This window comes from Chanodichthys erythropterus, chromosome 10 (assembly GCF_024489055.1).
Source record: "Chanodichthys erythropterus isolate Z2021 chromosome 10, ASM2448905v1, whole genome shotgun sequence".
Lineage (NCBI taxonomy): Eukaryota > Metazoa > Chordata > Actinopteri > Cypriniformes > Xenocyprididae > Chanodichthys > Chanodichthys erythropterus.
Window position 1 is genome coordinate 1,457,601 of NC_090230.1, and position 69,900 is coordinate 1,527,500.

The 69,900-nt window shown below is 35.4% G+C and overlaps 3 protein-coding genes across 8 annotated transcripts in view; all 3 read left to right on the forward strand.

The window, feature by feature from the left end:
• Window positions 1-3,345: 3,345 nt before the first annotated feature.
• Window positions 3,346-4,771, forward strand: atpv0e2 (ATPase H+ transporting V0 subunit e2). Its single transcript, XM_067398485.1, has 4 exons — window positions 3,346-3,537; window positions 3,695-3,742; window positions 4,051-4,150; window positions 4,250-4,771. The coding sequence occupies exons 1-3, from the start codon at window positions 3,434-3,436 to the stop codon at window positions 4,142-4,144; spliced, it is 246 nt and encodes an 81-aa protein (XP_067254586.1). The 5' UTR covers window positions 3,346-3,433; the 3' UTR covers window positions 4,145-4,150; window positions 4,250-4,771.
• Window positions 4,772-6,227: 1,456 nt separating this feature from the next.
• On the forward strand, window positions 6,228-14,688 carry hoga1 (4-hydroxy-2-oxoglutarate aldolase 1). Of its 6 annotated transcripts, none has more exons than XM_067398489.1 (10): window positions 6,228-6,729; window positions 7,005-7,225; window positions 7,570-7,698; window positions 8,524-8,651; window positions 8,901-9,035; window positions 10,732-10,828; window positions 11,804-11,965; window positions 12,263-12,326; window positions 14,152-14,212; window positions 14,553-14,688. In XM_067398489.1, exons 2-9 carry the CDS (start codon window positions 7,024-7,026, stop codon window positions 14,210-14,212), a joined length of 978 nt encoding a protein of 325 aa, XP_067254590.1. In that variant the 5' UTR covers window positions 6,228-6,729; window positions 7,005-7,023; the 3' UTR covers window positions 14,553-14,688. The 6 variants fall into 6 exon arrangements, with proteins under 6 accessions (XP_067254590.1, XP_067254588.1, XP_067254589.1 ...); XM_067398491.1 differs by having other exon boundaries at window positions 6,230-6,729; window positions 11,804-11,937; window positions 14,553-14,607; XM_067398487.1 differs by lacking the exons at window positions 14,152-14,212; window positions 14,553-14,688 and having other exon boundaries at window positions 6,229-6,510; window positions 12,263-12,943.
• A 26,777-nt stretch (window positions 14,689-41,465) lies between these two features.
• The window catches only part of lcor (ligand dependent nuclear receptor corepressor), a 59,871-nt gene continuing 31,436 nt past the window's right edge, over window positions 41,466-69,900 (forward strand). Inside the window, exons 1-4 of the mRNA XM_067395791.1 lie at window positions 41,466-41,562; window positions 59,148-59,213; window positions 67,294-67,373; window positions 67,955-68,081. Coding sequence (XP_067251892.1) covers window positions 41,466-41,562; window positions 59,148-59,213; window positions 67,294-67,373; window positions 67,955-68,081 — 370 coding nt within the window. The remainder of the gene's footprint in view (window positions 41,563-59,147; window positions 59,214-67,293; window positions 67,374-67,954; window positions 68,082-69,900) is intronic.

Consider the following 69,900-nt stretch of genomic DNA (forward strand, 5'->3'; position numbering starts at 1 on the left):
AATGAGCTGCATTACACACGGGACTGAAACAGTGGCTAACAAAGAAATCTCTAGCGTTAATTTTGATCATGGCTTATCTTGAAAAACGAAAACAATTTGACGTTTGTCGTAGGTGAAGTGACACTGCAGGACTCTGCGCCAAACCTTCTGACATTGCCAGAATTTCATCGGAGGTAAAATTTGATCGCAACGGTCATTAATCGGCTGTCAGTGAACATGTCAAACTAGCAATCAAAGACTACAGATTTTTGCCTACGATTATAGGAATCTTTTAGGATTCTCAAAATTTGTCTCAGACAACCAAATCGTGGCCAAAATTGCATAGCACCCACCTTAAAGGATTAATACACTTTTAAATAAACTTTTCCTGATAATTTACTCACCCCCATGTCATCCAAGATGTTCATGTCTTTCTTTCATCAGTCAAAAAGAAATTAAGGTTTTTGAGGAAAACATTCCAGGATTTTTCTCCATATAGTGGATTTCAATGGCTACGTTGAAGGTCCAAATTGCAGTTTCAGTGCAGCTTCAAAGGGCTGTAAACGATACCATATGAGGAAAAAGGGTTTTATCTAGCGAAACGATCGGTCATTTCCGAAAAAAATACAACCGTTTATGCTTTATAAACACAAAATATCGCCTTGAACGTACTTCCCGTTCCCACATTCTTCAAAACGCTTACACTGAATGTTTTACGCCTTCCCTATTCTACTTACGGAACTAACGCGCCACAGTTTTGAAGAATGTGGAACAAAACCTTTTCCTCAAAAACCTTAATTTCTTTTTGACTGACGAAAGAAAGACATGAACATCGTGGATGACATGGGGGTGAGTAAATTATCAGGAAAAGTTTATTTAAAAGTGGACTAATCCTTTAAGCCGACGCCCATAGGCCTACCATTCAAAAGTGACCTATGTAGTTTGTGCTGCACTAATGCCACCTAGAGGAATCACAAAAATACATCATATTTTGCAAACGACCCTTTGTGTGTCGCTTCTGACCCAAACAACACAATCACAGCCTATACAGGTGCTTGTGAAGGCATGTCTCAACAGATAAATAGAGGCTACTTTCAATAAAAGGTCCAATAGCCTAACGTTACTTCTTACTGTGTTGCTAAGTGTCAAGAGAGTAAGCAACTGAGCAACATGAGCGTTTAGCTTATATAAACAAATACAATGTACATCGGCACCGGGCAGTTATAACAAACAAACAAAAAAAAGGTTGCTGACTCGCCGTTCGCCTATTAATTAATACTAATACTAATAACCCTTAATAGATTATCAAACCCAAGTGGATCTACTAGAATACACTATACCAACTTATTTCGTACCTAATTTCTAATTATTTAAATAAATAAATAAATAAATAAAAGGGGGGGGGGGGGGCCCTTTTATTACTTAGCTACCTTTTGTCACCTGCAGGATTTTTCAGCTGAATGACTGTTTGTGTATTGTTTATCTATCAATAGTAAAGTGCCAGCTTTAAGCATCTAAAATGGTCTCCAGTCTAATTAAGTTAGCTTATATTTCTTCTCCCACTCCAATAGAACCTAGGGCTGGTCCAGTATAAGTGTTGTGTTAGAGAATACTCACACATATTAGGAGCAGTGAGTAGTGTAAACGTAACAGTGAGCAGCCATTTGCTGCAGCGCCCGGGGGCAATTGGGGATTAAGTGCCTTTCACCTCAGTCATGGGTATCGAGGGTGGAAGAGAGTTCTCTTATTCACTCCTATCTACATTTTCCTGCTGGGACTGAGAATCGAACCCAGAAACTTTGGGTTTAAGTCATGTTAACAAAATAATAGCACTGTATTCTGAGAAAACAACCTATGATTTTTGCTTGCCATTAGTGAAGATTTAATATAAAAAATATCTATTAAGCCTTTAAAATATGAACATTGAGAAAAAGATATATACCAAAACTATCTGCTACATGTTGTCAGCAAAGATTGGATATATACTTGATACATCATTAAAAGGGACTTTGTTGTCAGCTGAATTCTTGTGTGTGTGTGTTATTATTGTGGGGGCATTATTATTGTGCTTTCTGTGAATGCAGAATATTATTGTGGAAAATCATTAACTAATAATTTTAAAACTTGTGCCCAATATTACAATATTTCTTCTGTGTACACTACTGAATACATTTTGTATATAGTCAGTGTAACTCACAGTGCACATAAGGAATTAACTGTAACATTTGTTATTAACATCTAACAGTTATTAACAGCTACAGCTTCTTTCTTCAGCCTTCCTTGATGGCATACAGTCTTAACTGTATATTGTTTAATTTTTGTAGTTTTGCATAATAATAAAAATGCTTGTGTTAATTTATGTATATATGTTATTTTTGCCGGTGATTTTTTTTCTTTGGTTATTTTGGCTCCCCCAGGAGCACATATTAAATGAGGAACAGGAAACTAGGTGGAGGGAGCCATTATTCAGATACATAATAATGTATTTTAAATCAACACATTTTAGCTAGGCCTGTTATTTTGTTCTGTGGGTTGGGGTGGCATTTCAATGAATTGACCAGTAGATGGCTGCAGTGATTCACACATTAAACAGAATAAAACTTAAAAGCTAAAAGATTAAGATATTATAATAATCCTCCTAATAAAAGTTTTTATTGGTTTTATTGAAGAGGTTGAGGTTTTACTGAAAAGGTTTTATTGAAGAACATGAATCACAAAATTGATCACAGTAAATTGGTTTTATATGTTAACACTCTTAGTTTATGTAAAAGCTTGAAAAATATTTAACTATAGCAGAATTACCAGAGGAAATACAGTTGGCTAGTCAACATTTGAAGTGGATCAAAAAAAAAAACAAAAAAAAAAGTTAATCAAAGTTGTCTTAAGAGAACTAAGTTGTCCGAAGAAGGATTTAGCACAACTTTGATGAAAGGTTTTGTTCCACTTCAAATGTTGACTACTGTATATTAACAATAATTAAGGTTTTTACTTTAAAATAATTGCATTGCTTAAATCGTAACGGCTGATATTTACAATTCATTAGAACTGACTGAAATGTTTTTGTAATTTGCAAAATTATATAGGCCTAAGGGGTGCAATATAAGATATTATAATAATAACGATTCAAAAACTATTTAAAAATGAAGATATAGATTATATAGGAGATTTCATTGTAAGTGCAGAAACACTATTATTTACAGTTTTTGGAATGGGTGGTGGTTTTGGTTTAGCGTTTTGAGTGACATATGGGGTCTATTACGTCAATGTAGTGAGCAAGGATTCAGTCTGAGTGACAACTTCTTTCTACCAATCGCGTACAGACGCAGAATAACATCGGCCCATTCAGGAAGAGGTGGGCGTGAGCAAAGGATTAGTGAATGTGAGAATCGTACTGTATTGAACTGTTCACTGCTGTATCTTAATTATATTTCCAGTATAACGCACTAGTGTCGCAATGGTTTCGCATTCGCTGGCTTTACCGATGATCTGTTTCACCACGTTGTGGGGTCTGGTCGGGATTGTCGCCCCGTTTTTTGTACCGAAAGGACCAAACAGAGGGTGAGGAATGATGCTGGAACAGGCCGAGCGATTCATCCATCCATCCATCCATCTTTAAACGCCTCCATTCTCTTACAGTAGTCATTTAAATGTCATTGCAGTGTTATTCCATATTGTATCTGCGTTGATTTTTGATTTAAGTGTTTCATAATTACAGCGTCATCATTACCAGTTTGGTGCTGACCGCCGTTTGCTGCTATTTATTGTGAGTATAAAGAAACATTTTTGAAAGATACTGTCAAATAGCCTATATATCCATACATTTTCAAACAGACGAATATTCATATCTTGTTTATTTGGGTTAAATATGAAACTTCCCCTCACGTTTGGTAATATAGGATATCAGCTTTAGGCCTACATATTCACTGTTTACAATGTTTGCAGTGCTTTTTCTTTTCCTTTTCTTGCTGTGATTTGTTTAGTGATGATATTGAAATGTAAATTTATGAAATAGTATATTTTTTGAATTTAGTTTATTTTGAATGTTTAATTCTGTATTCATGCCTGTTGCAGCTGGTTAGTGGCAATACTGGCCCAAGCAAATCCTCTGTTCGGACCTCAGCTTAAAAATGAGACCATATGGTATCTGCGATACTTCTGGGAGTAGATGGAGGTAAACTTACTCCATATCAGATTATTTGTTGAAAACTGGATTTTATGTGGATAGAATAATGATCGAGATTCGATTCATTCTTATTCTCATGTCTTGCAGGTGTCATTTGGAAGAATCAGAATATTTATCACATCAAGCTTAAAACCCAATCTTTGTGTTATGAAACCAGTTTTTAACATTAAACAACATTTACAATGTGTTACTTAACATAATAAATAGAAAATTTGGAAAATACTACTTAATCACATTCTAATTATGTACAAATAGGGATATTCTTGTGATGTGTGAAGAATTATGAAGAAATCTATTTGTCTGAGAGTTGTGTAATATGACTACTGTATGAGCAAATGTTTTTGTTTTTGTTTTGCAGTAAGGAGCGTGTTAAAGAATTTTTGTTGTCCTCACTTGCATGTGACACTGTATCCATGTTTACTTCATCTGTAAAATTATTTTTGTATTACTGTATTTTATTTGTAAATGTGAATGACATTCTATTTATGTTTTATTTCATCATTTATGTACCGTGTCATACATGTTATTGAAAAACATGTAAATAAAGTGAAATAGGGCTGGGCGATATATCGAATGCTTTTGTCACGCGCATTTCTTCAGTAAAGCCGGTTCCCTGATTGCCGCTAAATCGCCATCACCTGCTTTCAAATGAAGCGGCATTTAATAGACAGAGCCGTAGTTCACTGATAAGACACGCAATATCGCGTTCAATATCGACGGCGATACATATCGATATTGAACGCGATATTGCGTGTCTTATCAGTGAACTACGGCTCTGTCTATTAAATGCCGCTTCATTTGAAAGCAGGTGATGGCGATTTAGCGGTAATCAGGGAACCGGCTTTACTGAAGAAATGCGCGTGACAAAAGCATTCGATACATCGCCCAGCCCTAAAGTGAAATGTGGTTGAAGTGTGGTGTTGTGTGGCCTGCTGTATACAAAGCACTCTCATACAACATAGGAGTTACCTTGCAAAATTGGTGAATGTTTGATTTAAGAATAATACGTGTCAGGCCGCAGGTTTATATCAGTGCTGAGGAATCATAGAGCATAGAAGCACATGGCTAATGATAGAAAGGTGAAGAGGTTTGCATATGGCAGAATAAGTGTACAGTTTTTTTTTTACAATTCAAGGACAGTGTGTACAACAATAAAAATTGAATAAAAACTATTATCATGACTCGTATTGAAAGGATCTGCTGTTAATACTTAGACAGAAAATACAGATGAATCAACATATTGTACAGATAAGGTCTTTTTGGTTGTTTTCCTTCTAAGGTTGATAAATTGTGACTTGTTTGGATAATCTGAAAAATATGCAGCTGAAAAATATGTTATATATGATAACTACAATCTTTGACTGTAAATGAATCTTTATATATGTTAACATTGATAATGAAATGAATCAAAAGGTTCATAGTGATCTCCCATTTTCTTCATTTTCACCTTTTCAGTTTCTTTTTTAACTTTACAAATATACATTAGGCTGCAATCATTATCATGACTTGTGGCTTTCATAAAGGAAAAATTAAATAAAAAAACGTTATGATATGCATTATGGCAAAATCCTGATTCATGATTATTAATGCTCAAGAATTTATGAAACATTTGGCCAATTAAGTGCAATGTTTTCAGCCTATTTTTGCCATTTATTTAGGGAGTTTTTTAAAGTGTTGATAAAAGAGTTATAAACCGTGAACCAAACTATCCTCTGGTGTGAGTCAGATTATCACAAACTTTCATATGATGCAAAAAAAAAGTATTTGAAAATCAGACAAAAAGACTATGTACTTAACATCTTATATAAAGAAATGAACAATCCCATTAAGCATAGTGAACAACTTATTACAATTTTTTAAAAACAAAACTATTAAAGTGGTTTATTATAGGTTTTTGTAAAATAACCAGATTCATAAAAATATGTTAGCGAGACATTCATTAAGGGAGTGGGCGGTTACCGCAGAGCTCCGATTCTATGATTGGTCGATATTTTTCTACAGGATCATGGTTAGTGTAGTTTTTTTCACCAGGAATTGCGCTGTTAAACGTGGTTTAAAAATGAAATAACGTGATCTGACTGCTTAAACTAAAGTGAATACCATTAGCTCGTAGTACATCTGTCTTTACAGGTTTAGAAGTTGTCAAAGTCAGTTCCACTATGGAAAAAATGAAAGGGATTTTTTTTCTTCCGGGATGTGTCTGTTTATAGTTTACGCGTGCCTGGTGCGCTGAAAGGCAAACGCTGTTAAATTGTGAAACTACCAAATGAATATCATTTACAATAAGCGAGATAACTTTTAAAAAGGTTTCCAGGTGACGTCAGGACAACCTCATTTACATTCAAAAGGTAAACTCAAGCTACTGGGATTCGTGCAATCGGACTTTATTCAATGACACCAAGACACCTTCTGCGTATGCACGAGAAAGTGAACACGCTGATCATAACACAAGCATGACTGTTTCTCTTTTTTCAAATACAATAATAAACATTAATAATAACGACATACGTTAAGTTGTGACACTGTTTGGCGAATGCGAGACTGTCTGGACGTTCTGCAGCAACCAGGTATGCAAAACGCAGCTGCATTTTAAATGCGTTATAGCATGAAAAAAGCATTTATTGATTTATTATATTTTGAAATTGTCTATGCTTCGCGAATACATATACTTACGAGGTTTAAACATAACAAATGCCTCTGTTTATCAAGTCTAGTTTTCCTAAATATATTTTTCTACATTGTCAGCATTTTGGGTTGATAAGTGTGTTGATTATTAACTGAATGGTGTGCAGCATATACCAGAGTTCACATTTTCCTTTAACCATCTTTTTTTTTTCTACAGACGGATTCCAACCAGTGGCATGTTTGCAATTCGCAGTTTCAATCTTCTGTGCAGAAGATCAGCTGTTTCAACATGGAGAAATAAAAGTCAGAGTGCTGGGAAGAGGCTGGATATAAGTGGAATTTATCCACCCATTGCAACTCCATTTACTCAGAGTGAAGATGTGGACTATCAAAGACTTGATGACAATCTTAAGAAGTATGGCAGCTTACCTTTCAGGGGTGAGTTAACGATGTTTGCACTTTGCAGTCATTGTTTGACACATTTAAATCAAACATAAGCCTGCAATACAGCATGCAGCAGCAATTGTAATGAATGTTATGTGAATATAAAGCCTACTACACCATAGAATATATGACATATATACTGTATGTAGATTTTGTGTGACTCATTTTTATGCAGACAATAGTTAACAGATGTTAAGTGAACCAGTGCAGGTTAAAGTCCACTTTTAAACTTTTCAAAGTGCTCTACCTAGTGGACTTTTAAAAAACTACATCTCAATGTTTTTCCTCACCTTGAAATCTTGATTTATTTTAGAACTCACTGTTTATTTCACTGGCAGGTCTTGTAGTGCAGGGCTCCAATGGGGAATATCCGTACCTGACACTGGAGGAGAGGGTAGAGGTTGTGAAGAGAGTCAAACAGGCCCTGCCAAAAGACAAGTTAGTCATGGCTGGATCTGGCTGTGAATGTAAGTCTCTATTTCGTGCCTGTATTCAATATAGGGCTGCACGATTGATCAAAATTAACCTGAAATCGTGCTTAAACTGATTTGGCTTAGTGAGATTATGATTATTATATTTTATGCGCAGCTTGTCAGTGAAGCATGGCTCTGTGATCAGTAGTAAATGCTGCTCCAACTGAAAGCACTGCGAGTTGCTTATAACATGCACTTGAAAAAGCACCGCGCGTCAAACATCTTTCCAAACAGGAGACGCATTTATGAACCCTTTTGTCTAACAAAAGACAACATTTAATAACATGTTTTACACCAAACTCGCATCCTAATGTCAGTTGATTCTTTGAAATAACATCTTTCTTTAAAGGGATAGTTCACCCAAAAATGAAATTTTTTAGTTTATCTGCTTACCCCCAGGGCATCCAAGATGTAGGTGACTTTGTTTCTTCAGTAGAACACAAATGATGATTTTTAACTCCAACCGTCGCTGTCTGTCAGTCAATTAATTCATTGAAACGGTAACACCATCTATAAGAGGCAAAAAAACACGACAGACAAATCCAAATTAAACCCTGCGGCTCGTGACGACACATTGATGTCCTAAGACACAAAATGATTTGTTTGTGCGAGAAACCGAACAGTATTTATATAATTTTTTACCTCTAAAACACCACTATGTCCAACTCCATTCAGTATCCGGTTTTATATATATATATATATATATATATATATATATATATATATATATATATACACACACTCATACACACACACACACCAGATAACATTTACACACCAGATGACAGTTCTTTAATTTTTATTTGTTTGTTCTTGTAGCCACCAGAGCCACGATCCTCATGAGCCAGAGAATGGCAGAAGCAGGTGCTGATTGTTTGTTAGTGGTAACACCTTGTTTTTACCGAGGTCGAATGGACAGCCAAGCTCTTATAAACCACTACATAAAGGTAGTCTTGAGTAATTGTTTTTCATTCTAATTTCAATCAGTTAATAATATGGTCTTTATTAAAGTGGAGAGAATATTTTCATGAATAATGATACATTCAATCAAATACTCTTCTCTCCATCGTGATCAAATGGAACTGTGGAATTTATGCATATCTTTTTGTGCTCATTTGCATTTTACTTGGTTCAATTGTGGTTGAGCTTCACACTCTGTCTTATTAAAATGCATTGTTTCTCTTTTCTTTTCCAAGGTGGCAGATTCCAGTTCAGTGCCAGTTGTGTTGTACAGTGTTCCAGCAAACACTGGTCTGGACCTGCCTGTGGACGCAATAATTCAACTCTCCCAGCATCCAAATATTGTCGGCCTCAAAGATAGTGGTGGAGATGTAAGAGCTACCATAAATCATATTTAATATAGTTATATTTTATTAATTAATAATTTATAATTAACATTTCAGTTGAGAGCTGTAATAGATAGATAGAAGAAATAGCTTTATATAAGATTACAATTGAAAATGTATGTTTCATGAATGCATTAAGTCTATCTGTCATTTATTTTTCTTTTATTCAGCTGTTGACATTTATTAATGCAGTTTGAAATTCTGTTGATCTCCTTTGAAAGTAATTAATTCCTTTTAAAAGTAATTTGGTTCTTCCCCACGTGGTGCTTGCCATTTGTAATACTCTCAGACCAGTGCTGTGTAGTAACTGATTAATCTGGATTACATAATCAGAATCCAAAAATTAAGTACTTGTAATTAGATTATATTACATTTTAAAATACTCGCAATCAGACTACAGTTACTTTTTTATTGATTACATGTTATTCTCACAGTTATTCTCACCTTACTGCTACTTTTCAATCTTTAAATTTTCCTTTCTAAAAAAAGTCTACTACTTGTATACGTTCAGAAGCTCTTCCAGTTTTGTGGAAATTCACACGCAGACAGTCATGTGACTATATATATATATATATATATATATATCTTCATTTATATACCGCTTTTCGCAATATTGTTTCAAAGCAGCTTCACAGTGACAATAGGAAAATTATTATCGAGCTAAAGTTGGTTTTTGATTGAATCACATCCATTGTAAAAATTGTTAATTATTACTTTTAGGGGACTTTTAAATGACACCTTTCCTACTGAAACAAACAAATACCTTTAATGCATTCTTGCCATTCATTTACGTGTTTATTCTATAGGTTTTCGTATTTGAGTTTGTATGTGCACAGAAGCTTGGTCTTTTTATATATATATATATTTTGGTGTTTTTTATATATATATATATATATATATATTTTGTTTGTTTTGTTTATCTGCATGTCATGTGACCATTAACTGTGAACTTAATTTGATTTATATATATATATATATATATATAAGTAAATGTTTCATTTTGATTGTTTTTATTTTTTAATTATTTTATTTTATTTTAAAATTATTATGATTTCATTACTTACGAACCCCAGTCTGGGAAACCCTGGTGTAATGTTATATTTAATACACTTCATACTGTTGAATGGAAGAATGGAATATATTTTCTTTCTCTTTGTATTTTTATATCAATATGGTACAAGATTATCCTAATTCAAAATAACGTGATAAACAAATTAGTTCAAAGGTAATCTAAAAGTAATCAAAAAGTAGTCAGATTACATTACCTTAATATTGGAATACCTAATTTGGAATCAGTAAACGACTACAATTTGCAAGTAATCTACCCAGCTCTGTCTCAGTCAGAGTAAACAAAATTGCAAGGAAAAAAGTTCCTCTCTCTCTCTCTCTCTCTCTCTCTCTCTCTCTCTCTCTCTCTCTCTCTCTCTCTCTCTCTCACTCTCTGTCACTTTTAATTTCTCATGGATGCTCCAGTGTTAGGCTATTTTTTGAGTTTAAAAAGTAATCACTGTATTCAAAGTTAAAGGTTTTGTGCCATTCTTTATTGCCTTCTCCTCTAACCACTACATTTAGATGTAAAAATACTGCATAACAGTTCTGTTCACAATCTCCCTTATGTTTATCTCCCTGATTTTACAGTCTTCTATCACCTTAAAACACTTTAATCTCTGATAATTGATAGATCACCAGAATAGCTCTGATCGTGCAGAAAACCAGATTGCAGGATTTCCAGGTGCTTGCAGGATCAGCTGGTTTCCTCATGGCTGCATACGCCGTAGGTGAGAATGAGAATCTTTATGCTGTTAAGTAATACTCTTATAAACAATATAATAGGATGCACCCTATGTCATACAATATGTATTATTTTTAATTAATAAAAAGAAATTCAGAATAAATTAAATTAATTGCAAAACATACTACCGCAATATATACTTACAGTTGTACTTTAAAACATACTTCACAAATGAATGCATTTTTTCACTTTACAATAGGAATCTAAGAAAGGTGGGAAATTTTGTCTAGATCTGTTTAATCTCACAACAAAAAAAAAAAAATAATAAATAATGGACATGAAAACATTTTATTATTATTATTATTATTATTTTAGGTTGATTATGACCTATTTTTGAGATTGCAACTGATTAATTTGTACTCTTTGTCTGTACAAACTGGTGCAAATTCATCATAATGTACAGGAAGTAACTTAAGAGTAATCATTTAAATATGATATGTTGAACATGTACAGTTTGCAACCATAATAAAAAAAAAAATCATGCAAATTCTGTCACCGTCCACCTTGAAGGGCATTTGATTCATGTACATTCACAGAACATGAAAATGGAGTAACCATAGAGATAGGGTCCTTAATAGAAACCTGTCAGTCCTAATACAATATCCACTGCATTTTTGTCATAATGGCAAGGTTTGATAACTTACATGGAGATGAAACTTCGGTTAATCAAATGCCAGTTTATGGGAGAGCATCTAGGAAGTCTGTCAATTAATCAACACTATCAAAGTTGCATGATATCTGTCAGAAAGACTTGGCGGGGGGTGGCAAGCTCTGGGCCATTTTCATGTGCATGGGTGGTGTTGACCTGTCAATCAAGCTGTTGTTTATGTTGAACTGGTCTATACTGTGTCAATCACATTGTAGAGGAAAAGTAGGGGTATTGAATTTCACTTTTTGCATTTATGTTGCATGCATGTTACCAATGTGATGTTAAGGGCCGATTTCGCTCTTTTTGTTGTAGGGGCCGTGGGAGGCGTGTGCGCCCTCGCAAATGTCCTGGGTCAGCAGGTGTGTGATCTAGCACAGCTGTGTGTTTCAGGACGCTGGAACGAGGCCAGAGAGCTCCAATATCGCCTCATCGAACCCAACACAGCAGTGAGCATCACATCACCATGGCAACACCGTACATTTATATCACTGATGCATTTACTGCTATATAGGCATGATAAACATTGGAAGCAACCCTTCCCCCAAGAGCTGTTGAGCTTTGCTTCAAAGGGCATGAGAAATATTTGCACTATGGTGCAAATGTGCTTTTGAAAAAAGGAAAAGAAAAAAAAAAACGAATTGGCTGATCTTAAAGGGTTTGATCAGAATGAACAGACTCTGAATGATGCCTTTGACCTTGTTTAAAAGAGAACCTATGATTGATTTTGTCTGTATTCATTAAAATTCAATGTCTCTCCCCTCCTTTTTATAGGTAACTCGGCAGTATGGTGTTCCAGCTTTGAAACAAGCAATGGAGTGGTTTGGATATCATGGTGGTGTGAGCCGCTCCCCTTTACAGCCTTTATCAAAGGCAGATTTAGCTCAGCTTCAAGTAAAATTCTCCTCCAATGGGTGGCTGTAGAAGTAGGAAGGGCAACAGAATTAGTGTTACAGTACTAAGTGTTTCTAAACAGAGAATGTTTAACTATTGTTGTTGTTACATCATTAATTTAAACTAATTTTCTCATGAGATTTTTCAAGAAACATTGAAAAATATTCCATTGATTTTTTTTTTTTCTCCCCCATACTAGATGTTTTATGTTGCTTGTTGAGAAATTACAAAGAAAAATGTTCATTACATTTTTGTGTAGTTTTAGTGTTTTTCTTTCTCTGCATCACAGTTTTGTTTCTCTTTATCCATGATGCATTACATCTTTAAAAGCCATTCTGGATGTGGTATTACATCTTATTCAGTTGTTTTGAAGTAAAGCAAAGCAATACTTTGCATATTTTGAATGTACAGTATATCGTATATTAGAGTAAAAGGAAACAATACTTTCAATATTTGTTACATTGTTTTGGAAACGGAACAAAATGTAAGATTTTGACAGGACAATATTATGCCGTTTTGAAGTAAAACAAAATGCTTTGCATATTTTGAGAATACAATATTTTTACCCATCCATTATCTAAACTACTTGTGTGTTTGTTTGGTGTATAATTATTATGTATATATAAATACACACACACACATACATGTATATATTTAAGAAATATAGGCATGTATGTATAAATCCATATATATATATTTATATTTTATATTTTATATATATATATATATATATATATATATATATATATATATATATAAATATTTTTATATAAATATGAGATATTTTTCTTAAATATATACATGAATGTGTGTTAATATATATATATATATATATATATATATATATATATATATATATAAATTACAATAATTATACACAAAAAAAACACATATTACTTAAAAACACAGACTCTTATTTTAGACACAGTAATCACGATTATCATTGAACAACCCTAATATATACATATATAATTTTTAAACAACTGAACAGTAAATTATGCATATTTACAAGTAACTAACCCACCCCTAACTCTATAGTAAGTACATGTAGTTAATTAGTATTACTCAGTACTTATTATGAGTTAGTACAATGTTACTACGTCATTTTAAAATAAAGTGTAACCCAATGTTTATTAAAGAGTAAAGTGAAACAACATTTTTTTTTTATTTTTATGAAAGGACTTGTAATTTAATAATGCATCAGAGGGTTCAATTTCATTCGTGACCACAAGTGGGCGCTCTACACCAACAAGCAGCGTTAGAATTGTCTGATGAGGTGCAGACCTGTGATCTCTTTTAAAAAGGATAAAAAGCACCGGTATACGAGTCATGCATCTCCAAAGGGTAGATTGCAGGCTGAGAAAATGAGAGAGAAAAAATATTGCTGCATCTTCTGACTCTTGCTGTAAGCAAAATGACAAGAAACCTCTAGACAGAGAGCAGTCATTATCTTCTCTCTTTACCTCATTCTCAGTCTATTTAGAGAGCTGTCGCTCTGACATTTCAGCTTTTTTCTCTGTAAATTTCTCGTCTGACTGTCCTTGTTGCCAAACCTTGGATGAACTGTTTTTTCTTCTCACATCTCCACAGCCATTTCTACAGTACGGGTCCTCACCCAAGGCAATGCATTGACCTTGGCTTGTAGTTACTGTGTGAGACAACACGTTACCCTCTCTGTCATTAATGCAGTGGTTATGAAGAAAGATGTTTTAAAGGTATTCATATCATTCTTCATCCTCTTGACCCTTATTTGTCTCCTGTGCTTTCAGCCCCAACCTTTTGCGCTCCTCTTCTGTGCGGAGATGCCAACATGATGAACTAGTGCTTTAGGTAAAGCCTCATTTCTTCTGACAATCTCTAACATTTAGAAAGTCAAACTTCACCACAAGCACACATGTTGTGTTCATTCTCTGCTGCAACCTCTTGATGCCATGTACACACTGCAAAATTAAACAAAAATGATTTAAACAGTGCCTTCGGGCACATGACCAAAATTGTGTGCTCACATTAAATGTTGCTCATCGAATTTCAAACCAAGCAGCTTTCTGTTAAGCCAAGTTCGCACAATTTTGGCCACGATTTAGCCAATTTTGAGAATCCTAAAAGATTTTTAGGATCTTAGGTCAAAATCTGAATTTTTTGATTGTTAGTTTGACATGTTCACCGACAGCTGATTAATGAAAATTGTGATCTGGCAAAATTCTGGAAGTGTTAGAAGATTTGAAGCACAGTCCTGTAGTGCGGCTTCTCCTACGACAACCATCAAATCAAAAACCAACTGGAATGCAGAACCTGATGACAACAACAACACCACTTGCTCCGCACACATCGTCTTTGTTTTTTTCCAGTTGTCTTTTCAAGAGAAGCCATGATCAAAATGAATGCTTGAGATTGTTTTTGTTTGCTAGCCACTGTTTCTATCCTGCATGTAAATGCAGCTCACATCACTGAATGTGTCACGGATTGATAATGTAAAAATCTAGACGAGTCTTCTTGCGTGCATCCTTTTTTAACGAGTCTTGACTGCTGTACAGTCTTACATTAATGACAATGAGACAATGAGACAATGCTCACAGTGTGGCATGGTTTTCAGAGAAGATCATATTTGTACAGTCTGCAAGAAACAGTCGTAAAGGACTATTATAAATTGTAATTAAAGTGTGCACCCGGCTTAAGTCAATTTAGAAAATCCAAATTCTGCATGGTGAAATATCTTGCCCTCAAGCGGCATTCCCAGTCATGTGGATCCCTTTTGAAATGTCTGGATTTTGCCTGTGAAAAATTTGCTAAACAATGGTAATATGTGACTGCACCTTAATTGGTTGGCCAGTTTTATTTGCAGTGCGACAGGAAAAGAGAATAGAATACTTCTGAATAAAACAATTTTGTCATACTCATATGGACTAAATAGAATGCATTACCTGCCGTTCATTCAAATTAAAATGTTTATTGCACTGAATAATCATATTGGTAGGCCTCAACAATCAGACTCGAAACCTGGTCTTATGTGGAAGTTTGGTCACCCTGCGTTTCTCCTTAGGTTACTGGTAGGGTTAGACAATCCATTGACAGAACATAGGAAGAAGAGCCTTTGAGACAACATCGGCTCCCGACGAGCACACCAGCCATATGCAGATAATATAAAATTATGATAATATAATGTTGATGAAAATATATGATGATGAAATGTTGAATAGACTACACATTTGAAAAGATGAAATTGGAGAAATTTCTAAATGTGAAAGAACTTTTTCTTAGCAATTCTGCAGCAAATCCTTGACCATTCCTACACTTACATTCACCTGTCATTCATTTCAGTACACATTTTCCTGCAACTCCAGTTTCATACTTATATACTTTGGTAAGAAATGTTAAGCTGCCAAAGATTTAATTGAAAACAAATGGGAAATATAATGTGCAAAATGTATTAAACAAAACACACATTGGTTTCGATCAATCAAAATTACCAAAAAAATAACTCTAAAGACCCTAGTAAAAAAATACCAAAATGTATTTAAATACATTTATTTCATACTAAGTACAAACCATTGACATAATTACTGACATATTGCTTGAGACTTACTGATATAAATAATATAATTAAACTTTATTTGGAGTAGCCTACTTTTTTTGCACAAAACAAATTTTAGTTCACCCAAAAATGAAAATAATGTCATTAATTACTCACCCTCATGCCGTTCCACACCCATAAGACCTTCGTTAATCTTCGGAAAGCAATTTAAGATATTTTTGTTAAAATCTGAAGGCTCAGCGAGGCCTGCACAGCCAGCAATGACACTTCCTCTCTCAAGATCCATTAATGATTAATAAGAAAGATTAATAATGCTTGGAAGCTTCATGAAGCAGTGTTTTGAAATCGGCCATCACTAAATAAGTCGTTATTTTGATTTTTTGGCGCACCAAAAATATTCTCGTCGCTTTATAATATTAATATTGAACCACTGTACTCACATTAACTGATTTAAATATGTTTTACTACATTAATGGATCTTGAGAGAGGAAGTGTTAATGCTGGCTATGCAGGCCTCACTGAGCCATTGGATTTCAACAAAAATGTCTTAATTTGTGTTCCAAAGATTAACGAAGGTCTTACGGGTGTGGAAAGGCGTGAGGGTGAGTAATAAATGACATTATTTTCATTTTTGGGTGAACTAACCTTTTAATATTAAGCCTAAAATGTGTTTTAATATCACTAATAGTAAGGATAATGTGATCTCTGTATAATATTAGTCTTTAAATGCAAGCTATTTAAAGTGTACCTAAAGTATTCTTGCAATTGTTCCATTTTAGCACAATATACTTATGAAAATTTTTAGTTGGACCTCAGCACTATTTCCGGAAATCTGGTGCATTAAGTACAAAATTAATTGTCCCAATTTAGCAGACTTTACATAAATATGTAAATTTATTTCTAGTATATTTGTAGTATACTTAGCAAATACATTTTGACTTTGATATATTTATTTTTCCCAACTGGCAATATATATTTTCAGTCCCTGAACAAAGAATATATTTTAGAACACATTTTGAATGTAAGGTAAAGGCTGAACAGTTCTGAATATTACAATGTTTTGCCATGGCAACAGACCTACACTTGGAACAGACTAAATTGTTGCAGCACTTCACATACTGCAGCATCGTAAGATGATGCAAATTAAGGTAACTACAATGTCAACAGAGCAGGTGCTGAGGTTAAAGTCCATATTATACACAACCTGAAACAAGTTTTGTTATGATAGGAAGATGTAAAGGGGCACTGGCCTTAGAAAGGCATATGAACATCAAATGAATTTTTAAATAAACTACTTTAAGTGATTTACTCCAATGATGTGCTCACTTGCAGAAGTATAATTATCCATACAATTAAGAAACAAAACAAACTTTCACATTTACTTTACATATGTCTTAAAGAGTTAGGCTTAAAATCAGTCATTCTTCATATTCAAAATAAAAGAGTCATTTCATTAAAGATTTCCACATTACAACAACACAGCCCCTTTGGGAAATAAAAATAACATCTTTAAGTTGTCTAATTAAAAGGTTGGTGTAAGTATTTTGAAGTTCCAGATAAAAATAGCCCTTCTGGCACTATAAAGTGGTTTATTTTCTGTCTTTTTTATTATTATTATTATTATTATTAAAAATGTTAGCCTGTAGTTCTCTTAAGGACTGTTAAACAGTAGCCTAAAATATCTGTTTATATATTAGGACACAATTTCATATAATACTGTCTGATATATAAAGCTGGTCACTATCAGCTTTACTTGACTGTGTACTTTACTGTGACTGAAGTACTTCTGTCAGCCAAAGCGTTTTGCACTGGACACTAATTAATTAACAAATGATTTACCTAATTAGTCATTTAGTGGATGCTTTTATCCATAGTGACACTGAATAAAACAGTTAATACAGGAAGAGTCCCCCTGGAGCAACCTGGGATTAAGTGCCTTGCTCAATGGTGCAATGCTTACAGGATCATCCTTGAGGAGTTTGAACCTACAAACCTTTCAGACACCAGCCCAGAGATTCAACTACTACTAGGCCACACCACGCACATTGATCAAGCACAATAGTCTGTGACACACTGGATCTTTCTGCTGCAGTAAACATTATTAACCACTTTTTTCTGTCATAACCAGCATAACTGGATAAAACGTATCATATCTCTAAAGGCTAACCCACACTTTCACCACTGGAATCCCACAGGGTTCAGTGTTTGGTCCACTTCTATTATCCAGTTCTGTTCACTGTATTTCTTAGTAATTTCACCCAAATGTCTCTGCTTTTGCAATCTCAGAAAAGATCTCAGCTTGCTGGTCTGACATATCAACGTGGTTGACTACTATCACCAGGCTGACATGATATTTACACCCACAGATTCTTCAAAATTTGAACACCATTCACAGAGTTCTACACATACACATCCTTGCTTGTGCTTTTGTTAATAATAAAAACAATTGCGAGTGTCACTGAGGAAGAGACAGGAGTCAGAGGTGGAGGTAGAGCTAAAGATATTGAGGTTCTCTTTGGGAGTGACAAAGTTGGACAGAATTAGGAACGAGTACATCAGCAGGACAGCTCATGTTGGACGTTTGGGAGACAAAGTTAGAGAGGCCAGATTAAGATGGTTTGGATATGTTCAGAGGAGGGAGAGTGAGTACATTGGTAGGAGAATGTTGGACATGGAGCTGCCAGGCAGGAGGCAAAGAGGAATGCCAAAGAGGAGGTATATGGATGTAATAAATGAGGATGTGAAGCTAGTGTTGAGGATGCAGAAAGATAGGGATAGGTGGAGAGAGATGATGACGACCACTGAAGGGAGAAGCCGAAAGAAGAAGAAGAAAAAAAATTGTGAGTTACAAATGTAAAATTAGATGTCCAATGGCCTTCGATTAAAAAAATATCTGTAAAAGTCTCTAAATGTCTCAGGTAGTCCATAAGCAGATCACGAAATCTGAAACAAAAATGCTTAGCATTCAATCTATGTGACAATGAGGAATGGAACCAAACTAGATCAGTCCTGTAATATTCAACAAGTCAACCCAAAATTTGAACTTTTCGCATTTCACAACACTATGCACCGCTCACTTTCAAGAAAAGTGAACTTATCTTTCATTGCTAGATGGGGATGGACTTCAAAATTTAACACACAATTTATAACAGTGTCACAGACAATAAAAGAAAACATTAAGTAAAAGATCTAAATAATCAATAAATAACTGAAAGTGACAAGGAAAGCAGCAGTATTAGTAAAAGCAGTAAACATTGAAACAAATAGTAATTTGCATATTATATTCATGCCATTGTGCATAACTCAAGTATCGCATCTATCACAGTATTTTTGTCCACAGACACCACACCTCACTCAAAATGCCCACCTTCAATGGACAGGAAATAAGGTTGACTTTGAATGTGACTAGTGCTTAAATGATCAAAGCATGACAGAAACACAGCCTATCAAAAGAACATAAAACCTTACTTTTAAGAATAACACAAAGAATCAACTCCTACGACACAAAGAAACAATAGAATCATGCAGAGTAAAAATAAATGCAATTAATCTGCAATCTAACTAAACTAACCTTTCTGCAAAGGTCTGCTCCTTAAGTGGTCTTTGTATATTTTATACTTCTATAATATATTTTTGAAGTCTTGGGCTTCTATGCTTCCCTTCCTTTGAAATTTATGTTGAAAATGCTCTTCTACCCATTTGCAATATTTATGTCAGATCAAAACCATTTTGTCTTTCTGCATTTGTAATGTGTAGCAAAAATACACTGCAGCCAAAAAGCCTAAAGAAAAAAAACAAGGAATGTTATTTTCAGGGGTTGCTTTCCAAAATAAAACTCAAATGTGTAAAGGTTCAAATGTAACATCCTCCTCAGACCCAGGGGGAAAGTTTAGTTAATTTAGTTTTTTTATTGTTATTAAATTGTTTGGAGCATAAGAAACAAACGGGAAAAAAACATTTCTGAAAAATCTATTTTATTCATGCGTTCTGCAATGTCCACTGTAGTGGACATCAGGACTAAGGTATGAATAAACATGTATAGGCAAAAACAATGGATTTTTTTTTATTCACCAATCAATTTTTAGGTTTCAGGATTTTCTTTAACCAAACATTGTATACGATGATTCTCAACTATGTTATGAAAGATATAACCGAATGATTTGATATACTATTTTACTTTAAGTGATGTGTAAAATGGCCTTAAGCAGCTTTTCCCATTCTATACAATGAATTGATACATTGTATCTAATTTGCATATTAATGTGTTCTTGGAGCAACATGTAATGAAAAAAGAAGTGTAATAATGGGAGTAATAATTGCCAACATTTTCATAAGAATATCTAACATTTCACAAAAATATTGATTTATAATTTCTTTCCCTATTCACTTGTGTCTTCCAAAATGCCTGATTTACATGCTTAAAGTTCTGATGTCCATTACAGTTGACGTATCAAATCGATGGCTTGTTTCAAGTCATATTCTGATTTGAAATCATAACAATTTCCTGAGATGTTGATTTATGACAAACAATTTGAAAATTAGTCAGATTTAAATTATAGTTACAAAATATTATCATATTTCCATAAGAGTGCTGAATTTGATCATTCAATCAATGTCAGTCATATTTAAAGACCAAAGAGAGGAAGTTGTTATGGTGAAACTTCTAAACATTTGGTATCTCTGAAAAGCTCTGAATCTGCTCTTTACTGGACATCCAGACTACTGTGGTATGTACGGTGTCAGAGAAATTTGCTAATATATAACATCCACTACAGTGGACAAAAGTCTATGCTTGGGTCTCAGGAGGACATTAAGATTATGACAGTACACTTAAAGATGCATTTATTTGTGATCATGCTTCAGAGTGAGATGATGGGTCATAATTATGTTGAAGAATTTTCCCAGATATGTGGTACAAAAAAAAAAAAAAAAAAGGGGGACAAAAGATACAGTTTAGATTAAATATACTTCCTGGATTGAATACCGGTAGTAGTGTACATATTATGAAATGAAGTGTTTAATAAAAATTTAAGTTTAAAAGTTTATTCTTATTATTCATTAGAACAAGAGAGAGGGGAAGCAGTGGAAGCATCTGCTTATAAAGCAAGATCCGCTGGTAAAAATGATATCAATAAGTCATAACATGTTGTCACAGTGGGACAGGCAAAAACAGGAAGGAAAGATGTGAATGCAACAACAAAGATAATCCAAACATATATCAGACACAGGGCAGTGCAAACTACACAAGACAATTAACTGAACAAACTGAGAGCTGTAGGGTGAACTAATTGACATACACTGCACTGGAACATGAAGATTAAGGATCCCAATGCAGTGTTTTATTAAGGGGTAATTCACAAACAAAGTCAAAAAAAGACAAATGGTCAAACACAGAGTGGGCAGTCCAAAAAATGATATTCAGAGCAGGCAAATTGAATAAACAAGGGAAAACACAACAAAACTAGAGAACATGAAAACAAACACTTACAGACGCAGTCTTAACATAAGCATGAATGAGATAGAAACTAGGCGTTAAATAGGGTGAGACTGATGAGGTAACGGGACACAGCTGTAGACAATCATGGCTGATTAGTCCGGGCAGTGGGTTATGGGTAATGAAGTCCGAGATGGTGTGGAAGCACCATCACCGCCATGTCTTTGCAGTTCATGCAGCACGCGCTATTGTGTTTTCACATATGCCGCATTACAGTGCGCAACTGGGGCCTGTACCATGATGGTAGATGAAAAAAAACTCAGGGTTATATGATTAGTTTCAAGTTGACAAAACCAAACCACTCCAATCTGGCTTTGTTGGTACCATGAGGCTGATCATCAACTTTTTCTGTCAACTCAGGCTTTGATCCTGAGTTTGTGGAGCGTGTGCACATGAATCTGTGACATCAGTAGCAAACAGCCAATCACATACCTTGCAACAGAAATAAACTGTGATTCACGTCTCGCAAGCACAAATAGTGCCCTCTAATTTGGAGGAAGAGAAACTGGGGGAGTGACTTCATTGTGTTGAGCATGTCAGTGTCACTTAGCTTACATCTGATTGGTCCAATTTCAGTTTGAAATCTATAACCCAGAACATAACCTGCCCCGGAGCAGGTTAGCCGTGGAGTGTAAGTTACTATGGCGATGAACACCGCTAAAAGTCAAGTTACTTTAATGGTACCTAAAACCCAGAATTGGCGCAAACTAATCTGAAATTTACCTGGCTAGCCAGCTAATCCGGCTTCATGGTACAGGCCCCTGATCCATGGCTGTATATCACAAACACAACATTTACTTATTTTTATTTCAAATCCAAAAGTTGTTACTGAATATGACTTGTCAGCATTGCGATTCTCTTTGTATATACACTATATTTCATAGATGTCACTACATTTAAACGTTTTATTCATTTCATTACTTTATATTTTATATGAAGTAATACTTTAGATTTATTTATTATGTTGCTTACGCACGTGGCAAAACATTTAAAAATAAGCTTTATGTTAAAATCAAAAACATTTTAAATTAAAACTTAAAATAGACAAAAACAGGAGACTCTCGTCTTTTCTTTCCTTTTAAATCTTTTTACAAGAAATCCCTCAGTTCATAAAGAAATTTGTTTTTCCACCTTCACGAAAAGATGAGTGCTATCTTTTATGTCTCCTTGTTCACCTAAATGCCTAGGTGTCATTTAAATTATATGCATCAATGGTGAAATTACAATTTTTTCATGACAATACGTGTTTATTTTAATGCGAACAGTGCGCTGTCGTTTTAATTCAGTAGTAAAACATTCTAAGACTGTGCTCAACACACAACGATTGATTCCTGCGACTGAAGCAGATTTATATACTTACACATTGAATTTGAACACCGACTGTAATCGCAGACTGAACGCAACTGGCTCTGACTGGACGCATTTGAGCGCGATCAGTCATAAGTATCAATTTACATTCATAATCTGCCTTACAATCGTTAAGTGTGTGCGCAGCTTTATCCGTTAATATGGGCACAGAAAAAAACTCACTGCAAACAGAGTATGTGTGAAACAGGCGTTAGTACGTGTGCACCATTGCGCACAACGTTTGTATACTTTAACCACCTCCGAGGATAGTGGGAGGACTTTGAGTCACTGGCATTGTTATTTTGGGGGTCGTGGGCTGAAAAGTTTGGGAACCCCTGCGTTACAGAATACTCAGCCACACCAAGGATCCAGCAGCTTTTCTAAAGGGACACTGGCCAGGTATGGACACAGCAAGAATTCTGTTAGCCCTTAGACAAGGCCCACGATCACTGGAGAACTATGTTCGTGAATTTTTAGCCATTGCAAACTTTTCTGATCTACCGGACTGTGTCTTGATAGACTTTTTTTGTGATGGCATTAATCAACCTCTACAGTCCAAGCTTAGACGAGAGCGTCAGCGTTCATCACTGAGTTGTTTTTTGGATTTTGCTTTGTTGACTGTTGGCTCTCTGACAACCAATCAAGTCTCAGCTGATCGTCATGAGCCAAGTTAAATCAATGCTGATCTTCGTGAATCCAGTCAAGTCTCAGCTAATCTTTGTGAGTCCAGTCACGTCTCCGCTGATCTTCCAGAGTCACGTCACGTCTCTGCTGATCTTCCACAGTCACGTCATGTCTCCGCTGATCTTCCAGAGTCACGACACGTCTCTGCTGATCCTCCAGAGCCCTGTCATGTCTCAGCTGATCCTCCAGAGCCCTCAGCCAAGATGGCTGCCATGCCTGAGCCCTCAGAGATTGCAGCGCTGGCCATTATGGCCATAGCCATTTGGTGTGTGTGGGCTGCACACACTTTGAATCCAGCCTGATCCAGCCCATGGGTTCACTCCTGAGCCTGCTTCAACCTATGAGTCCAGTCCAGAGTCCGCCTCAGTCCATGAGTCCACTCCAGAGTTGTTGGGGTGGCTGAACCACGCCCCCCTCGCCACACACCATTAAGACTTTTTTATTGCACACACGCAGTCACTTCTTCACTCTGGACTACATTTCCTACAATCCCTCAGCTAGGCACTGATCACACTCACACCTGTTTCCCATCAGGTTCCCTTTATAAGCTGCACTCCTTCACACACACTTTGCTGAGTATTGTTTAGCCTTTGTTCAACCTTGTCTCCGTGTTCCTTGTTCCTTGCCTTGCCTAACCTGTGTTTTTGACCCTGGACTGTTTCCTTGATTATGACCATGGACTGTTCCTTGCTGCCTGCCTAGACCTTTGCCTGTGTTTGGATTACTCTTTTGCCTTTCCTTCCTATATCTGTTTGCTGGTGTTTGACCCTCTGCCTGTACGACCACACTCATCCGATTAATAAAGCCTGCACGTGGATCTCCAACTCCGTTGTCCTGTCCCATACGTTACAGGAGTTTTCTGAAAGCTCCCACATGGACGCTGTACCACCTGACTGCTGTAGATTAATTTAGGTGTTGATAGTGTTGCCATAGAAATGCATAATTCCCATTCCAAGGGCGTGAACAGCTCCGAATACAACATCACGTGTTGTCATCTCAAGATTACGGTAAATATGAGGTGGCTTGAATGCAGCAGATTTCTTATTATTATCAATTAGGGGTGTCACAAAATATCAGTATTGACGATAATTGTGATATTTAAAAAATGAAAGGTCATTATCGTGTTAAATAGGGGTGTCGCAATATACCAGTACTGGCGATAACCATATTATTTCAAATGAATAGTACATGTATGTGTCATATTTTGAGTTTTTTTGTTCATGTTTAGAATTTAGAATTTTTCATATTTTTCAATGCTGTCGTGTCACATCATCCCCAGCCCATTACAGTCCTCCTGGTACCAACCATCTCCACAATATATGAGTCCACTACAGAATCCACACCAGCACATGAGTCCACTCCATTGACGGCTCCAGCCCCTGAGCTCGCTCCGGTGTTGCTCCAGCCCCTGAGGCCAATCTGGTGTCGGCTCCAGCCCCTGAGCCTGCCCTAGTGTCAGCTTCAGCCCAGGAGTCTGCCCCAGAATCTGCTCCAGTTCATGAGTCCACCCCTGAGACCACCCTAGAATTTTCTCCAGCCCCTGAGTCCACCCCCGAATTCGCTCCAGCGAATCTGCTCCAGCCCCTGAGTCCACCCCAGAATCTGCTCCAGTCCCTGAGTCCACCCCAGAATCCGCTCCAGTCTATGAGTCCTCTCCAGCCCGAGTCCACCCCAGAATCCGCTACAGCCCCTGAGTCCACCCCAGAATCCGCTCCAGTCTATGAGTCCGCTCCAGGCCCTGAGTCTGCCCCAAAATCCACTCCAGCCCCTGAGCCTACCTCGATATCAGCTCCAGCCCCTGACTCCAACCCAGAATCCTCTCCAGTCCATGAGTCCACCCCAGAGTCCGCTCCAGTGCATGTGCTCACTCCAGAGTCCGCTTCAGTCCATGAGCCCACCCCAGAGGCTGCTCCAGCCCTTGACTCCAACCCAGAATCTGCTCCAGTCCATGAGCCCACCCCAGAGCCTGCACCAGCCCCTGACTCCAACCAGAATCCATTCCAGTCTATGAGCCTGCTCCAGTACATGAGCCCACTCCAGAGTCCACTACAGCCCCAGAGTCTGCCCCAGAATCCACTCCAGCCCCAGAGTCTGCTCCAGAGTCCGCACCAGCCCCAGAGCTCAGCCCAAAGTCCGCTCCAGCCCAAGAGCACAGCCCAAAGTCCGCTCCATACCCAGAGCTCAGCCCAGAGTTCACTCACGCCCCAGAGCTAAGCCCAGAAAGTGCAGTACAGACCATCATAGCTACGGTTATTTTGTGTGTGTGGGATGCACACACAGCTATAGAAGGGGGGTAGGGGGCGTCCCAGAACAACCCACTCTCCCAGACATGGCCACAGAGGCCGTCCCAGAGTTGCCTGTTCTCCCTGACATGACACATCCCTGGATCCCTGTTACACTGGCCACTTCAGGGTCTAGTCTTAGATAAATGTGTGCTATCAGCATATCCATGCTTGTGTGGAGAGCATGCTTACTGCATGACATACTGGTGCCAGTGCTACCACTTGCATTTAACTGTAAATTCTGTCATTTTGGTCATACAGAAGAGTAATGCAAACTGTAAAGGATCCATTTTTATTTCTGTAAACTCATTGTGCTTTTATAAAATAATGAAACAATCAAGATGTGTGTTCTGCCGTCTCTGTCTCTGAAATTGAGGATGTAACAAACATGAACCGAAACTAAGTGTATACTTGTCTCACAGACATGAGAAATATATAGAAAGCTTGAAATGTTTACATTTAAATTAATACTTTTACTTCAGTGATGACGAGCCAGCATCGTTGACTTAATCTCTGCATCCAAAAAACATTATCAATAAATGATTAAAATGTTTAGACAGTCTCTTTGCTGTTTTTTCATGACACGCTTATAATCATTACATTTGCAGGTTGTTACGGATGCTGTACACACGAAGAAGATGAGTATTCTAGTAAGTCTTTAATAAAGCAAAGGAGATTCCAACAGGGTAGCAAAAGCATAACATAAACGAGACCAGACAACATGCACTGAAAACACAGAGACTTAAATACACTGGTAAATAAGGAGATTAAATGGAAACAGCTGAGAGTGATTGCAAATCATATTAGTAACCATGCCAAAGGAGAAGCAGGAAAACTAAACAAAGGAACACATGTGACTGAAAGTGACAAAATAAGAGTCCATGAAAATGTAACTAAACAGAACTGTAACATTACGCCCCCTCTCGGAAGAGGGAGGGGGCTTGGAAGGTGGGCGAGGAGAAGGCGCAGGGATGGAGAGAGGAGCAGGCAGAGAGATGGTAGAGGCAGATGGATTAAACCATGGAGGAGTAGATGGAGGTAGCAGCCACGGAGGAGAAGTGTAGAGAGACCAGATGGTGCAGACCCAGAGCCCGACCAGAACGACAGCCCATGGTGGAGTAGGTGGAGGGAGGAGCCACTGTGTCGACCTGGTGACGATCAACAGAGCTGTAACCTTGGTCAAGAAAGCCCACGATGCAGCTGGAGAGCCGAGGGAGTAATGGGACGCCGAAGACCAGGGTGGCCGTGACGGTGCCAAAGCGACGACCCTCCGAGGAGACGGTAGGGATCCGGAGGCTAGAGGTTGAGCTGAGGTGGTGAAGGGTGATGCCTCAGGGAAGGTGGAGCTTGCCGGAGCTGAAGGGGTGGAGGGTGGCAACACGGAGGTGTGGTGAGGTCTGACCTGGGTAGAGCCGACGGTCCGAGGGAACCCGGTGAGGCAGAATGGCTGATGGTCACTGCCGGAAACGAGTGTGGAAGGAGCGTCGGCATAGGAGTCAGGACGACTGTTTGAGGTGGACCAGCATGCTCAGAGGCTGTAGGCAGAGCCATGGGCTCAAGACACCCATGAGGAAGTGTTTCCCGGCAGGTCCGCGGAGTGTCCACGCCACTGAGAGGAGGTGATGGAGATGCAGCGGGACTGATGGGGAACACTGACAACTGGGTGGTAGGTGAGGCTGAGGACAAAGGGACAGACGGGAGAACAGAACAAAACCCAACGAAAAACAAAGCAGTCCTGATGGCTGTTTCAAGAGGTGGTGGGAGAGGGAGGCTGAGTGGGGTTAACAAGACTGAAGATGATGAAATACATACTGGCTCGATCAAGGGAAACATGAACTGTCTCTCTCCACACTCACCAAAATCGTCCAGTAAGTCCAGCTGGTGCTCTCTCAGTGGCGGAAGGGTGGGTGGGACTCGCATCCATACCTTCATATTCCACGAGGATCCCCCATGTACCGGAACATGACGTCAACTCACACCCCTGGTCAGACACTTCAAGAAGATTTGGCTCCGGTTCAATGGTGTGCGTTGTCCTCCTTTCCTTAGGTACAGGCTCACTGGTCACGGCAGGCAGAAGCATCCAGTCTGCAGGGGGCTCTGGCACACAGTCCGTCAATTGGGGTAGCGACGGGTTCGGCTCTAGGTCGGGCTGCGAGACGTCTGTGGGGTGAGGCTGGACGTTGATGTTGCAGTCAACATCTGCTTCTTCCACTGTGAATGTGGATCGGTTCACCCACAGTGCAAAACGGATGTAGTCCTTAAGGGTCTAACAAGGATCTCCCTGGTGCATGACGAAGCAGCTGGCAAGGTGGATAGTGTTGAGAAACTCCTCTATATATTCCTCCAGGTTACAGCTGTTCTGAAAAATAAAAACAGTCGCTCCTCTCAACATTCTGTTGCCCATCACTGGGGCAACGTTTATGGACTAGATGTCCATAATCACTTTTAGGTCTGGTCTTCTGTTACAGATGCTTTACATAAACGCACAAAGAAGATGAAGATGAGTATTCTAGTAAGTCTTTAATAAATATTCCAACAGGGTAGCAACAGCATAACATAAACAAGACCGGACAACATGCACTGAAAACACAGGAACTTAAATACACAGGTAAATGAGGAGATTAAACGGAAACAGCTGAGAGTGATTGCAAATCATATTAGTAACCATGACAACAAAGGAGAAGTGGGAAAACTAAACAAAGGAACACATGTGACTGAAAGTGACAAAATAAGAGTCCATGAAAATGTAACTAAACAGAACTGTAACATCACACCCCCTCTCAGAAAGGCCCGTCCTCGCGCCATAACAGAAAAGAGGGAGGGATGGTGGGGGCTTGGAAGGTGGGTGAGGAGTAGGTGCAGGGATGGAGAGAGGAGCAGGCAGAAAGATGGTAGAAGCAGATGGATTAAACCATGGAGGAGTAGATGGAGGCAGCAGCCACGGAGGAGAAGTGTAGAGAGACCAGATGGTGCAGACCCAGAGCCCAACTAGAATGACAGCCTACGGTAGAGTAGGTGTAGGCAGGAACCACTGTGTCAACCTGGTGACGATCGACGGAACTGTAACCTTGGTCAGGAAAGCCCATGACGCAGCTGGAGAGCCGAGGGAGTGGTGGGACGCCGAAGACCAGGGTGGCCGTGACGGTGCCAAAGCGACGACCCTCTGAGGAGACGGTAGGGATCCGGAGGCTAGAGGTTGAGCTGGGGTGACTGAGGGCGGAGGTGATGCCTCAGGGAAGGTGGACCTTGCCGGAGCCGAAACTAACTAAACAGGGGTGAGTTTCCCAAAGCGAACTATGGTCGCAAGTTCCATCATTACCAATAGAGTTCAATGGGACTTGTGACCATGGTTCACCAACGATGCTTTCGGGAAACTCACCCCATAACTGTAACACAGGTATGGTGTGGCAAATTTTACACGTGCGCTTGAGTGCTGATTAGGCCATGTATTATCTGTAGGCAATTAAAGGCTTATTATCATGATTTATGGCTTATTAATATAAACACGCTATTAGTGGATTAATGGCTTAAATCAATGACTACTAGTCGACTAGAAAAATCACATTTATCTAGGACTAGGCTAACAATAGCGAGCAGAAGTTGCTACTCCTTACATGTTTCAAGTGATAAGCCATAATTGAGGTCGATGAATGATAGGTGAATGTTTGGATTTCCTGCCGTTAATGATGTTTTTTTTTTTTCTAATAATGTTTTTTTTTTTTTTTCTGCAACTAACCGACTAATAAAATCTTGGTCGGCCAAGCCTCTTCTAGTCGACTATTAGGGGGCAGCCCTATTATTTTAAATAAGTAATTACTTCACAACCGCTAAAAAAGCATTTTCTATATAGTATGAATGTAATCTGGACATACAACATTCACCATGTTAACATTATCATGTGACCTACCAGTGGCAGTTATGTTGCTTCACTGCCAAATCCTCTACCCGTGGCCTCATGGGATAGTAAGGTGTCCATCATTTGCACACTTCAGAATGTAGCCAGAAGTAATAGGTCATCCGGGTACTTTCTGCCTACTCTTTTATGAGTACTGTGAATTCGGACATACTTCTTTTGTCACATAGCCTACTGGTTTTCTCCTACAATACACTGTAAAACCCAATAAGTTCAGAATACTCAAAACATTTGAGGAAACTTATTACCTCAAAACATTTAAGTAAACTAACTCATTTTTTTAAAAGTTGGTAAAACTTAAAATTTTTGTGACAAGTGGGGCGGGGCTGAGAGCCATGGAAGTGGATCAAGGCCAGTGTGGTACACAGGTGTCTCTCACTAACAATCCCGTCACCAGCATCCCTTTCCCAACTCATCATGTTAATTACATACAGTTAATTTACATAAACATCACATTCAACACATGCTATTATAACTATCAGAGAGACATTATCAGAGAGTCATTACATACTTGCATATATGTAATCAAACAACATATGTGGTCTTAAATGTTTTGCAGCTCATCCTCAACCTAACCACAGGCTCTACTCTTCACCACAGTGGTAACCCTACAAAGCTAACATAACAGAACCCCCCCTGAATCCCAACATAACACAACATTAAACATTAACGTATATCTCCATTATGATAATCTTGTGCAAAAACACACAAAATAGCACTTAATTTCAACAGTTATTTATATGGTCTGACGCAAAACACGCTGGGAATTAGAAATCTGCTGCAGCTCAACTCAATCATATTAAGTTCAGCTTACTACAATGAAATTTTGAGTTCATGCAACTTTTTTCTATTAAGTACAATGAACTTTCATTATTTGAGTGAAACAAACTCATTTAATTGAATTAATTTCACTGTTCGGTTTTACAGTGTATAAATCTTTGATTTTGAATGCAGCCAATGCAGTCACAGCATGCATCTGCTATTGCCGCGTAAAAGTCTGTTGTCAGATATGACAGACAAGACACTCTACCCTATTCTACTCTAAAGGGGGCAATACCACTAAACTGTTCACCCAATTCAGCCTCCGTTATCTTGCAGATCTGGAAAATGTTACATTAACCTATTAACTACTTTCTGTGCTTTATATTAACATCCCTCTGGGCGTTTAGTCCAAAAGTGTGCTCATTTGGATAAAAACTTATGGGTTTACTTCAAATTTCTTTAGAGAGCAGTATTTTTTGAGCAGTATTTTTTATTTTATTTTTTTCTAATTTTACCCAAAATAGGATGATGTGAGCATTATGATGAAATCTTTAAATAGAGATCACAATATATCGTTATCGTAACATTTTTTGGCCATGATAACGTGTAGTGAAAAATCTGATATTGTGACAGACCTATTATCAATGGTAAAAACCTGTTGTGTTTCTTAATATTTATGTGGAAAAATTTTATTTTCTGGATTCTTTAATGAACAGAAGGTTCACCAGGTTGATATACTGGTGGTTTTTAGAAGGCATTTTTACTCAACTACTGTATATAACTCTGCTCAGCTGTCACATCGTTCATACATACTCAAATCACCAACTTTTATTTAAAATGAATTGCTGCATGCCTTTAGAATTATACACATTCCTCAATCCATGTTACTGCTTATAGCATATTGGAGATTTAAATCTGTTTTTGTATATATTCACTCAAAATCAGTTCAGAAAACACATAAAGAGTTCTCTGAAAGCCTGCCACTTCTGATTAGATCTGCACCATTCTTACCGGTTTTTATGTCATAAAAACACTCTCTCCTTTACACTGGCTTTCAGTGTTCAATAAATGTTGCAATATATCGCCAGCATTTTATGCATGACTTTTGTCTTTCTTTTTTCTTTTATATTATTTGATTAATGTTTTATGATGCATTGTAAAGCACAATGGTCAGCTGTTGCTGTATAAATGGTGCTATATTAATAAACTTTGTAAGTTTATAAACGGCATGCCAATCCTCATGCTTCAGTGTGTGAGGATTTGAGTGAAGTGGAGGGAGGGAGCTATAGCTTTTTTGCCAGCTAATGGTTTACTAAATTAGGCTCCCCATCTGTCGGCTCTTACAGAGCTACCTATTCCCTAATCTACGAAGACATTCTTAGCCAAGAGATTTTGTAGGGGAGTGGGGAAAAGGGCATAACCCTTTGTTGTAGAGAATGTTCTTGTTTGCTTTTTTTTGTACTACATTATTTTTTTCTGTTTGAATGCTTAAGGCTGTATAGAATTTTTTGTTTGGCAAAAAGAGAGAAAATTAGTGTGGATTAGTGGACTAAAGCAATGACATGTTTGCATATATTTTGTTGGAGTTATTGTTGTACACAGAATCATTGACCAATCACGGAAAAACAATTTATGTTTTTAATTAATAGCAAAGTTATTTTTAATCAACCTCTATTTACCTATATTAATTTTCAGAATTGTCTTAACACAAAGAGAACAATCTGTGCCGTGCTCAACATCAAGCCAATACAAAGTGACAGTTGCCAGATAATTAGCTGATTTTTTTTGTGGATTTTGTGTCAATCATAGCTTTGATGCTCATACGTGAAGAACAAGAATTTGCAAATTACCCAATTATTTTTAAGAACGCACTTTCAGGTGTACCTTTTACTCACAGGATCTGTCATTATTGTGCACATGTACATTTGCTTAGCATTGACAAGTACTTTTCAAGCAGTTCTTTGAAAAATGGGGTTAAGGTTGTTTCAAACCTAGAGTTCTACAAACTAATATCTAAAGATGTCACAATAAATACAAAATCATATCCAGAATTGCAACTTTTCCCAAATGCACTCAAAAACCTAGCATTATTCATTATTGTTTGGTTTGGTTCATAATTAATTATTTGTTTGTTCCATGTAGCTTCTGTGTAGATTTTGAAATAAATGCAGAAGCAATCACAATTATTTCATCAAGAAAATCCAAGAAGGTTTTATTGTAGCAATTAGCGGTACAGAGTCCAAGGTCTGTTTCTTTTATTGAATTTAAGTTAATAAGACTCCAGCTGTTCAGATAATTACTGTAACCCACACATTTCATGGAATATATTAGTTCTGCAGGTGCTTACATTAATTGTTGAAAATGTATTTTTTCAACTTTGGAAACTGAGATTTTGTCTATGAAAAGCACTGTTTGAAATAACGTATGTAGATCAGGGGAAATGTGTCATTCTTTGTTAAATGATTTAATTAGAATGCATCTGCAATATCATTGCCATGATAATTGAGGTTTAAGGCTACCAAGCTATTTTTGTTGAATTTCAATGAATTAATTAATGACATCTCAGGTGAAAAAAAAGTACACTTCTATAATGTACTTAAAGTGCTCTATTTTCGTGCACTAATTTTGTACTTTGTATTAAAAATTCTTCTTTAGTACTTCTTAAGATAATATTAAGAACATCTAAGTGTACTCAACTGTGCTATTTTGAGACACCATGAAATGCGAACTAAAATGTGCTTTTAATATATATATATATATATATATATATATATATATATATATATCTCTGTAAAAAATTTATTTAGATACCACTTATAGTACATTTGTATCTTATGTCTTTATAGTACATCTTTTTTTCCACCTGGGATACTTATAAGAATATTAATATTATTTTTTTGTGGAAAGTGAATTAAAGTTCCATTTATTGAATAAATAAATAAATAAAATTTGAAAATTGTGAATAAATAAAATAAGTAAAAAATCATTAATTGTGAGATGTTGATGTATTCAGTGAGCAATTCATTTATTAAAATTTATTCAAACTGATAACGTTTTTTTAACCAATTCGTTAAAAGAACCAGTTCAAAATTCATTATAAATCAGACTACACTGGTTGCTTCTTGTTTTTGAGTGCAACAAGTGAAGACAACTCAATCACTGAGCCACATGCATTAAACTTTCTTGTATCAAATAACATTTTGAAAATTAACCTGAAAATGAAGAATGACCTTATGAATGTTTTACACACACACACACACACACACACACAATAAAAACATTCCGCTTGTATTTTATGAATTGTGTTTTATTATTTTATGCTACTGAATTCAGACTGCAAGCTCACATTGGGTGAAATATAATTGATTTTGGCATCGCACTGTAGATTCAGTGAGTAAATAGCAGTTCAAGAACACTAAGCAGCTTAAATGAAGCTATCAACGTTTACCGAAAATGAACATTGCGCATTCTGAAAGCTTATATTACATCAATACGTAATCTTTTGTATTGGCCCCTTTAACACACATACTGAAACACTGTCTGTGAAGCCCCTCCCCCACTACACTGGTATTTGAACATCAGATTATCCCTAAATGCTTTGAGCGGTATGCATGAGACAAAGCTAAGGATCGAATTAGGCAGTGGGAGAGTTAAGAAATGTGGGCCTTGTGTGCAAGTTGAGTGGATGGTTACAACTAGTCATTTCATGGGGCCTTAAAAGTTCAAAAATGTCTCACCAAAGGTCATACAGTTAATGATGTTCATTAAAAAAAAAAAAAAAAAAAAAAAAATTTCAGAGAAGAGAAACCAAGCCAATCAACAGGTCAGTTTGGTTTCTATGAGAATGTGCCACAACATATCAATTTACTGCATTGTTTCATATGTATAGCCTACACACAACAAAACTGTTACAGTCTACCATACTATTACCCAAAAGCGTATTCAGATCACTTGTGAGTGACTGCTTTGTCTTTCTCTGTGGGACTGCCTTTTGTTTCTACCATACTGCAAAGAAGACCTTGAGGGTATATGGAGCCCTGGTACATATAGCGCCTCTGTTTGTGTGTTTAGCTGTCTCTAAAGATGCCTGTTGAAGACTCTTTGTGATCATCAGCAGACTTTATGATTTACAATGCAACTGAGATTTTTCATTTACCGAAAATAAAAAATATATTAAATATTCTTTTAGTAGTAATTAAATTCTTTCCAATTACTATTTTGACCCTGACTGAGAGAATGCACATTTTTTACATATCTGCAGTTAATTGTAAAGTCTGAATTCACATCTTTCACTATACAGTCTCTTTTTGTCCCATGACTTATTTCCATCAGAGACATTGAGTAAAATAAATGTAGGTGTAGCAGCACAACCAAATCAGTATTTTCAGTCAATACATTTCAATGTGTTGAACACAAAGCTCCTTGCTTCAGTGTGTTGCATATGTGCATGCAACCCAAGTTCAAATTATGCCTGCAGAGATCATTTTTTGTTTGATTTATTGTTTTTTTGCTTTTAATTGACAGGATAGTGGAGAACTGCAGCTTGGAACAAAGGTAGATGAGGTGCTGATACACTGTAATGCAATAAATTGCTTTTTGAGTAGATTTGTTCAGTTGAGCTAAAAGCTAGTTTTTAAGCAAGTGCAATCATAAAAAGGTCCATTTATGGCAATGGCGAAATATGCATTTCGAATATTTTTGCTTATACATGTCTGTTATTGGTTGTTTAACTCAGATAAACTCAAGTATATATACTGCTTTTTGGAGAGGGTTGAGGGGAATGATTAAACCAAGATGAGATTGAAATATTAAAGCTACTTGCATCACATGCAGCATGATTTCTAGAATAATTATCTTTTTGATAGTATTGCCTTGGGGGAAAAAAAAAGTGCACTAAAATACACTTTATTTCTGTACACTTCCATAATGTACATAAAGTGCTCTATTTTCGTACACTAATTTTGTTCTTCATATACTAAAATTCTTCTTTAGTACTTCTAAATAATCTTAAGAACGTCAACGTGTACTCAACTGTGCTATTTTGAGACACCATGAATATGAACTAAAATGTGCTTTTAACATACTATCTCTGTATTTAAAAACTGTATTTAGTTACCACTTGTAATTGAACCCATCTTTCATACACTTTTATACTCATCAGGCATAGAAAATACACTTATGATTTATTTAAAATATAATAATAATAATTGATAAATATATACTAAATGTATTTATAATGTATTGCCCATATATTTTTATACATTAAATAATTAATTTCAAATGTATTGTAACTATGTTAATATTCCCTTTATATGATATACTTAACTAAATGTAAATGGTGTCTTTAAATAGTACTGTCATGTGAAATAAGGATTCAATAGCGAATGCAGCAAATATCAGTTTATTAAGAAAAATAGAAACAGGAAAGTTAGCAAGGGTCAGACGTTGTGGGTGCAGATGGAAAAGTATTTCTTGGTAGCGCAGAGACTACAATGGGCAAACCAGTCTTCCGACAAGTTTCCAACAGGTAATCCAAAACTGCCTCAACGAGGAATATCCAGAACAGGAACGAGAGACTCAAACAAAGCCAGCACTAACACTGCATGAACACACCAATGATCTGACAAAACATGCAGGGGCAAAATGCACAGACATTAAATAGCGGAGCTAATGAACTAAAGCTGACGCTGTGACAAAGTGTGTGTCTCAATCAGCTCCCTAGTTCAGGGCACTGATCAGGGAGTTGGCCACATTAATGTACACGATATACTGATTCACGACCTATGAAGCTGATTGAGATGCAGGAAAAGTGAACCAGTGAACCAGTGAACCCACGAACCGTGGCAAGTACAATCAAGTACACTATTAGTATATCATTAGTAGTACTTTTTCCCACATTAAAATATAAAATATAGCACTTTAAGTACTTTATGCTAAAACTTACTGTTAAATTGTACATTTTAATACACATTTAACCTGCATGTTTTATTTTTCATGAAAATCCATTAAAATAGAACTTAATGACAGTATATATATATAAATCCACTAATTTTATGTAAAGCGTTCATAGCACTTTTTTTTTAAGTAATACACTTATCTAACACTTCTGTATATTTGGTTTACTGTATCTGACTACTCTTAAAATGTAATTGAGTGTACTTAAGTACCACAGTTGGGAAAATGTACTTATAACTAGTACATTAGTATATTTTTAATAAAATCAATTTGATTTAAACTTAGGATTTTACTATATAAAAGTCTAAGATTGAATTAATTTTGAAAGCATTCAGAGCACACTTTTAAGAAATACACTAATAAAACTCCTCTGTATATTTTTGCGGTAGTATACTTTATTTCAATGCACTAAAATCAATTTAAGTATTAGATAAATATAATCAAAGATGACTGTAAAAATAAATCTGCACTGTTTATCCTTTTGATCTTTAATTCATAAAATTTGCAAAAATCTAACCTTTCTTTGAAGGAAAAGAACTGAAAGTAATACTTTTTGCAACCTCATTTTGCCAAGAGAACAGGAGAACAGAGACCATTCCTTCATGCAGAATCTCTCCAGATCCTTCAGATTCCCAGCTCCATGTTGGTGCTTCTTCTCTTCAGTTCACTCCACTCATTTTCTTTAGGGTTCAGGTCAGGGGACTGGGATGGCCATGGCAGAAGCTTCATTTTGTACTGAGTGATTTTTGTGAGTGTTGGTTTTGGATCCCATCTTGTGGGTTTGCTGACAAAAAGCTTTTTTAGTTTCATCTGACCATAGAAGCCGGTCCCGTTTGAAGATCCAGTCGTGTCGACACCTGAATATGCTGGAGAATGTTTCTGGATGAGAGCAAAGATTTTTCTTGAAACCCTCCCGAACAACTTGTGGGGATGTAGGTGCTGTTTGATCATATTTTTTTAGGCTTTCTGAGACCCAAGACTCAACTAATCTCTGCAATTCTCCAGCTGTGATCCTTGTAGTCTTTGGTCACTCAAACTTTCCTCCTCACCATGCATATGGACGATTTAGACACACGTCCTCTTCCAGGCAGATTTGTATCATCTTTAGTTGATTGGAACTTCTTATTTTTTTCCCTGATGGTGGAAATGGGGATTTTCAATGCTTTAGCTTTTTTTCTTACAGCCACTTTCTATTTTGTGAAGCTCAACAATCTTTTGCTGCGCATCAGAACTATATTCTTTGGTTTTACTCACTGTGATGAATGATTAAGGGAATTTGGCCTTTGTGTTTCCTCATGTTTATACTCCTGAGGAACAGGACGTCATGGCTGGACAATTTCATGTTCATGATAACCCTGGTTTACTCATAAAAATACTAGGGGTGCCAATAATTGTGGCCAACATGTTTTGGAGAAAAACATTTATTTCATAATGTGACCCAACCCCCCACACACCCCCCCCCCCCCCCAACATTTTTTTTTCATTCAATTAAAGGTTAGATTTTTGCTAATTTTATGAATTAAAGATCAAAAGAATAAACAATGCAGATTTATTTTTATAGGCATCTTTGATCATATTTACCAAGGGTGCCAGTAATTCTGACCACCACTGTATACCTTTGGGTAAGGATCATCATCCTCCCCTTTAGCTATGGCTTTGCTTTTTCCGGTCTATGCACATATCATGTATGAAATGAATCTGAATAAGTCTCAGGGAGCCTAATTATACTGTATAAAAAGCTTCCTTTGAATTTTAAAAATTTAGCTTAAGCATCCTTCCTTTTACGGCATTTTTCATAGTCTGATAACCATTCTTACTATCTACTTTTGTTGTATGGAAAAGAGCAAATTTAATTATCACATTCTCCACACACACACAAAAGTATGAAGTCGGTTAGATTAACTACTGAAATACCATTTGGAGTGAAAATGCAGCACATTATTCTCAGTTAGCAAATAACTTATAATGCATTTATATTTTATTCATTTCAGCTGCCTTTCTTTTACTATGTCATATAACAATTGCTTCAATTGTTACCACAGCAACTCATTGAAATCACATAAGGAAATCTGCAGCTCCACTGCTAGCACAATAAAAGCTGTCAGTCACTCCATTTCACTTAACAAACAGTGTACCTTTATCTGCACTGTACCTGCTATACTGCCAGCATTAATTGTGAAGGAACAGAAATTCCTGGATAATTACATGACCAAAAAATCACTGCCTTAAAAAGCTAGTTAATCAATTATATTTAGGGATGGGCATATCGATAACGAAGTATCGATATATCGATATTGATTCAAGCATTGATATTAAAGTGGGTTTTTTTTACCAGTGATTTTATTTAACAAGAAATTTAATGCGTACAATATGCATTGAATTGGACAAATAATATGTTAGCGAATAACTGTGTAGGATATAACTATTCTCCTGCTCATCTGAACACATACAAATGCTGCAAGGCAGAACTGCTGGCATTGCAGTAAACAGTGTTGCATTTCCCAAAAATATTATAAGATAAATTGTGACCCTGGACCACAAAACCAGTCGTAAGAAGCATGGGTATATTTGTAGCAATAGCCAACATTACATTGTATAGTTCAAAATTGTAGATTTTTCTTTTATGCAAAAAATCATTAGGATATTAAGTAAAGATCATGTTCCATTTAATATTTTATAAATTTCCTACTGTAAATATATTAAACATTTATTTTTGTAAATGAATTTGCATTGCTAAGGACTTAATTTGAACATCTTTAAAGGCGATTTTCTCAATATTTAGATTTTTTTGCACCCTCAGATTCCAGATTTTCAAATAGCTGTATCTCCACCACATATTATTATCATATATATTATCACATTAACATCATATCTTAATATTGATGTTTTCCACCATACATCAACGGAAAGCTTATTTATTTAGCTTTCAGATGATGTATAAATCCTTGTATAGACCCATGACTGGTTTTGTGATCCAGGTTGACATTTAATTAACTCTTTATTAATTTAATCGTTTAATAAATGTAATCATTGAAAAGTTCAATTTAGGGGTATCGATATCTTTGATACTGGCCTTTGAAAGTATCAGTATTATATGGAAAACAAAATAAATGGTATCGCCCATCCCTAATTTTACTTGATCCACTCACAGGATGTCCACTCGTGGCTTCTTCAAAGTGACACCCTGATTGGCTGAGCCGTTGTCCAAGTGAAACCTGATTGGCTGAGGAGATGCAAGCAGCTGATGCTTGATGTGACAACTTTTCTTGAACAAAGTGTCCAATTAATTATGAATGGCAAGCCATGATACTTTTTATAATGCATTAAACATTCCTCAGAGAGACTTGGTACAAATTTAATAATTCAGTACTATTTCTGTAATGTAAATCTAAAGTGTAGGCCAGTGGTATTCAAATGGTGGACCTCTCCATGAGCATTGTTTCTCTCTCCCGCTAAAGAATAATTTTGCGTTTCTGTTGATTAAACCATTCGCCTTCATTAACTCAAAGCATTGTATTAAATTTTTTATTTCCATGAATTCAAAATTAAAGTAACTTACTTTTTTTAAAGTTAAACCAACAATTCTCAGTGTGTCATTAATTACTCACCCTCATGTTGTCCAAAACCTGTAAGACCTTTGTTCATCTTCGGAACACAAATGAAGATATTTTTGATGAAATCTGAGGGTTTCTGAACCACACATAGGCAGCAACATCATTGCACCTTTTGAGGTCCAGAAAGGCAGTAAAGACATTGTTAAAATAGTCAACGTGACTACAGTGGTTCAACCTTAATGTTATGAAGTGACAAGAATACTTTTTTATTTATGTTGTTTTTTTACAGGAGCTGGCCAATAATGAGTCTGACGTAAACACAGAAGATTTCACTGCATTCACTATGTCAACTGCATATGACAACAGTTCAAATTGTTAAATAAAGTCTTTTTTTTTGCACACAAAAAGTATTCTCATCACTTCATAACATTAAGGTTGAACCACTGTAGTCACGTTGACTATTTTAACGATGTCTTTACTACCTTTCTGGACCTCAAAAGGTGCAATGACGTAGCTGTCTATGTGTGGTTCAGAAACCCTCAGATTTCATCAAAAATATCTTAATTTGTGTTCCGAAGATGAACAAAGGTCTTACAGGTTTGGGACGATATATCAGCATATTAAGAGCATTTCATTAAAAAACAATGCTATAATTTGGACACTTATTTAGAGATGGGAAGACAAAAAACTTTGAAATTACTGGTTAACTTTGTTTTGTGCTTACAATGAGAGTTTTGATTACTTGATTATTTATGTTGTTTCAGTTTACTTTGAGCAAAATCTAAAAATAGTCCATACTTTTCTTGAGAGGTAAACCCTGCCCCAGTATATTTTCTCAGGCCCAAGACCCCATATGTGCCATACACTTAACAGTCTAAATGTAAAATAATAATAATAATAATAATAGCCTGATAAAACATCTGATTTCATCTTACCTTTTCATATTCATATCAAGTTGGGAGAAATTTTTTACTTTTTTTGGTAAATGTTGGTAGCCTAAAAATTCTTAGACATCACTGCTTTGGCTCTCAGGGATCAAGATTCTCATCTTTGATGATTTTTTCTTTTATAAAGTATACTACAGCTGCCCTGATGAAAATGTATAACTGTTCCAAAAAAGTATTGTCCAGACTGGGAAGGAAATATAGAGACCTCTTGGAACTTTAATTGAATAACCCTGGTATAGGCTATTATTAAAATAACTACAATGTATTTTTTATTGTTTTATGTATAAGTTATCTTCATTTGAAATATACAATTATTAATATTATTAATATGATAATAACAGACTATATCGTGCTCAAATCAATTAAGGCGTTTTTTTTTTTTTTATTCTTCTCAGCGAAATACGCAATAGCAAAATGTAACGCTTTGGTATCAGGCTGAATAAGATTTGGATAAGGGAGGGACCTGTCAGAAGAGTGCTGCAGCAGTGAAGACCCCTTCCAGCCCTTCCCACAAAGAGAGAGAGAGCAAATGAGAGAGAGAAGTGTTCTGATGACGTCGACGCTGGGAAGCTCCCAGTAGAAGGTGCGCGCCCGCGGGAGGGGCCGATAGAAAATGGCGAGTCTGTGCAGAAGGCAGCAATGTACGATCGAGAGGCGCGGCTTTCGGCAGGAACTTGACTCGTGGCGGCATAAACTCATTCACTGTGTAGGTAAGCTCGTATAACCTAACATGCAGAATTGTTTAGCACAGCTTCATGTGTTCACTGAATGTGTATATTTGCTGTAGGGGACTAGTGAAAATCCATTGCCTACAGCGGCGAGCGAAGCGGCTTTTTTGTCTCGCAACGATTTTTTCTTATAGCCGCTCACCACCCGCTGGACCTTATCAAAAAATCGCAGAATGAGTTTAGTTGTATGCGGCCGTTATTTGAGAAACAATATGTGTGAAGTGCACATTTGTGTTATTTTATTTGTCTGTGTAATGGTTCGTGTTATGGCCCAGCGTATTTCCTTTAAGTTATTATTTTTTAAAGAAAATTTGGGCGATGTTTATTTATTGTAAGCAGGGCGTGTTACGTGTACAGGGGGAATTGTGCATTGACCAATCAAATGCGTTCCTTTTGCCCGTGTGCGCGCTCCCTGTTTTATTGTAGGCTACTGTATTATTTGGGGTTGGGGGAGGGCTGTGCGCGTCCCCGCCCCACTGTCATGCTGCTGCGCGCGTTACCTCCCTTCCCTCAAATCATCGGCGCTGGGGGAGCGCGCATTGCTGCAATGGGGAAATGTCAGAAAATAATTTTGTATTTTAGGGGAAGGTGGGGGGTTGACAAAGAAAATGACACTGCGCATATTGCTTAGTTGTTATCGCGGCCCTGTCAAGGCCAGATTCTTGCTATACTGAGAATTTTAATATAACGTCTTGATCTTAATCTGGAGATTTTTTGCGGAATATATATGCGCTGATATTTGAGTCTGTTTTGATGTGTTTTTTTTTTTTTTTTTTTTAAGCAATAGGGCAGACCGTGAACGAGACGTGCCAGTGTAGCCAGAATGTCGTGCAAATAACAACATTATTTGTTTTTAGGAACCCACGAAACCATTTCCATTTGTTATTTACTTATATTTGTTTTTCATTTCCGAAAATATGACGGAAAATTGTTGGTGTTCCCGCCCCTCCCCCGTTAAATCTAATGTTTCATTAGCTATGTTTAATCCCTTTAAATCACAGTATCTGATGTTATTGGGAGATTATTGAGTCTTAACCTCGAGGTTTCCCAGTTTTCAACCCTAGATTTGTGTTAATCTCCCTTTTAATGTCTGACAGAAAACCCCTGGCTTTTGGCATCTGTTAACTGCAGCTTTTGAGTAAATGTTGGTCACTCTTGCTATCAACCAAAACAGTGTAAATATTTAAACGATAGAGAATTGCACCGTCTGTTTGATGCTGCATTAACGTTGCTTAAGATATTACACATGCCGCAAAAACATTTTAAATATGAGCATGTGTATCTGTATTAATGGTAAAGCTTTTATTGTGAACTTTGCTCTTCCGTTTGTTCAACATGCTCCACATCATATAAAATATGATACACTTCAGTGTTTTAAACGACTAGGATGTGTTTTATTATTGAAGATTGCATATGTCAGTGAAACCTGCTTGGTTATCCTCTCATGCTATAAAAAAAAACAAAAAACAAAAAACAAAAACAAAAACAAACTCCTAATCTGTTTCAGAAAGTGTCAAACCAGAGAGGAGATGTTGGTTGGATTCATTGCTCTTCTGTTCTGAAATATGAAAGATATTTGACAATGAGCCGTTAAGGAAGGTTCCCACGATTTTTCAGGCCTGCAAAAGTCATGGAAAATATTAAGTTAATTATTACCTTACAAATCATGGGAATTTCTATAGTGAATATGTTTGTTTTTCTGTTATATTCAGCTGTAAATTATTATATTGGATAAGAATATTTCTTTGAGATGATTTTAAAATCTTTCTAGTAGTCTCAAATGACTGGAAATGTAATGGAAAAATAACTCTATTTTAAATATAATTGCTGTGTTTAAGATTTGCTGCTTCTTGTATTTTGTGCTGTGCCTATATTCTCTCCAAGAGATTAATTCTAAGTACATTTTGAGGAAATATAGGCTAAATAATTTGGGCTTAGTTTATTGAAAATTTGCAGTAAGTTAATGAGAGCTTAGCTTTTAATCTCCCAACCTTATTTCTGAAATCTAGAAGTATGTAAAAGTTGATTCACACCTTCATGACAAGAATTTACTCTTGAGCTCTGCTGATAATCTGCTTTAGGCAGCATCATAAATCATTTCCTCAAACTTTTTTCCAGGGTCAAAGTTCCAAAATCTAAACTCTGTTGTTGTTAACATACTCTCCCATATGCCAGCATTGCTAGAAGTTGAAATGATTAAAAACCTCTGCAAACCGTTAGTTTGATAGTGGATTTTTGCTGTCGGTGGTATTGTATTTGTCATAAATCTCTTTTTTTGTTTTCTGTTTACCAAATCTCTCTGTAATGTAACATGGCCTATTATATAGCAATTATATAGCTATACAGCTAGTAGAGCTGCATGATTCTGGATAAATTGAGAATCACAATTTGTTTTTGTTTAAAATAGAGATCACAATTCTAAAAAGTCAACTAAACAAAATAACATGTTATTTACTGGAGGTTCTGACAAAATGTTAATTTGCTGCAGTCTATTTAAAATGTTTAATGAATTTGATTGAATAATTTAAAAAATGATCACTTTCATAGACATCTGTGTTTATATCTGATCTATAAACTTTTATCCCAGTAATTCTGTGATAATATGAATATTTTTAACACAGAAATAACAATACTGTGTGTTTGAAAAGACTGTGAAACCGTTTCTTAGTATACATGACAACTGCTCTCTCCCAGCAGCAGCGCTGACACAGGTTTGAGTGTTGCACTGTGATTTTGTCAAAGGTTTAATAGATACAGACAAAACATTGTCAATTATGAATAAGATCACATGGATGTTTGAATCGAGCTCTAATAGCTACCTGTTTGTTGGTAACATTACGATAGTCTCGCATCATGGTTACAGCAGTGGTTCTCAAACTGTTAGAATCCTTGAAGGACTGATTCCCTAAAATTGTGAATTGCTTGATTTAAAAAATACTCTTGATAATAATAAATAAATATTTAATAATAATTATTAATAATAAATGACAAAAAGTACCAACACTGAATTTATAATCAAACTCATTAACTCATAACTGACTTTATTAACAATCATTTTATGATAAGCATTTAAATTTTTATTTCAGACTCGAATAGCCTTGTCATTTATTTTCATTCACTTAAAGTAACAGAATATTTCAATGAAATCATTTCAGTTTATTGTTGGCTCAAGATTAGTGAAAAGGATGCTGAATGAGACCCCTGAATAAGATTTAGAGTCTGTAATGTTTTATTTGGTTAAATAAATAATTGTGAGGTGCCTCTGTTTTAATCAACCAATTATATATCAGTCTGCTGGTTATTTTTACCCCCTACAAACAGCTTATACATACATGGACCCGACACTCCAGTGGCAAACCTAACCTTGGCTTTCCTGGCTTTTCAGACTCTTTCTGTGTGAATTTGTCACCACACATTTGGTGTCATGCACGAGAGCGTCACAAATTCAAACAAAACTGAAGGTCAAAGCTGCTTGCTGTGAGAACCATTACCATCAGGAAAAATGTCACTTTTTATTTTTATCTCTAGTCATCATCTACCTCCCCCTCTCTCTTCGAAAGCTTCTCTATGCATCCGCTTTTCCTCTCTTTTCATCAAAGATCAGCAACAACCTTATGGCCAATTATGTTTCTTGCAACCTTTCTCTCAAATATAGAGCTTTTTTGGATATTCCTTTGACATTTACTGCATTTTATCGATGCCTTAGTCTCCAGTTTGGTCTAGTCCATACTAGATATCCTAGTGCTTTTACAAGTTCCTGTAGTTCTTCTCAATTAGGCTATATTATTGGTTAATAATCATGCATTTTGGTTTGAGTTTTGGTGCTTTGAGAATCTTTTTGGCACATATTGAGTGACATTTGAGCGACTTTACCTTTATTTTTCTAACTTGACCGTAAAACGTTTCTAGCAGCTCTTGAACATCCACCCCCAACTGAAGAGGTTGTTAAAGAAGCGTCTGGAGCTATTTGACGACAGTTTCCAGCAGATTTAATTGGTATGTAGGCTGCAAGAAGGTGCATTGATTCAAGTTGCATTCGTTTTGACCACCTCTGAAAATCAACAGCATTTTAAATTGATTAAAAAAAAAAATGTCCTCTGAATTATGTATGGATCATTTTCTCTGTGGAGATGTTGAGAAGCTGCATGTGTAGGGAAAATACTGCATGGATTATTTTATTACACTTTTAATAGATAAATAAATAAATGCTGTTGCATTTATTCTGGATAAAGCCTACGTTAATTAAAGTGTCAGTTGCATTTAGTATTTTATTTAAAATATTGAACAGTTCAATGAAATGTACAACAACTGTTAGGTTGTATTTCATTTTAATTAAACCAAATAAAAAAATGTATAAATGACCAAAAGAAAGTTTTGTTTGCACTATTGGAGAATCCAAAATGTTATTTGTGTTTATAATCATGATAGTAACTGTAATTATTGATTCTTAAACATCGATTCTACGTGATTTCAGCATGCGGTGTGTATTATCTAGAGTTTACAGCTTCGGTCTCCATCACATATATATTTTGAAGCTTTGAAGCTGTCAGGGTTTCACTAAGCCATGTAACTTTTAAAAGTAGTAGCACTATACTCCTAGAGATAATACTTTTGGTTTTTCCATTGGATTTTTCTCAACAGTTCAGATCTTAAATATGTCAGGCTTCTGTGCCTAAGTATTTTGACATCTGGGAAGTCTGTCTCCGTTATTCTTTACTTTAAAACCCCAGGGATTCTCATTCTGTCAAGGGCATCTAGATTAAATCCGTACTTTATCCCAATTCTGACTTTTCTGACTCCTCATTTCATGCTAATCCTGTTCAGTTCAGTTTTTTTTTTTTTTTTTTTTTTTGGCCATGTACATAGTGAATTCTTTTAATTTAGTAGACAAGTTGGTAGTTTTGGACGTTAGATGCAAATGAATAATAATTGTAAAATAAATCTTTCACGTTATATTTAATTAATAAGCACATTTATTGTCTCCGGTTTTGCCCCTAAATTTCCAAAAGATTCTAGGTAAGCGAAACCTTTGATTTGATAATTGAATCATTCTTTAACAGGCTCTTGCGCAAGAACTTTGGGAGTGTTTCTTTTTGATATCCAGTAACCGTAAAGACAAGATAAGCTACATTTTTACTCTTCCTCTTTCTGTGTTGAAGTTCATTTGAGCCTTTAGCTAAACAAATTCCTGTAAATCCAAACATGTCAAAATCTGCTATATGGTTTACTTCTTTTTCTTTTTTTGTCTACTTCTCATGTGACACTTTGTGGTTGTTATCCAATAAACCCCCTGAACACATGCCGTGTTCGGAATGAGTTTAGATTAGGGTGGGGGTTTGAAGGAATTTTTATATTATTTTTGTTGCCTAATGCTGCAGGTATTTTCAGGGAACTGTTGGAATGCTAATGCAGATTTTTTTGTATGTAACGGTGGCAAATAAACTAAAACCATTCAGCCTAGTTTTCAGCTTTTAATGCTTATGGTGGTACAATTCCTAAATACTAAAACTTAACTTTTAGACAAGTAGTTTTAATCATACTGAAACATACTTGTGAAATGTTGCACACAAAGACATGTTGAAGTTTTCCATAATAGGTTTTCTTATTGTAGTTATTTGATGGATATTTCACATGCATCAATGTTATTTGAGTATTTTTTTTTTTTTTTTTTTTCAGATTTTGTGGCCAGAAAAGGTTTTATTAAAATGTTGAACGCAGTTACCCTGCAAATATATTGAATCTAATGTGAACAAAATTCACTTTGATGAACTAAAAGCCACTGTTAATGTTTCTTGCGCAGTCATTGCTGCCATATTGAGTTTTACAGTTATTGTTTATGTATCTTATGTATGTAATCTTTTTGGGTTATGATTAGCTGTATTAGGGATGGGTTGCGATGGTTGACCAGTCAAACAATGTACTTGTCGATTAGTGGGTTTTTTTTGTGTGTGTTTTAGCGCCAGTGCTTTAATTTGCATGCTATTAGAATGTCAGAAAAGTTGATCTCTTTTAAAGCACATCTGAACAAATGGTCTGGTGAATCTAAAACATACAATTAATAATTTTAGTACAGCTTACAAGTATGTAGTTTTGCCCATCCCTGAGCTATGGTTTCATTGATTTTCTCCAACATTAGTCCTACATCCATGTTAAGGATGTCTTTTGTTTCTCAAAGAGCAAGAATCCATGTGAAAATCATATGATGAGAACAGGCCTTCAGCCTGCTGAAATCTCATATCAATTACATGACCCCTTCCCGAATAGAGATGATTTTATACTCTGGTGATCTAATGACTATAGTATTTAGGATCTTTGTGCTATTAAATGAGAACTAATTATGAGTCCCACTGTAAGACTCCATTGTTCAGTAGCTGCCACCAATTACAAAAGTAAAATTTAAGTATTTACTATTATTTGTAAAATGCTGAATTATTATTATTATTATTATTATTATTATTATTATTATAAAGCTATTTGTTTCTGGTAATTTTAATGTTCTTATAAGCTTTAGGATTTTTCCAGACAGCTCTGACTAAAAGTCATTTAGTGGAACGCATAACAATTGTTATCTCTTCAGCCAAGTTATTACTTTTAGTTTTTTTAACCTATTCCAAAACTAGATTAAATCTCATTAAAAACCATATAGCCTAGAATTATATTTGAGCAGATATAGGAAGCATGAAGTGATGTTATTTGTTTATTTTTTTGAGCAGGCGCTGTTGTTTTGTGTTTAAACTTCTACTCATAAATGAGAAATGAGAAAAACAAAACAATAGACCTGGATAGGCTATATATTGCTGTTTGGTTGACTTAGGATATTTTCATGGTAGTTTGACAGTTTCTTGGTAAATATTTGCACTGTTTAATATTTGAGTAATGCATTATAAAATATTGTTTAAAAAATTCCTTGGTGATAATCTCTTACTATCTTTAATAATTTGCTGAATGCTGCATTGACTTAACTGGTCTAGGATGTAATGTTTTTGATTTGTCCAGGGAGGGACCTGAAGGATTCAAGAAAGATTGCTTTGTGGGAAAGATTGCTTTTGAATGGAGTATCACATCATCTACATTGTATGTTGACTGGAGAGATGACGGTTTCCTTTCACTCATGTGTTGTTGAATTATCACGCTGGCATACAATGGATACATGTTCTCTGATGTCTTTTTGAAAGGTATAGTTCACCCAAAAAAGAAAATGTTATCATCATTCTCTCACCCGTTTCGTGGAACTCAGAAGGAGTTATTTAACAGAATGTCCAGCTGCTTTTTTACTGGTGAAAATATTCACTATTCACTTACATTATATGGAGAAGAGCAGCTTGGACATTCTGCTGAATTTCTTTTTTATGTTTCACTGAAGAAAGAACGTTTAAACAATACTTTTTTTTGGTGGTGAACTACACCTTTAGAGGGGTTAGATTTATTATGGTGATTCTGATATTCCTTTTTTCACTATATTTGGCACATATTAATGGAAATGGTTAAATATGGCTCTTTCAGTTAATTTCTGGAAAAACTCTGTGGAATACTGTTTTTAATTATGTATTTTATGCACTGAGTTCAACATACTTGGCAACATTGATTGTATGGTTGAAATAATGGTCTATCTATAAAATATAATATATAAAAAAGCTGCAAAATAGATACATTTTTTGTTATATCCCCCGACCCTATTAAATGAACAGACAGATAGAAGGATATTATTGATCCAAGTTTCAGGTGCATAATAGTGGCACTGTAATACACGATGAAGGCCATGCCTTTTTTGTAAGTGCTTTCATTCTCAGATTGTCCCTGGGCTATAAAAGTACTATAGTTTTTTTTAATTTTTTTTTTAAGTAATTATCTCAAAGAAATATATATTTTTAAATGTGCTACAGATGATCTGTGGGTTTACATGGAGATCACTAGGTCAGTGACATGTGCCAGTCCTGAAAATAAACCATTTGTCATAAGCCACTAACACAGAAGGCCTTGCAATCATGAAGAATATTGATCTAAGTAATTTTTTTCAAGAAATAACAGCCTTTATCACATTAGTTTTTTTGGTGAACACTTAACCCTAAAAATAACCTGCTTTACAGCAGACTTAAATCCACGTCTACTTTAACCTAATGCTGCACATTTGGTGCTTAATGGCCAAGTAAACATTGCTTTTGACACTAATCACCACCATCAAAAGCTTAAAATTGCCTTTCATAGCCAATAGTTCGTTTTTATGACAACTCGTGCATGTACGAGATGTACATTCCCTGCAATTGGGGCTTGGTGACCTAAAAGGTCCTGTCATAGAAGGCCGATGTCCTGATGGGTTAAATTTGATTGGCTGTTCCCTCATCGCAAGCTGCAGGTTTAGAGTTTTCCCGCACTCTAGTTCAAACACAATCTAGGTCAAGAGGGGCCCAAATGACATTGTTTAACCTCCTCTGCAAATAACACTTCTGCACTTGCAATGTTCTTGCTGGAACTGAACAAGGGAAAATGAAATAACTGATAGAGGAAGCACTTGAGTGTGTTTTCTGTTTGTTTGTTTTTAGCATTTTGTGCAGTAGCTTGTACCTGGTTGCAGGAATGTTCTGGGTTTTTTATTTTGCTGGTAATAGGACTAAATTATCTGGAAGATGGCAAAGTCTGCTTTTATCCTCTCTTTAAAGATTAAAGACATTCATAGTCTTTATCTTTTTGATCTTAATAGTGTTTTTTTACTGGGTACAAAAGACAAAAGACTTATTATTTAGACATTGAACAATCCAAACAAGAATTAAATAATTTAATAATATTTATTTAATGCCTTTTTACTTAATTTAGATTCTAGTCTCAAGAGTATCAAATGATATTTGTTGTCTAAATTTGGCTGTTGCTTTGATACTTAAAAATGTTGCATTAATTTGCATATTTTTGTAAGTGTTAACAAAAGTGACAGAAAGGAAAATGCTAAAGTTTTTATTTACTGAAGTATAGGGTACGGCAATGAACATGATATTTTTGGATAGTCAATTATCATTATTATTATTATCATCATTGTTATTATTATTGACTGTTATTTGACCATTTTGAGATTCTTGCCTGATAACTGTGCCAATGCATCAATTCTGATGAATGGTACACATTTTCTGTTTTCAAAAATTTTGGGGTGGACTATTAATTTTGCTGATCCTAAATTAGGAATGGGATGTGTGAAATTTCAAAATCTCAGTGGGGGTTTCTGAATGACTAGCTGACTAATCAGTCAAAAGCCCTGAATAACTAGTGCAGTTGCAGCTTCACTTAACCGTGATCGGACATGTTCTAGTTCTTCTTCGTCCTAGCGTTAATCCCGTTCCTCTAGTCTGCAGGGTCCGCTTTTTTGCAGAGCTTTCTCCATTTGGCATGGTCGAAGGCGTCTTCCAAGGCAGCGTTGACGATCTTCATGTCTCCCTTCAGTCGTTTAAGCCACTTTGTTGCTAAATCTCAAAATGCTAATTAAAGTACCAATTAAAACATGACAAATATATTTGTAGTTAAGTAAAAGTCTAAATGAACTAGTCAACCTCACTTAGTTCCAATAGATCTAATTTGCTATCATTTAATTGTACTATACTGTATATATATCATTAGGATTATATCTACCATCTGCCACCCTGATCTCTGAGGATTGATATATAAAACTAATCAGTCATTCTTTAATCTTCATACACTGTGGATACAGTATGCAACCATTTTAGTAATAATTGTACCTTCCCCTTTATCCTACTGTGCTTCATCTAATGCCGTAGATGTTCCTATAGCATTCTCTAAGAACTTGCTGTTATGGCCAGCATGTTATAAATACTATCCTAACTTCATCAGATGCTACGCCACATCATTTGAGGATCATAATTAGTCATTCATCTGCAAACAAAGACCCTTATGAAATGGATGGGGGTCGCTTTCTTGATTGGATCCCCCCTCCCCCTTTATACTACGTGTGTCCTTTAGAAATCAAAAGCCAGACAAGCAGAGTTTTTTTTAAACAACTTTTCAGTTGCAATCCAAACATGTTATATATAGTCCAAAAAATGACTGACAGGCAGCAGGAGACAAAGGGATGGAGGAAAGGCTAATTAAGAGTATAGCGATCTCACCCAGCGTCACTAAGCAACGTGTAAAAACCTTCTTTTACGCCCTGAGGTTAGGAAGCACACGTCTGAGAAAAACCAGTCTGCCTCTATAAACTTCTTTTTTTCTGTTCTTTCTTTAATAATAAAATATGTGCACCTTGCGACCTCATAATTAGCTTTTTCAGCAGTCCTTCAAATTAATTAGTTTGATGTCTGTGTATGAAATACGGGGATAGAGGGCATTAAAGTGTAAAGGCAAAATGGCAATAGCGTACGTACGCTTATTTATATCATTAATCTCACATAGGTGATGTGGCACTCTTTTATTTAAGCTTCTGCAATGAAAGAAAGGAGTTGTAGTTCCTGAACAAAATGAAACATTAAGCTATTACCTAAAGCCATGGCAAAGTGGTTAATTCCGCTGGACTATGATGCTCACGCGGACACTGGAGGTTCAAATCCACCTTTCAACGTTTTGAATTCGAAATGTCTCTTCCTCATTTTCTGTAGTCTTTCCACTCTCATGTGTAAAAAAAAAAAAAAAAATCCATTACAGTGTTCTTTCATTAATGTGCATGTTTTGATCCAAAGAAAACTAGGTTAAATTAACTTTCTTTACTTTAGTTCTTCTACTACATGTTTTTTTTTTTTTTTTCTTCTTCTTTTTTTTGGGAAATTTTCAAAGCATTTGACAAGGTCAGCTGTGGGGAACGCTTTTGTGTCAGTGTTTACAGTTTATTTGGAAGTGAAGTGAATTGAATCTGGCAGAATGTGTGAATTGAAGCGTAGGAAACCTATATAGCAAAGAATAGAGAACTTCAGTCTATTGATATCACATAGTCACCAACAGCAGTCACATGCGATATCTGCGCTATTCATTCAGCAATGGTTTGTATTTGTTAGCCATACCTTGTAGGTGATTGAGATGAGCAGAAATCTACTTTCTCAAGGGTGAATCTACCCAGCTGCAGTATAAGCAGCCAACGGAAATCTTCATTACCTCAACATCTGTTCTACTTCACTAACAATAAAAGTGTCTTAAACACTGAATAAAACATATAAGCTTTTGAAAACAATGAGATCTGCTTTTTTATGAGGCGAAGTGTCACTGCATCTAGGATAATGATTTGTGAATTAAAATTCTTTTAGTAAAGAATGTGAAAATGGATGTCAAATTGATTACTTTTAAATTGAAACTTTCTTATATTTATATATTAACTTTCTGAAAAAAAAAAAGAAAATAATATAAAACAATGAATATAAATGTTATAATATATTTTCATTAGGGCTGGGTATTGACACAAATTTCATGATTCGATTAGATTTCGATTCACAAGCATTCGATTCGATTCTGATTCAGTTTGATATTGATTTTGGATTATATATCAGGTACAGTACTTGGCAAATTTTCTCAAGGGAAAAAGAAATCTCAACTAATGCTATAAACTATATATGAGAATCAGTTGGTACTATATTTTAATATTGAAGCTTAAAATGAACTGATTTGTGAAAGCTACAAACACTTAAATTACACTCAATGAAGTTTTTTATAATAATAAAGTTATAATACCAACTTTACAATTACATAATTATATTTTTACTCTAATTCGTTTATTGAAATGTAAACATTTAATTGCTGGCTGTCATATATTCAAACAAGCATTAAGTATTGAAGAACATTAAAACTTATAATAAATATGGTACACAAAATGGTACTCCAAAGTTAATTTTTCTAGATGACTAACGAGTTTATGGTCACTGAATATGGTTTTTCAGAAGTAAATGTAACGTTACGTGGCATATCTATTGTGTCTTTCTGCAGTTGAAACACCGATTTAGCGATTACACGAGACAGGATACGGATTTCGTTAAGTTGTACTGTATCTTTTAACATACCTTCAGATGTTAATTTATGTTTGTTTCACACTGTAACTATTAAAACTGGTATTAAAATGGAGGAGATGATCAGTTCACGTGTAACTTGGCTGCCGCTTCTCTTGAACTGAGGCGACACAGCAATCTGTCACGCCACATTAAACGGCGCCAAAACATTTTTTTTTTTTTTATTTCATAATAAATGGACATAATTTGAAGTCTGAGACTTTGGTTTTGTATCGATTTAAAATGGTGAAAATTATATTTTTTACCTAGCCCTAATTTTCATTATATTCACATCATGGATATATACTAATTTACTGAATTTATTCTCTGCTCAGAGTTTGCCTACCTACATTTTCTTGGGCTTGTTTGAACCAACCACCATTACATACACATTGTAGTGTATTTGTTTTATAGGCATTAATAGTGCCTCAAAGTTCTTTGAGCTTTGTTGAACTGATGAAACTTGTGTAGTACTTGTATTGATGTCTCAGGCTTGTATTTTATTATATATTTTTATATTTTTCAACTTTTATATTTTCTGGGACAGATTGGAGTGGATGTTATCATACCTTGATACATCTTTTCATATTTCTAATTGTTCGTGTTCCCAGCGTGCTTTGAATCTCACACTATTTAGATATGCGTTTTGTATAATGTATTGAAAAGCTATATTAAAGATAGTGAGACCTATCAAAATTAGTTTAGATTAGCTCTATAGTATTTTAGCTACATTTCTTGGTGTGTGAATACTGGAGCACATAAAAAAAATATATATATATTTTTATGTCAAAGGAATAATAAAATATGTCAAGCCTGAGTTTTACAATTGAATTCCTAATCATTTCAGTGGCTTTGAGTTGGATAATTAAATAATTGGATAATTAATTAGACGTTCTGCTTTTGGCACATGGCGCACTGAATAAATCATTGGCCCCAACAGGATCGTTGAACTGCGCAGCATGACTCCTGCATGCCGCCACATTGAATTTCAGCCGACAGCTTCCTGTCAGACAATTATCAGGAAAATGTTGCTGCTTTTTTTTTTTCTTCTAAATTTATAGAATAGCCGTCAGGGTCACAATGGCAGGTTCTTCACAGTTTGGGATTGCTTTCTCAAACACTGCGGCTTTTTTGTGGGTTAACTCCTTAACCAAACAAAGAGAAATGACCCATTTTCCTCCGCCCCTCCCCAATTTGAATATGCTTGGAGTGAAATTGGATAAATGCAGTTGAAATGTGGAGAAACTACTCTTTAAACACAACAGTGGACTGAAGAATGGGGGTGGGGTAGGGTTAGGATCATATTTTGGATTGTTGTTCTTTGTGTGTGTCTTTGGAACTGCTTGGGGCCGGATAAAGGGCGACATCCTCTTCCAAATGTCGGAATCTACTCTTACCATCAGAGATGTTTCTGCAGTTACTATCCATAAGATTGAACCAAGATTAATGTGTGTCTTTATGTAGGTGTGTGTTAGTCAATTTGTCAATTGTCAATTTGTCAGTTTATTCTTGAAAATTAATTTAGGTTCTACACAGTGATTTGATTTGTTTGGTTTTGGCCTGGCTGTCATGCTGACTTTTTTGTGAACCGTCCGGGAATGGCTCTACCAGATAGAGATGGTTGTAGTTGACACAGATTTCCCCTGAAAGAACAACCCCAACCCCCTTTCTACCTTCTGTGTATGAAGGATGTTAAGGATTGGGGGTAGGGAGTTGGCTTAATTTAGGGTTAAGATAAACCACGGGGAGGCAAGTGTGCACCGTCTCCAATATGCTGATTTTAATGATTTAATGAAGGCATTGTCCTCCCCGGAGAGAAAGATCTTTTTTTTTTCCCCCAGTCTTAATGTAAGATGATATTGATCTCTTGGGTGGTGCTTAGTTCCTTAAAATGTTACAGAAGAAGTCCGGAAAATATTGACAACAGCTCAAGCCTTTAGGAAAGTCTATATTTTAAGCCTAAATTAGCGATCAATTTGATTATATAAAATCAAACAAAAAATGTAAAAAAACCCCAAAAAAAACACTGTATAGTAAATTCTCTTATGGCCTACTAAAATCTATTAAGTCAAAATATTAACAAATTATTGCAATATTCATTCAGAAGCGGTTAATATACAAGTTTGTTTCAGAGGGGCCAAATGTCAAGTGGTGTAACTCAGGGTTCAGTACTCGGTTTAATGTGTGAAAAACTCCAAATTGACATGCTAATGCTAAATCTCAAACTTTGCTCAGAGACATTGTCACATCTGCTTTGTGGCATTTCTCAATCCCCTAAACTTTTTTTAAGGGGACAATTTTATATGAATTTTAATTAGATTGCCCAGTTGCACTAACATCTATTCTGTGCAAGTGTGTGGTGCATATGTTATGTAAAAAAACTGATAGCACAAATTAAAGGCTTTGTAGATCCATTACAATTTGCTTATATGCCCAATCGGAGCATGGTGGATGCCTCTCTGACCTTATTACATAAGGCCCAGCACCACCTAGATGAAACAAATGCTCATATCAGAATTCTTTTCATGGATTTTACATCAGCCTTTAATACTGTACAACTGCACATTTTAAAAGAAAGTTTGCAAAATTTAGGTGTAAGAAGTTGGTTGATTTTATCGATTGAGAATAGGCAATGAATTTGTGTTAATGGAATCTCATCTGATTGTATAGTCTTGAATTCAGGGTTACCACAGGGATGTGTATTATCACCTCTGATTTTCTTTGTCTACATTAATGAACTTCAATGTAACAGGGATGATCTCATCCTGATCAAATACGCTGATGACTTTGTTCTTGCCAAATGGACTCGAATGGTTTAACCTATTTTGCGTATATTGAAAGTTGTGTACAGTGGTTTGATAACAGTCATCTGCAATTGAACATTGAGAAGACAAAGGAACTATGTTGTGGAAACCAAAATAGGAAAGGTACAGCTGGTATTTCATATGAGCAAATTACTATAAAAGGTGTAAAGGTCAAGCAAGTTTCAAATTTTAAATATTTATGTACAATCATTGATGATAAACTCTCATTCCAGGAAAATGTGGACCATATACAACAGAAGGAGAGTCCTAATCATTGTTTATAGATGATTGAAAGTATTTTAACATATAACATTGTATCGTGGTATGGTAATTTAACAATGAGACAGAAAAATAAATTAACATGAGTAATTAATGAAGCAAATATGATCACCAGCCAGAAACAGAGTTCAATGCAAGAGCTGTTTTTACACTTTATGGAAAAAAAGATGATCGCAGTATACTCAGCCCGAACTCATCCACGCCATTCCTGCTTTGAGACCATCTCTTCGGGGCTCAAGCTAAAAAGAACCTATATAAAAGATAATTTGTTCTATTGGCGGTGACTGTTTTAAACCAAATTCTTATTATGTAGGTATTATGTTTTTTTATGTAGGTGTGTGTATGCATATTGTATTCATTTGTTTTTTATGTTGTTTTTTTTGTGTGTGTGTGTGTTCCATGTTTTATGTAATATGTGGATGTATAGTATTGTCTGTTAAGATTTTTTTTTTTTCTATGCCAGTGTCAAAGATGAATTTATGTTTAGGAAATCTGAACAGACAATAAAGAAAAAAAAAAAAAAAGAGAATAAAAAAAAAAAAAAAACTAACGTAGTTAATGGGTTTAGAAACATAATCAAAGCGCCCCATGCTAATTGTGTTTATACCAATTTCAGCATTATAGGTAAAAGCATGATTATGTTTTTACAGTAACTAAGCCCTCTATAGAATCTGTCCTTAATATAGATTAAAATATGCAGTTTGTTATGTTAGATTTAATTAAATTTAATATTGAACAGTTTGCTTGTGTGGGATGCTTGCATAAGATGTACATCTTGGAAATAGTGTCCTTCAAGCATCTGCAGTACTCAGACTCTATACGATATATCGATCTTATCTACTGGTTAGATACATGGGTGCTTGTTGCCCAGTGAAAGTAAATTATTCATACTTCCACTACACTATATATAGACTATTAATGGTCACCAGGAAGTTCAAACAAAAAGCTGCTGACGTGACCCTCCCTGGTGTCAGATTGATTGGTTTGTTTCTGTACGTTCACGCACCCCTCCATGGGACATTTCCCCACCCTGGTTTTACTGTTGTTCAACTTTGTGTATGTATGTGTGGAATGCATTCTTTATTTGTTCTTGGCGATTTAGGGCCGTGAAGTGAATGAATGTTAGTTTTGTTGGGTTGAATGAGTCGCTCTGTGTCGATATCCCACACAGTTGTCCTCCAACAGGCCTTTTTGCATTAGTCCTTTTTGTATGAAGTATTATACCAAGACTTATGATAAAACAAAATACTTAATACCCCCACTTAGTTGTGTTCCTTCCAGGAAATTGGCCCATCTTGCATTGCTCATTATTTCACAACACATTTAATTCATTAATTTTTATAAAATTCTCTTGATTACAATATAATGTTTATCTTTAACTACACATCATGTGTACACATCAATTACACTGACTTTCACAAGCATTTAATACAATACAACTCAGTATCAGTTATAAATTAAAGTCAAGAGTTTTTAATTGATTTTGGGAAGAGTATGGTAAAAATGTGGAAATGTTTGTGAAATGTAATTACAAAACAAATCTAATAAAATGAACTTTATCACAAATATCTTTGCATTCTATATACAGTGCTTGATCATTGTGTACCAATGCAATTATCCACTAAAGCTCAAAAACCGCTGCAGTTTTAGCATTAACGTGGTGCATTTAATGGACTAGAATGTTAGAAGTCTTTGAAGTGCTCATTTTTGTTTTCAAAGCCTCCTTTGTAGCCAGCAACAATTTGGAATGCATGCTTTCTAAGCAAACTGCAGTAGGAACAGCTGATGAATAGTGAATCACACTAAGTAAGCATGGCTGTTGCTGTTTCTGTCAGAAAGACAGCAGTCTCCTGAAGGACAAAAACTTGTGATCATGTTCTGCTTAATTATTGTGACTGCATAGCTAAGGATGTCATTGAACAAACTGAATGGATTTGCCTTATCTCAAGAAAATACCACTAAGATACTTTCATGTTTAAGTGTATGGTTTGGTTTAAACTAGAGAATGCACAGAAATGTTATTTTGCTAATGTTATTTTTAATATGATGGCTGCTATTGTAAAACTTTAAATTTGTTTGTTTTGTCTTTTTTTTAGTTTTGATATTTTTGGTGGCAGTTCTTTAATTAGGATTTGACAGTGTGTTGTGCGTTAGCTGGTAGCAGAGCAAAACTACAGCCATACACGTGCAGACATTCAGATGTCTGCATCACATCTGGTTCCTTTCTAAGATTTCCAGGGCTTGTACAAAATCACTATTGTAAAACATTTACACAGAATAATATACTCTTTTGTTTCCTATTTTAGCGGATTCATCAGGGCATAGTCAAGCGACTGTGCCGTTGATCCAGAATTTGCAGTTAATTAAATTGAGTGGCAGTATTAAATTGGCAAAGCATTGATTTAGTTCATAAACTTGAAAGCAGTTTGTGCATGTGTGGGGGTGGACGTGGGTGGACATGTGATTTGTACTTGTAGACCTTACATATATAGCTAATAAGAATGTACCTTTGTCTTCACAGGGTTTGAAAGCATTTTGGAGGGGCTGTTTGGACCAGGACTCGTAAAAGATCTTACCCTCTTTCAAGGTCAGTGTTACATCTAAATAAAGAAGATCATATATATATATATATATATATATATATATATATATATATATATATATATATATATATATATATATATTTATAGATATATATATATATATCTATATATTTTTAATCTGTCTTGTTCAGATTTTATTATTTTAGCCATGTCCCTGACCTTATATCATAAATTATGAAAATCCATTAAAATATATGAATTATTACATATTTCAAAGTATATTTAAAAAAACATTTGGCCACAGCAAATAATTTTGCCTCTAAAGTTTTTTCAGCAATTATTGGCTGTTCTACTATATCTACTACTAACGTTAAAGGTGCCCTAGAACCCTTTTTCACAAGATGTAATATAAGTCTAAGGTTCCCCTGAATGTGTCTGTGAAGTTTCAGCTCAAAATACCCCATAGATCTTTGATTATTTAATTTTTTTATCTGCCTATTTTGGGGCATAATTAAAAATACGCAGATTCTGTGTGTCCCCTCGCGCTCCCCGCCCCCAAGTTCGCAACTCTATAATACATAAACATACATAATACATAAACAAAGTTCACACAGCTAATATAACCCTCAAAATGGATCTTTACAAAGTGTTCGTCATGCAGCATATCAGACCATGAAAGTATAGTATTTATTTGGATGTTTACATTTGATTCTGAATGAGTTTGATAGCATATGCTGCGGCTAACGGGGCTAAAGCTAACATTACACACTGTTGGAGTGATTTATAAAGAATGAAGTTGTGTTTATGAATTAGACTGCAAGTATTTAATAATGTAAATAACGACATGGCTCTGGTCTCCGTGAATACAGTAAGAAACAGTGGTAACTTTAACCACATTTAACAGTACATTAGCAACATGCTAACGAAACATTTAGAAAGACAATTTACAAATATCACTAAAAATATCATGATATCATGGATCATGTCAGTTATTATTGCTCCATCTGCCATTTTTCTCTATTGTCCTTGCTTGTTTACCTGCATAAAGTCTGTTGATTCGGCTGTGCTGCTCCAGATGTTAATAGTGGCTTGAACATGGGCTGGCATATGCAAAATTTGGGGGCGCAATATAGCTGCCGTCGCATCAGCCAGGTGGATGCTGCACATTGGTGGTGGTTGAGGAGATTCCCCCTTCAATATGTATAGCGCTTTGAGCGTCCAGAAAAGCTAAGGAATCTAAGGAATTACTATAATTATTATTATTACAAAGGCCCCTATGCTCAGAGGAGTAGGATATTTTTGAATTGCTCACGCAGTCAGGGGCAAAGGACTATCTCAGAAAGACTTTGCATGCTCAACTGTACGCGAGACGGAAGGGAACATAGGAAATGAAGTATACCCGGGCCTTAACCTCTCCAAATTATTGGACCAACCTCCAGATGTTCAGCGGTTATGAGCGCGAGCACATGTAAAGAGTTTTCTCTCTTCTTTCAAATGTAGCTGTATGTGTTATTATTATACAAAGAAAAAGAATGATATTTGGGCTACAGATACCAGAAATAATGCTATTCTCTTCTGTGTTTGTTGCAAAGATATCTAATTATGTTAATAATAATAATAATTTAAATATCTATCTTTATAACATGCTATTGTATTGTTGTATAGTCTACATAGCCTACATGAACTGCTCATAAGTTTGGGATGGGTAAGATTTTTAATGTTTTTAAAAGAATTTCTTCTGCTCACCAAGGCTACATTTATTTAATTAAAAATACAGTAAAAACAGTAATATTGTGAAATATTATTACAATTTAAAATAACCATTTTCTATTTGAATATATTTTACAAAGTAATTTATTCCTGTGATAGCAAAACTGAATTTTCACCATCATTACTCCAGTCTTCAGTGTCACATAATCCTTAAGAAATCATTCTAATATGATTTTGCTGCTCAAGAAACATTTATGGTTATTATCAATGTTGAAAACAGTTTAAGGATTCTTTGATGAATAGAAAGATCAAAAGAACAGCATTTATCTCAAATACAAAGCTTTTATAACATACACTACAGTTCAGAAGTTTGGGGTCAGTAAGAATTTTTATGTTAATTTTTTTTTAAAGAAATTAATACTTTCATTCAGCAAGGATGAATTAAATCAATCAAAAGTGACAGTAAAGACATTTATAATGTTACAAAAGATATTTCAAATAAACGCTGTTCTTTTGGACTTTCTATTCATCAAAGAATCCTGAAAAACATATTGTACACAAATATTTTGTACAATTGTACACAAATGTTTCTTGAGCAGCAAATCATCATATTAGAATGTTTTTTGAAGGATCATGTGACACTGAAGACTGGAGTAATGCTGCTGAAAATTCAGAAAAAACATTTTAAAATATTTTACAATAGAAAACAGTTATTTTAAATTGTTATATTAAACAATATTACTGTTTTTACTGTGCTGTTTTTACTTTTTACTGTACTCTGCATTAAATACCGCCTTGGTGAGCAGACAAAACTTCTTTTAAATACATTAAAAATCTTACCCATCCCAAACTTTTGAGCGGTAGTATATATATGTAGGCCTACATACAAAGTAACTAGTAACTAGATACTTGAGTAGTTTTTCATTGGATACTTTTTTACTCTTACTCAAGTAACTATTAAGATTATTACTTTAACTTTTACTTTGAGTAAATATTTCTACAAGTACTTGTACTTTTACTTGAGTACAGTTGTTGGACACACTACCCACCTCTGGCATCGTTATTGCAGCGTCAGATGCCAAAAGCTCAGTCAGTTTTTACTTTCAGTTTCTGTAGTGAATAGGCCTAACTGACTGGAGTTTGAGACTTCTTCACCCGCATAACTCTCACGCAAAGTTTGCACATTGTTTGTGTGATATCAACTGGCTCACCTTCATGGTTTAAAATGGAAATATTTTCAATATTTCCATTTTTCGATGTGGCATTTTTCTTTATCACCAGTTGCTCGCAAAATGATGGACACTGATTCACATATCATCCACGTCATTTCCCGTGATAATAAAGTTAATTGAATTATTAAATAAATGAGTAAATAAACAACAAGCAAACTTAAACTTGCTTAAAATTTCTGCAAATAATTTGCTGATGCAGGTACAAAAAAAAGTTTTATACCTGCAAAAAAAAAAATTCTTGCTCCCCCTACCTCGAGAGTCAAATGTCTCCCGTGTGTGTATGTATGTATGTATATATTATATATTATATATTTTATATTTTATATATTATATATATTATATTATATATATTATATATATATTAGGGCTGGGCAAGTTAACGCGTTTTTATCGCGTTAACGCATTAATTAATTAACGCCGACAATTAGTTTATCGCGCGTTAACGTACTTTTTATTTTGAAAGTCCTTTGCTCACTGCGTTTGAATACACATAGATAGACTACAACCGAATACAACACAAACCATGGGTCACAGGAGGGGTGGGATGTTTATCAGTAGGCTACTGGCTGCTTGGGATGAGCGTCATCACGCGTCTCAACCAATGAAAGCATTTTGTTGTGTGCCTAAGAGAGCTACAGCGCGAAAAAGAAAATATCTGGTGCGGACAGAAAAATGGAAAAAGGTACCCACTGCTTATCACTCAATAAAAGAATCACATTGCTAAGTGTTTTTGAACGTTTTGATTTCGTTTGGTTTAATAATTAACATTACCTTTGCGAGTCTGACTCTCACTGCGCTCGTGAATTAGCAGAACTTGACGGGGACATTCAAATGCTTAACAAACGGTTCATGTGACCAACAATTTGTACATGTTTATTAAAGCATACTGTGTGGAGATACACAAATGAGCCCAAAATATGAATGCAACACGTTTATATCTTAAACGGTTTCCTCTCATGTCATCTCAAGAAAACGCTTAATGCACTTAGACTGATATTAAAGATACCAAATTCTATTTACAAATAAAGCACATGCAGAAAAACGGATGACACCAAAATATAAACTTTCAGTATCACTTAAAATGTAAGCATTTTATAAATTTTCTTCATAACGGTTTTATAAAGGTAGGAAATTGCTTAGTGTGGTTGTCATTTGTTAAAATAAATATAAAAATACAGTGTGTTCGTGTCCGTCTGTCAACGAGGTGTGACGTCGGTTCGTATTCTCCATTGCACTTTTGTTCATACAGCAGTACTTTGAAAGAATAAAATTACGCAATACACTACTTTTGATTTCATTATTGAATTTTGCGCATGCTGCGATTAATCGCGATTAATCAGAAAGATCATGCGATTAATCGCGATTAAAATATTTAATCGTTGCCCAGCACTAATATATATATATATATATATATATATATATATATATATATATATTATATTATATTATATTATATTATATTATATTATATTATATTATATTATATTATATTATATTATATTATATTATTTATATATATATATATATATATATATATATATATATATATATATATATATATATATATATATATATATAATATATGTCACTGGTCTCACTTTTCAATTCAATTATGATTCTCATGTCAATGATTTATTCCACGATTCCACGATGCGTTGCAACCTCAATTTCATTTTTACTGCACATCATCAATGAATACAAGCAGTCAGATATATGAACTCCATTTTTATTTTATCTGCTCCTAGAAAGTACACTTCTTGTATGTAGCAAACACAACTTAAGTTTGAACACAGCATATGACAGGAGCATTTAGAACTAATAAACCCTAGTAAATACTAAAAGTGCATGAAACTGTCAATTATACTTATATAGTTACAATAACGCTCGCATGTACACGCTCTCTCTCTCTCTCTCTCTCTCTCTCTCTCTCTCACACGCGCTCACTGTAAATGTTAAAATAGTGGGTGCATTTTTTTTATTACTCGCTTTTGTGTTTTGTCTTCCTCAGCCATTTTACGCTAGCATGAGAAGCATGTATGCGATGAATGACATCAGAGAAGCATCAGTAGGCTATAATCGATTATGGTCTATTGCATCGATGCAGAATCATCCGCGTCCTCATCACAATGCATCTTAGAAATGATTAATTTCAACACCCCTAGTGCTAGCTAGCCTTAGCAAGACAAAAAGTTAGCCAGTTTATTCCAGAAATGATGAAAGTGTAATTTCAGTCTTTAAACTTAAACACTTTAAACATAATACATAATCTGAGATTTAGTGAAGTTATGGAGGGCGTCTGGAATAAAATTTTGCCAAATAAATGTACAGATGATCAACTGTACATTGTGCTGACCCCTGATGGTAGCAGGTAACAGTGAGAGAGAGATGTGAGGAGTTCTTAAGTTATTGGGGTTTTGACGTCATTAGTGACATTCGCTCTGATAAAAGGAGCGCTTGTAACCACAAATACACCAGTAGGCCTCAAACCATCATATTCATTCACGCTGAAAGGCTAAGCCAAAGCCCAACTCACATAATTGCACATTACTCAGGAAGGAACATTTTGGTAGTTTTATGCCTCCACTGTTCAATGGACAAATCTTTTGTACTGCACCTTTATGTAAACTAGTTATAGAATGAAACTGTTTTAAAGTTGTTGTTTTTTTTGTTTTGTTTTTTGTCCACTAAAACAAAATTGCTTAGTTGAAAAACACCCAGTTTCCTCTTTGTTCTGTTCTATTTTAAGCCCTTTAGTCATTTTGTAAATTCACAAAATAAAAAACACTAGTCTAATTGCACAGTACCGGGTCAACCATAAAACCAGAAAATGTTCAAATTGTCTGTTTCTAAATGTATTAATACAAAGTTCAGTCATGAAACTCTAACCGAGCGCTGATTGGTTCTTTCTACGCCGTGACATCAGCCAATCAGAAGTAATTCCATATCCACGCAACCATATATATATCGTACCCTAGCCTGCGATCGACAAGCTGCGCAATGTGAAGCGCTATTATAATGCCTTATTCTGCATGACCATATTCTACATCCCTAATCCTACCCTATCCCTACCCAATATATAAACTTAACAACAACCTTACTAACTATTAATAAGCAGTGATTAGGAGGTTATTGATGCAAAAGTCATAATTCATAGTTAATAGTGAGAATTGGACCCTATTCTAAAGTGTGACCGTTCTTTTTTGCAGCACTTGAAGTGCAAATTAAAACTTCACACAGTGAATAGAATTCTGTATGGCAACATTTGACCATTTTCTCCACATTTTGACCTATGTTGGCAATTATTTATTAAGAGAAATACTTATTTTTGCAAGAACAGTTCATATTAATAAATATCCATTGATAAATATATTTTGTGTTTGATAATTTTAAGGACATTTCTGTGTTCTTCTTCACTATCAAATATACATACTTGTAACACTTCATTTGTTTAATTTACCTGTCACATACATGGAGTAGTGTTGAATAGAAAGATTGTCTCCTCTTGGGTTATTTTGCAGTCAGTCGGTCAAGAGACAGCAACTCCTAAAAATAAGCAGAATGACCTTGTCATGTGATTGTTAGCCAGCGGCTACAATCAGATATAAGCGTTGAAAATGTAATCTGCCATGGATCATAACAAAGAAATTTTTTTAAAGGAGTCATATAAGGGGTCTAGTTTTATCACTTAAGCACCCAACCCCCCCAACCCCCCCCCCCCCCCCCCCCTTTGCACCCCCTCTTTTGAACCTTTAGAAATAAATGGGCCATTGTTTGCAGCACAGTCTTCAATGGGATTTAATTTAATTAATATTTTTAAATCAATTAACAGTACTAGTAAAATATATGTTGTTAAGTACTACTCATATAACAATTATTATTTAGTTTTCATTGTTTTGCTGGGTCAGAATGATTGTTTCTCTTTTAAAAAAAAAACTTTACCATTTTAGAGCAAATACATCAATATTTAGTTAATTTACTGAGAATATGTATAACAAAAATATCAAGATATCAAAAATATAAATATCAACAAACTCCGCACACTGAACTGAAATTAGAAAAGTAAAGTTAATTTGTCTTGCACATTTTATTAAGAGCAGCATAGACGCCGATCCCGAAATGGTCGAGCACCCACGGAAAAATATGAGATGTTCTCCACTGATTTTAACCAATATAAAAAAAAGATTGGATCTTTTAGACACTATCCCTGTTTTATAGTTTATTTAAGGCCGTTTCTACGGCGATATTTTAATGGCAAACGTCGAGAGAGCATCCAAGTGATGCGCGAGCACAAATGGCTCTGCTCTCGATCAGATACATGCGCGCGCTCAAACTCAAACTCTTTTTGCATCAGATATCAGCGAGAGCATGACTTGCGACAGCACTCGTGAAAAGAATGTGCTTTTGGGTCAAAATTGTCACCTTGCTGCATGGATATAATGCAAATAAAACATCCACTTTATGTTGATTTCAGTTAAATAAGAAGCGAACTGGCGCTGAAACGTGTTGTTTTTGAAATCATGCCGAGGAATGTTATGGCTCGTGTAAGTTAGTCTTCAGACATCGCTTGACTCTTCTTTCCAGGGAAATCACTAGCAAAATGCACACAAACATTTTGATATACAAACATTAATGAACTTCTTTTAACTTAAAGAGGAAAAAAATGAAATGAGGGCAGATTCGAACCACTGATAATTAGAGCATGGCTGAACCTCTGACTCTACTGACAAGAATTCTACCACGAGACCATTAGGAAATACGAAAATTGAGCACGGATTTATCTAAAATATAATATAGATGTAATGGGTGGGGGGCACTGGGCACCCACCGGCAGAAACATAAATCGGCGCCGATTGAATTATGCTAACTCTTCACACTAAATATCTTCGGACTTCTGACCTCATACCTCTAGTGTCAGTTGCATGGAAAAAAATGGTGGAAGTATTTCAGAACTTCTGAGATTTTGTCAAAAAGAAAGCTTCTTTCTTTTTTTTTTTCTTCTTTTTTTTAATACTTTGATATAGGAAACATAGCACATGGACAAAAATTGTTTGGGTTGCTACTGAAAAATTGTCAGCGCAAGAAAAACACAGAATATTATTCTTTTTAAATGTTTGTTGTCATTTGTTGCAGTATTTTCACTGTTTGTTTGTTTTTTTGTTTGTTTGTTTGTTTTTTCTTACAGATTGTGAGCCAGAGGGTGTGTCAGATTGGTCATTTAATGAAAATTGTCTCTTTTGCTGCTTAAGGCGTGAAAAAGTGAAGGTAATTAATCTCACTTTTATTGTCTTTATCTATGTATTTCCACAAACAATGCATTAGCAATTTCACATTTCACCTTGAGTCATGCAATGTTTTCAACCATGCAGCACTTACAAATAAATCTGTAGTAGATTGATCACTGGCTTTGAATAAAAAGAAAAACATAGGAGATACTCATTAACACTTCCAGGATTGTTTATCATTCAGATGACAGGTAATTATTATCTTATCTCTTGTAGTGTTTAAGGTATTAGTTGAAACACCTCTTCAGATGTGACAGGTGAACTGTAAAGGAACTCAAACGATAAATCATCTTTTTCTTTCTTTGAAAGTAAATGGCAGTACAGTTTTTGTATTCACAAATTTGCTGACAATTTTAGCAGCTAACAATCTGAGTGGTACATTGGTACAACATGGTCATATAGCACTGACTACACATCCATTTTTCAGGTAAAAAAAGACCAAGTAAATTCTTTTCTGAATGCACTTATTTTATTAATGAAGTTTCAAAACTGATTGCTTTTGTCTTTAATTCACTTTTTTTAATTTAATTAATTTATTCTCTCAATTTATTTCCTCTCTAGGAAAATTTGGTTGGTTTGAACAACCAAGTGTTATCAGAAGCGGACAGCTTCAAGCAAGAGCAGTCCAATATTAACAAACTTGAGAAGCAAGCAGAGGATTTCCTCAATGTTGTCTTCTATAGAAAGGGTAAGACACACATTATAGTGACCATTACAAGAACTGAAACCAAATTAGTTGAAGAATGTGTAAACACTTTCCAGTTTTGACTATGATACATTTTAGTTGAATTGTCTGTTTTTCTTTTTCTTTTTTTAAAGTTATTTGTTATAAACAAAGGCAGTTATGGTGGTGAATTAAAATAATGTCATTTAAAAATAAGACCAATTCCATGCAAAAATCCATTTTGAAAGAATTGACAATTATTAAAAAACACTTCACCGCAATTGAAAGAAGACCTATTATGCTTTTCTACATGATCAACTTTCTGTCTTTTTGAGCATGAAATACACCTGCAATAAACACTCCAAAGGGAGTTATTTTCTATATCAGTGTGTATCAGTTTCTGGACTGAATCGCCTCTGTTGTAGTCTCGAGTTTGATTGAAATGCATTGATTGTAGTCTTGAGTTTTCTTCTATCTATCTATCTATCTATATATATATATATATATATATATATATATATATATAAAAAAGGTGAAGGTCAATAAATCTAAATGTATATGAAAGATACTGCACACTCATTGGCAGAAAGTTTTGCAGAATGTTTTATTCACCAACGTTTCGGCACAAAGCCTTTGTCAAGATACCTTCGGCTTTGTGCCGAAACGTTGGTAAATAAAACTTTCTGCAAGTGAGTGTGCAGTCTTGTGTGTCTCTGAGTGTGCAGATCTTTCATGTACACAGGAGTTGGACAATGAAACTGAAACACTGGCCAATATAGTGTTGGAGGTTTCATGCCTATATATGCACGGCTGATGCCAATATTTGAAAATTGGGGCAGTCGATGGCTGATATATGTTGCCAATTTGTTGTGGCCGCTTTTCTTTTTTGTTTTCCCCTTCATCTCATAAAATCTAACAGTTAAGTAATAAGAAGTGATCCAGAAAATTGAAAGAAAAACACAAGCCTCTCCAATCAGTGCACTTGTAATCTAGCCCTAAAGGGACTTAAGTGGTGGAAAAAATGTGGGATGGGAGGGCTTTTTTTTTTTTTTTAAAGCTTTTGCATTGTCTCGCAAAACTTTTGATTTCCCTCACAAAGATATTTGCTTTTCTTCGCAAAAATTTGCTTTCTCTCACTAAGCTATTTGCCTTCCCTCGCAAAACTTGTGCGTTCCCTTGCAAAGGTGTTTGTGTTCTCTCGCAAAACCTGTTGTGACATCTGACAAACACTTCCTGTTTAATTTCCCGCTGGCAGTCGTTCAGACAGCTCACATTTAAAATGGAGCGGTTTGTTTTATTTTGAACTTGGACTCCAATATAAAGAAATGCTTTTTAAATAGAGATCACTTTTCTCCACAATTCTGAAAACAAAACATTTGACAACAACACAAAATGACATGTAATTTACTTGAGGTTATGTCAAAATGTTCTATTTAATGTTATAAATGTGTCTTTTTTATAAATATCTAAAATGTTATAAATGAGTCTATATTTATAAAAAAAAAAAAAAGAATATTCATTTAAATTCTCCTTTTCCACTTATCTTGCTTAAAATTACTCTGGCCACTGTGAAGGACTTGTATCTGTCATTCCCAAGACAAATTGATGTTGTACTGGTCATAAGAGGAGGCCCTACACTATACCAATAAATGATTGTGGTCTAAAACAATATGTTTCCGTTTCATTGTCCAACCCCTCTATATCACATATGCACACATATTCTACAGTAAACAACATCCTCATATATATGTCCAAAATAAGTGTTTTGGGGTTCAAATGTTTTCAGGTTGTTTTCCTTCCTTGAGGTGTTTCATGTTTCATACTCTAAAGGAAATGGTCTTCC

Coding starts and splice junctions, on each gene's coding strand:
- hoga1 (XM_067398487.1), top strand. CDS start 7,024: ATGTTTGCAATTCGCAGTTTCAATCTTCTGTGCAGAAGATCAGCTGTT. Junction 9,036..10,731: donor TCAAAGATAGTGGTGGAGAT/GTAAGAGCTACC, acceptor GATAATTGATAG/ATCACCAGAATAGCTCTGAT. Junction 10,829..11,803: donor CATGGCTGCATACGCCGTAG/GTGAGAATGAGA, acceptor TTTTTGTTGTAG/GGGCCGTGGGAGGCGTGTGC.
- atpv0e2 (XM_067398485.1), top strand. CDS start 3,434: ATGGTTTCGCATTCGCTGGCTTTACCGATGATCTGTTTCACCACGTTG. Junction 3,538..3,694: donor CCGAAAGGACCAAACAGAGG/GTGAGGAATGAT, acceptor TCATAATTACAG/CGTCATCATTACCAGTTTGG. Junction 3,743..4,050: donor GCCGTTTGCTGCTATTTATT/GTGAGTATAAAG, acceptor TGCCTGTTGCAG/CTGGTTAGTGGCAATACTGG.